Source organism: Pantherophis guttatus, chromosome 6, assembly GCF_059756535.1.
Source record: "Pantherophis guttatus breed Tessera chromosome 6, ASM5975653v1, whole genome shotgun sequence".
Taxonomy (NCBI): domain Eukaryota; kingdom Metazoa; phylum Chordata; class Lepidosauria; order Squamata; family Colubridae; genus Pantherophis; species Pantherophis guttatus.
Window position 1 is genome coordinate 1,130,392 of NC_142068.1, and position 69,956 is coordinate 1,200,347.

Consider the following 69,956-nt stretch of genomic DNA (forward strand, 5'->3'; position numbering starts at 1 on the left):
TGCAGGTGCTAAGTCGTTGCAACATCCTTGTTCAGCGAATCTGGTGCTTTCCCATTGACTATGCTGGTCAGAAGGTCGCAAAAGGGGGTCACATGACACACACACACCCCCAGGAATGGCAACTGTCATAAATATGAGTCAGTAGCCAAGCGTCTGGATTTTGATCACGTGACCCTGGGGATGCTGGAACAGTTGTAAGTGTGAATAACGGTCGTAAGTCACAATTTTCAACGCTGTCACTTTGAACGGATGGTCATAAGTCGAGGGCTACCTGTGTACATATTCTGCATGAATTCTTGTGCTTTTTTTGTTTTTTGCTTTGCTCTTTAAAATCTCTCCAATATTCCCCCACCTTAATCAACAGAGATTCTCAGTCTTTCATGGTTGTCCGAAAAGTGTTTTTCCAGGAGGCAACTGGACTTTCTTGTTTTTTCTTTGAAGACGTTTTGCTTCTCATCCAACAAGAAAGTCCAGTGGCCCCTTGGAGAAAAAAATGCACCTTTGGGACAACAATGACCTTGGATGACTAAGAATCTCTACAGACTTTTAGCTACGCAATTTGGGATGAAGCCCCTTTGAATGGGGTGGGAGTGGGAAGGGATTTGCAAAGGAAAAAAATTGCAGACCACAGGAACCATTTGCACCACTCAGGTGACCCTGAGGACACAGAGAAACCTCCAGGTGGACTCCATGGCCCTCTAAAAGGATGCAAGTGACCAGCTGTCTGCAAGGGCTATAAATCCTTCCATTCCCCACCATCCACTCAGAGATGAAGAAGCTTCTGGGATGAGAAGTTAAACGTCTTCAAAGAAAAACAGAAAATCCAGTTGCCTCCTGAAATGAGTGCCTTTGAGTCCCGTCCCCCCTTAGGTTTCTTTCGTATGAAAGTGAGAAAGAAGGAACTAATACACTGGACAAGGACACACTTACAAAACCACGCATACACCGAACTTGTGTGCCAGAGAAAACAAGTCAGCAAAACAGAAGTCAGCGTCTCGAGTGGATGCATAGAAGCCAGCCATCCGTCAGTCTCTGGGCAAAGGAGAGCTGTTCCTTTTCACTCTGGGAAATAAACTGCAGAATACAGAATAACAGAGTTGGAAGGGACCTTGGAGGTCATCTAGTCCAACCCCCCACCCAAGCAGGAGACCCCTACACCATTTCTGACCGGTGGCAGTCCAGTCTCTTCTTGAAAGCCTCCAGGGATGAGGGTCCCACAACTTCTGAAGGCAACTTCTGTTCCATGGGTTGATCGTTCTCACTGTCAGAAAATTCCTCCTTATTTCCAGGTTGAATCTCTCCTTGGCCAGGTTCCATCCATTATTCTTTGTTTGGCCTTCGGGTGCTTTGGAGAATAGCTTGACCCCCTTCCTCCTCTCTGTGACAGCCCCTCAAATATCAGAAGATGCTCTCATGTCTTCCCCAGTCCTTCTCCTCAATAGACTAGCCATGCCCAGTTCCTGCAACCGTTCATTGTCTGTTTTAGCCTCCAGTCCCCTCATCATCTTGGTTGCTCTTCTCTGCACTCTTTCTGGAGTCTCATCTTCCATCATCTCCCTTCCACTTCTCCAGGTAAGAGAGGACTTCTACCCTCCCCCAAGGCAAAATATGGAGTAGTTGGATCTGCAGGAGAATCAAAACTAAGGGAAATGTGGCTTTTCTGTCTTCCGGGGGGAGAGAGAGAGAGAGAGAGAAAGCATCAGAGACAGCTCCCTGGTGCCTTCCTTCTCAAGGATGGAATAACTTGTCTCTTGCAATAAATCTCAAAATGAAATGATGAATCACCAGGAATAAATCTGTGGTCCTAGCAGAGGTGCAGACAAGGCGCCTTTGAGTTACAGCCAGCCGAGGCCGTGTGCCTCGATGGCTTCAGAACACAACGCTGACTTCTCTGCAAGCTTTATTTCAGACACCTCATCATCCCATGGGAGAAGCCACGATCCTTGGCTGCGCATTGGTGGAGCTGGGATGGAGGAGGCTCTATCGCTCTCCCATCTTGGCCTGATGTGGCTTATACCTTCTCAAGGGGGAGGGGCTTGTGGTTTCTATTTCCATTTGCTATGTAGGTGTTGGAGCCTGTAGGTGTTAGAGAAAGTGGGACGTTGCTCTGATCGTTCCGAAGATCTCTTTCCCTGGGTTGTTAATAAAAAGACAGTGACTCACTGGCCGTCTCTGTCTGCTGATTCTAGTAGTTACAAGGAAAACCTCTTAAGCAGTAGGAACGGTTCCTCCATGGGACCGCTGACACAGAGACGGGGAGGCCCCCCCTTCCTTAGAGGGACTGCTGGCACAGCTGCTGAAGTCAGGCGGGAGAAACAGGAAGGCACCTGGAGTTCCTTCCGAGTAGTTTCTTCATTGCTATTTGCCTACAGACAGAATCTTGCCAGATTCAAGCAACTACCTGCATAACACGGAATGTACTCTGTGAACTGCTAGGGAGGAGCTGCCTTGACTCTCTTCTGGCCTACCAGCCATCCCATGCTCCACTGCCTCTTTGGCAAGCAACCCCTCCTTCCTAGGACTTCAGATTGCAGCTAGTCCTCGACTTACAACAGTTCATTTAGTGACTGTTCAAAGTTACAATGGCACTGGGAAAAGTTGACTTATGATGTGACCCGGATTGAATCCCTCTGTTAATGCTAACTTCTGAGGATCTTGATACTCTCCCTCTGTAGATGCAGCCTTGGCTCTTTTGGCAGCTGCAACCTGTTGCTGGATCTCCTTCTGTCTACCCACCAATTCCCATCCTAGCATTGAGAGCTCAGGTAAATAAGTTCACAACCTGTGACACCTTTCCAAGTATCCCCAACCTCTATGACCTCACACCAGCTTCATCAGTGGGGGTCTCAGTCCCCCTGGGAACAACCCAAGAGCAACAGCAAGAGCACTTAGCCTTCTATACCACTTCACCGTGCTTTCCATCCCTCTCTAAGCAGTTTACAGAGTCAGGCTATTTCCCCCAGCAATCTGGGTCCTCATTTTACCCATTTCGGAAGGATGGAAGATTGAGTCAACCCTGAGCCGGTCAGGATTGAACCCCTGACAGTTGGCAGAATTAGCCTGCAATACTGGGAATACGAAGGAAGGAAGGAAGGAAGGAAGGAAGGAAGGAAGGAAGGAAGGAAGGAAGGAAGGAAGGAAGGGGAAGGGCAATAGCACTTAGACTTATATACCACTTCACCGTGCTTTCCATCCCTCTCTAAGCAGTTTACAGAGTCAGGCTATTTCCCCCAGCAATCTGGGTCCTCATTTTACCCATTTCGGAAGGATGGAAGATTGAGTCAACCTTGAGCCGGTCAGGATTGAACCCCTGACAGTTGGCAGAATTAGCCTGCAATACTGGGAATACGAAGGAAGGAAGGAAGGAAGGAAGGAAGGAAGGAAGGAAGGAAGGAAGGAAGGAAGGAAGGAAGGAAGGAAGGGGAAGGGCAATAGCACTTAGACTTATATACCACTTCACCGTGCTTTCCATCCCTCTCTAAGCAGTTTACAGAGTCAGGCTATTTCCCCCAGCAATCTGGGTCCTCATTTTACCCATTTCGGAAGGATGGAAGATTGAGTCAACCCTGAGCCGGTCAGGATTGAACCCCTGACAGTTGGCAGAATTAGCCTGCAATACTGGGAATACGAAGGAAGGAAGGAAGGAAGGAAGGAAGGAAGGAAGGAAGGAAGGAAGGAAGGAAGGGAGGGGAAGGGCAATAGCACTTAGACTTATATACTGCTTCACCATGCTTTCCATCCCTCTCTAAGCGGTTTACAGAGTCAGCCTATTTCCCCCAGCAATCTGGGTCCTCATTTTACCCATTTCGGAAGGATGGAAGGCTGAGTCAACCTTGAGCCTGGTGAGATTCGAACTGCCAAATTGCAGGCAGCCAGCAGTCAACAAAGAAGTAGCCTGCAGTACTGCACTTTAACCACTGCGCCACCGCGGCTCAACCCAAACTCTCCCAACGGTTTTGTTTGTTACCCTTGGGACTTTGCCGCGATGAGATTGGGTAGGGTGGGGTAAGCTACCATGGCTTAGAAACCACACAGGGGCGATGCCAATTTGGCCATCCATGGCTTGCTCAGTAAGCAGCGGTTAAGGCATCCATGTCTTAGACTGATGTGTGAACCAGGTGGTCGGGGTAAGACCAGATGCGGAAATCTTAAATGTTGCGTTGGGTTTTTTTGCCCAATATTCCAGGAGAAGGAGGGTGCAAGGATGAGCAAGTGGGCTATTATGAGAAAGAGCTATTAAAGGAAGCAACAATTAAATCTCAGCATCCCCATGGAAACCATTAACGATCTAGGAGGTTCTCTTATCCGGGCTGGGCCTGCCGTGAATCCAACATCCAACAAAATGCAATTCAGGGGTTAGACAAGGAAGGCCCAGCACCTAGGCAGAAGAATCAGATGCACAGGTTATACCTGGATCAACTCCAGTAACTTCGAGAGGGACCTTGGAGTCCTAGTGGACAATCACTTGAATATGCAGCTGCCAAAAAATCCAATGCAATCCTAGGATGCATCAACAGAGGGATAGAATCAAGATCCCTCGAAGTGTTAATACCGCTTTACAAATATCTTGCTAAGGCCACACTTGGAATCCTGCATCCAGTTTTGGTTGCCATGATGTAAAAAAGATGTGGAGACTCTGGAAAGAGTGCAGAGAAGAGCAAGAAAGAGAGTCTGGAGGTTAAATCATGCGATGAATGATTAAAGGAAGTAGGTATGTCTTAGTCTCATAAGAGAAGGATTCAGGATGATGTGATAGCATCTTCCAATGCTTGAGGGGCCGTGATAGGGAAGAGAAGGTTAGCCTATTCTGCAAAGCAGCTGAGGAATTTCATGACCGTGAGAAAAATTAAGGCTGTGAATGCTCCAACACTGGAGGTTTTTAAGAAGACACTGGACAACCATTTGTCTGTAATGGTCTAGGGTCTCCTGGTTGAGCAGGGGGCTGGACTAGAAGACCTCCAAGGTCCCTTCCAGCCCTAGGATTCCATGAAGGGGCTGATTCTGCCAGACTCTCTGCTCATCCTTCAGTCTAGTCCTGCTGTTCTCGCCGGTTGCTTCCCTCATTGCAGGGATATCACCGGATTTGACTCCGAAACAGACCTTCAGTTTTATAGCACTGAGCCAGTCAGCAGAAACTGAGCAACCACAGCTGAATTTGAAGCAGAGAACAAGCGACTTTAGTGAGAGTAACTCTGAAACAATTTGTTGAAATGGATCTTGAAGCCAAGGTAGACGTCCTTATTTATTTCCCAGGCACTTGTGAAAATCTACAAACTTCCTCTTCCAATTTGTTAATAAAGAAATGGCCTGAGGCTCTGAAAGAGAGGAATGGCCTTGGACTGGGAGCAGAACAGAGAAATTATGACTCTTTAGGAGAGAATATTTGGAGCTTGGGGTTGAACTGTGGGGGTCCTTGGTGGTTTTCTTGCAAACATTTCATGACCCAAGTAGGGAACATCAGCAGTGCTAGAAGGGAGTGGGGTTTTCTCTCTGTTTGTATACAAGTGTTGCCCTGACTTGTATACAAAGGAGGACCTAGTGTAGGAGATGACCAGGCTGAGCCTGAGGGAGGGGTCAAATGCATCATCAGCCTTGAGTCCCTTCCTGCCCACAAGGGATCTAAGTCCAGCCTTCCTTGAATTCCATGGACTCTACTCTGCCGCCAATTTGCTTTGACCGTTAGTAGGTCAGATTCTTGTAGTGAGTGTTAGCATGCAATAACATTGTATTCATGTGAACTGCCTTGATTCCTGATTTCCTGAGCTTGACACCTAGATTGAGGGGACCCACACATCTCAAAGTTGCCAAGTTTGAAAAACGCTGCCTTAGAACAATCTGCATAAATTAGTTGTATAGATTTTTTTCTCATAATTGGTCACTCCAATCTAAACTGAAGGGAATGACAGAATATCAGTGTCAGAAGGGACCCTGGAGGCTTTCTAGCCCAACCCCCTGCTAAAACAGGAGACCCTATACCATTCCAGATAAGTGGCTGTCCAGTCTCTTCTTAAAAGTCTCCAGGGATGGAGAATCCACAACTTCTGAATGCAACTTCCATTCCACTGATTAATTGTTCTCACTGTCAGGAAATTTCTCCTTGGTTCCAGGTTGCTTCTCTCCTTGATTAGTTTCCACCCGTTGCTTCTTGTCCTGCCCTTCAGGTGCTTTGGAGAATAGCTTGACTGCCTCTTCTGTGGGGCAGCCCCTGAGATATTGGAACACAGTTATCCTGTCTCCCCTAATTCTTCTTTTTTTCTAAACTGGCCAAACCCAAATCCTGCAACCATTCGTCATATGGTTTAGCCTCTAGGCTTTTAATAATCTTACTTGCTCTTCTCTGCATTTTTTCCAAAACATCTTTTGTGTAATGTGGTGACCAAAATTGGATGCAGTATTCCAGGTGTCAGTTGAACAATTAACAGTTAGAACAATTAATAAGTGGAACAACTTAGGCCTGCAGAAGTTGTGAATGCTCCAACACTGGAAATTTTAAAGAAGAGGTTGGATAATCATTTGTCTGAAATGGTGTAGGGTTTCCTGCCCGGGCAAGAGGTTGGACTAGAGGACCTCAAAAGGTCCCTTCCAACTCTGTTATTCTATTCTATCCTATTCAATGAAAGGTGTGGCCTTACTAAGGCATTATAAAGTGGTAGTAACACTTCACATGAACTTGATTCTATGCCTCTGTTTATACAACCGTGGATTGTTGGCTCATGTTTAAAAGTGACTGTCCACTAGGACTCCAAGTTCCTTCTCCCAGGTCCTGTTTCTGAGCCAGGTTTCGCCTAATTCGTACTCATACCATATGGTTTTTCCTACCTAAGTGTAAAACTTTGCTTTTCTCCACATTCAATTTCGTGTAGTTGGATGGGGCCCATTGTTCAAGTCTGTCGAGATCTTTTTGGATCCTGAGCTTGTCTTCTGGGCTGTTGGCTGTTCCTGCCAGCTTAGAGTCATCTGCAAATTGGATGAGTTCCCCTTCTATCCTAAGATCTTGAAGAGTCCTGGGCCTAAGATGGAGCCTTGCGGTGCCCCACTGCTTACTTCTCTCCATGTGGATGTAATATAGTGGTGGGTTACTACCGATTCGCCCTGGGCGAACTGGTAGCGGCGGTGGCTGGAGGCTCCGCCCACCTGCTCGGATGCACGCGCATAAGTGTTGCACGCACACACCCACGAGCAAATCAGTAGCGACAGGTTTTGAAACCTGCCCCTGATGTAATACCATTAAGGACTGCTCGTTGAGTACGATTTGTCAGCCAGTTATGAATCCATCTGACAGTGACTCAAACTTTTTTCCATAATTGCTCTATGATCAGTTAAATTCTCTTCTCGAGCTTTTATTTCTTGAGTGATTCCGGAAAAACCTGCCCAAGTTGAACAGAATCCTTTGGTTTTTGAAGCTGAAACACCTCGGAGAATAAATTGGGCATGGAAACCTGGTGCCAGTCTGCCCCCTGCCTGCCATGCCAGGGAAATGCACCCTCCTATTATTTGGAATTGAAGCTGAGTTTCCTCTTCCGCCCTTGCTCTTAGGATGTTAAACTTGGCTAATGGATGGATGGAAAAAGTGGTGGAAATTTTGTTTATTCATTTATTTATATTTCATATTTCTTAGCTGTAAGTCTACCTCAGAGAGGGGCTCCTTAGAAATGGCAAAATTGGCAGTTTTAATCAGAGAAAAAAATAGGAATGGAATGGAATGGAATAAGCATAGCATAGCATGTTGGAAGGGACCTTGGAGGTCTTCTAGTCCAACCCCCTGCTTAGGCAGACGACCGTATACCATTTCAGATAAATGGTTGTCCAATCTCTTTTTAAAAAAAACCTCCAGTGTTGGAGCAGCCACAACTTCTGGTGGCAAGCTGTTCCACTGGTTAATTGTCCTCACTGTCAGGAAATTCCTGCTTAGTTCCAGGTTGCTTCTCTCCTTGATGAGTTTCCATCCTCCTATTCCATAGAAGGGAATCTTTGCAGTTCAGAATTAAACAGTGGGGCATTGTGCTTGGTGGTTTTCTTGCAAATATCTCTTGAACCAACTGGGTTACATCATCAATGCTAGAAGGGAAAGGGGTTGCAGAAAAGAGGAGGGGGGAATAAAGGTTGTTTTCCAGGCTAGTTCATGACCCAACTAGGTAACATCATCAGTTGGTAGAGAGGAGGAGGAAGACTCTGAGATCCCTGGTGCTCTCTACCTTACTTGTTTTGCAGAGTCACTAGCACTGATGATGTTCCCTAGTTGAGTCATGAAACGTCTGCAAGAAAACCACCAACTCAGACAGCACCAAGGACCCCACAGTCCTCTTCCTCCTCTTCCTCCTCCTCTCCACAAACCCCACTCCCTTCTAGCACTGATGATATTCCCTAGTTGGGTCATGAAATGTCTGCAAGAAAGCCACCAAGCCCAGAGACCAGCAAATACCTCACAGTTCAGCCCTTCTATTGATAATCAATATATTATGCCAGCCCACAGAAAGCATTAATGCAGCAACCAAATCAAAATGCATTGTGTGAGTGCGCCTGATGACTTGTGAAAAAAAATGGGTGCTATCACCAGGAGGGCCTTGCAATGAACACTTCAGCGGCTGTGAAATTTTCTTCACGGAGGGTTTTCTATTTTTAAAAATGACAAGTATTGAAGCCCCCCTGGAAAGGCCAAGAGAATTGAGGGACGATGAGTAAAACTCATGTAAGAGTTTTAGCTCTATTTACAAAAACACAATTAAGTAGGCCAGCGAAAAGCCTGGTGTGTGATTGACGCAACCTGCAAAGCTTTGTTAGGTGTAGCTTTTAGTGTGAATTTTTGTGCAGCTCAGCACACCGGGAAGCCATTCCGTAGCACGAGTTAGTTCAATGCACCAGGCAAACTCAGAACGTAGTGAGAGTCCATTCCGTACCCAGGTTAAGCCTGTTGTGTGAAGGCAATAAAACCTTGTCTATTTGCCCTAGTGGCTCTTCAGTTCGGTTGGAAGGAAAATCCAGGTCCAGTTTCAAGCCGGGAATAAAATGGAGGCTGATTGGAAAGAAAGAAATTAATTGATGAACAGAACAACAGTGGGTAGTTCTGGGACAGCTGTTAAAATGGAGTTGAGAGTGGGTGGGGTCTTCATACCTTCTCTAGCCTATATATTTGAGCTTCCTGTTCCTGTGCAAGAACATGTCCTTTAATATTCTAATGGCTGCTGTCAGATTCCTACAGGGACATGGTTGGCTTTAGAGGCAAAAGGAGAAATGCAAAATCCTAAGTGTTTGTCTGAGCTAATCTTGTCAGCCTTTGGCTTGCCTAATTATATCGCTTATCTGGAGTCTCTGTCTGACCCAGTCTTTCTGAATGGATTACCAGATCTGCATTTCTAAAAGCTGGCCTCCTCAGCTTCTGCTTGGAGGCAGGGAGACTGGGGCTAGTTCCTGCCCCCCTTAAGATTTCTTTTTCCATTTCTCCTTGAGTGAAAATATTCTATCCTGCCCTTTTTTTAATATCCCCCAAAATATTTCACTCTCTAGGACGGTGGGCGGGTCCTGACTTTCTACAGTTCATATGAGTACAAGATACAGCCTGTTGTTTTTGTTGGTTTTAACTTGCCTCATTGGCTTACCACCATTCATTTAATGACTGCTTCAAAGTTACAACTGATGGTTTGGCTGCTAAAACAAAGCAAGGTTGTGGCATATGCTTGAAATGAGATCAGGAAGCCACTGAAAAAAAGTGACTTATGACCGTTTTTCACACTTATGACTGCTGCAGCATCCCCGTGCGCATATGATCAAAATTCAGACCTTTGGCCACTGACTCATATTTATGACGGCTGCCATGTCCCAGGGTCACATGATCCCCTTTTGCAACCTTCCGACAAGCAACCTTAGCAGGGAAGCGACTTAACTGTGTTACTCATTTAACAACTGCTGTTATTCACTTAACAACGGTAGCAAGACAGGTCGTAGAAATGGAGTGAAACTCACTTAACTTTCTTGCTTAGCGGCGGAAATTTTGGATCGACTGGGGTCATAAGTGGAGGACAACCGCAGTTATTTATGAATTTGCCAAAGGCCCCTCCACCTGCCAGAAAACAGCTGGGTGCACCCTTGCTCCATTTTTATTTTGATGTTTTTAGAAAGCCGGGTTGATGGGTAAAAACCAGGACTTCTCCTCCTGCAGAGTCATGAATGGAGGGTAACTCACCTGGCCCTGAATGGACTCACAAGAAAGTGTATATCACACCTGAAGGCACCAGGCAAACCTAGGAAAAGGACGGACTCTTTTCAATAGCTTCATGACAAAAAGGCAATGAACCTAACATATATCTACTATCTAATGTAATGTTGATCCAGTTCTATAGAGGGATTAACAGAGTTGGAAGGGACCTTGTAGGTCATCTAGTCCAACCCCCCACCCAAGCGGGAGACCCTACACCATTTCTGACAGAGGGCAGTCCAGCCTCTTCTTGAAAGCCTCCAGAGATGAAGCTCCCACAACTTCTGGAGTTAAGCCATTCAACTGCTTAATTGCTGTCACTGTCAGGAAATTCCTCCTTATTTCTAGGTTGAATCTCTCCTTCCATCCATTATTCCTTCTCTGGCCTTCAGGTGCTTTGGAAAATAGCTTGACCCCCTTCCTCCTCTCTGGGGCAGCCCCTCAAATATTGGAAGATGCTCTCCTGTCTCCCCTGGTCCTTCTCTTCATTAGACCAGCCATGTCCAGGTCCTCCAACCGTTCATCGTATGTTTTAGCCTCCAGTCCCCTAAATCCTCTTTGCTGCTCTTCTCTGCACTCTTTCTAGAGTCTCAGCATCTTTTTTACAGTGTGGTGCAGTGGTGAAATCCGAACTGGTTTGCTACTGGTTCGCTAGCCACGCATGCACACTGCGCACCAAAAGGAGGCTTGAGAAAGTAAGTAGAAGCGAGGTGGGGGGGGGATCAGCTGTGGCGTGCGATTTAGCTTCGCTAGAAAGCAGGATTTCCTGCTTTCTAGCAAAGCTAAACCCCGCTGCACAGCTGATTGTCGGAAATAACCGGTTAGGAGGAACCAGTAGCTTTTTTTTTACTACCGGTTTGCCTCATTGGTATTATAATTATCATTGCTCTGTTGCTTTGCATGGAGACCGAGAGCTTCTGTGTTGGAGACAAATTTCTTGTGTGTCTAATCACACTTGGCCAAATAAATGTGTTTAATGCAGGACGTGGCATGGCTGCCAGCTGGGCTTCTCTTCCGATCCACGTGGCAGCAGCACCACTGAGTGGCCAAGCTTATCTTACACAACGCACCAGCTTTTCCCAACCAGAAAAGGGGACCACAACTCCCCTTGGCCTGCCTAAGACATAGACTCCTGGCGCTGGAAGGGACCTCAGAGATCTTCTAGTCCAACCCTCTGCTCTAAGGCAGGAGACCTAGCTGGGGACAATTGGAGCTGTAATCCAACAGGAATTCAGGCTGGGAAAAGGGTGTGCTACATACCCATCCTTCTTTACATCCTGTCTTCCTTTCTATATTTGCATTTGCTATATATTAAGTAAATAGTTACAGATGGTCCTTGACTTAGGACCACAATTGAGCCCAGAATTTCTGTTGCTAGGGGAGACAGATGTTTTGCCCTATTTTACGACACTTCTTACCACGGTTGTTAAGTGAATCGGTACAGCGGTTAAGTTAGCAACACGGTTGTTAAGTGAATCCGGCTTCTGCATTGACTTTGCTTGCCAGGAGGTCGCAAAAGGGGAATCACATGACACACACACACACACACACACACACACACACACACACACACACGGGATACTGCGACCGTCATAAAGACGAGTCAGTTGCCAGGCATTTGAGACTATGGGGATTCTGCATTGGTCATAAGTGTGAAAAATGGTTGTAAGTCACTTTTTTCAGTGCTGTTGAAACTTCGAACGGTCACTAAACGAATGGTTTACCATAAGGACGACCTTAGTTTATTGAGTGATTCATTTTACGACCATATCGAAAATATAGAACAAAAAAAGAAATACAGGATTTATGTCCAGGTTAAAATAGATGAAAGAAACAGTAACAAAATACCTTGGTGTTAAATACAAAAAAAAAAAAAAATCAACGTTCAGGTAGATCTATCCAGAGGGGGCTTCACATAATTTAACAACCAGTTTGCCTAGTGCAAAACTGAAAATGTGAGCTTGCACGCGGCTTCAAACACACAGTGATTTCCTGTGTGCGGCTTCCAGCACAGCTTCGGAGAGTAGAGCGGGCGAGGCGTGGAAATCAGCTGGGCTGTGTGGGCGGGGCAAGCGAGCCAGAGAGTGAGAGATATATAGGACCAGATAGCTGGTGGTTGGAACTACCGGTTTCCCCAAACCGGCAGCAGCCCACCTCTGGATATATCGCCTTTACAGGGTTACCCTACCTGTTGGATAGAAGGGGTCTTTTAGTCCAGGGGTCTCCAACCGTGGCAACTTTTAAGACTTGTGGACTTCAACTCCCAGAATTCCTGGGTGAGGAATTCTGGGAGTTGAAGTCCACAAGTCTTAAGGTTGCCAAGGTTGGAGACCCCTGATTTAGTCAACGGCCTTAGCTATAAATTTAGCAGTTCTGCCCTTCTTAAGAATGGCATCAGACCAGGGGTGAAATGCTCCTGGTTCGGACCGGATCGCCCAATCCAGTAGCGATGGCGGCGGGTGGTTCGGAGAACCGGTAGCAAAAATCCCTGCCCCCCCCCATGCCCAGCTGAGCCGGGTGATCATCAGAGGCATTTTTTTTTTTACTCTTAAAAGCATTTTTTCTACAACCTCTTCAGCCGAAAAAATGCTTTTAAAAGTTAAAAAAAAAAATGCCTCTGATGATCGCCCAGCTCAGCTGGGATCGTCAGAGGCTTCTAAAGGCATTTTTTTTCTGCAACCTCTTTGGCTGAAGAGGTTGTAGAAAAAATGCTTTTAAAAGTAAAAAAAAAAAAGTTGGCCACGCCCACCCAGTCACATTAACACCCCACCACCACCACCACCAAGCCACGTCCACAGAAACGGTAGTAACAAACTTTAGATTTCACCCCTGCATCAGACTCATTTGAGACATATTTTTTTCAGTTTTGCCCTTAGCCGACCCATTGAAAGATCCACATTTTGCTGCGTCAGTGTGGCTACTGATATTTAGTTCTCTTGTTTTATATTTTTTGATATGGTCATAATTTATTTATTTATTTATTTTAATATTTCTGATAGGGTCATAAAATGAATCAATTCCTTGCCTGGGAAGCTGTTGAGAGTAAAACAGATAGTCCCGGACTTACACTTCATTTAGTGACCGTTTGGAGCTACAATGGCACTGAAAAAAGTGACTTATGCCCATTTTTTCACCCATAGGTCCCCACTGTCACGTGATAAGAATTCAGAGGCTTGGCAACTGGCATGTACTTATGACAGTTGCAGAGTTCCGGGGTTACCTGATCCACTTTTGCAAACGTCTGACAAGTCAATGAGGAAGCCTGATTCACTTTACGACCATGTTACTGACCTAACTGGAGGGATTCATTTAACAACTCTAAAAGAAAGGCCATAAAATGGGACAAAACTCCCGTAACAAATGTCTCAATTAGCAACATAAGTTTTGGGCTCAATGGTGGCCATAAGTCAAGGACTACCTGTATGTGAAAACTTTAAATATGAATTGGCTAAATATGGAATAGGGACCCGTTTCTCTACTTATCCATTCCCAGGACGCTTCTCAAAAGCACATCTGGACTTGTTCAAGTGAGGTGGCTCTTCTAAGACTCTCTAATTCCACCCTGTCCATCAGTATTGGGACCGTTATGGAATCCTAGGGCAGGAAGGGACCTTTGAGGTCTTCTAGTCCAACCCCTGTTCAAAGCAGGACTCCTTATACTAGTGTTTCTCAACCTTGGAAGCCTGAAGATGGGTGGACTTCTCAAGGTTGAGAAACACTGCCTTATACCATCCCAGACAAATGTTGTCCAATCTTTTCTTGAAAACCTCCAATGTTGGAGCTCCCACAACATTGGAATCAAACTATCAAACCTGATAGTTACCTGTTACCCGATGGCCTTGCCAAGATCCCCCGGGCTTTGAGAGACAGACTCACAGAGGACCATTGTGTGCTCCTACCCAAACACAAACACACACTCTCTCTTTCGATCAATCCAGCCATCCAGGTGGGTTCGAAGCCATTGCCAGGTTTCAGCAGGAAGTGCCTTCTGCTAAAAACTCCTTTTTCGGTCAAAGGGCCTGTTGAAAATGTCCATGGAGCTTCTCCATCATCCAGGTCACGGCTGTCCCAGAGGTGCTTTTTTGAGGGGCAACTGGACTTTTTCTTTGAAGACGTTTCCCTTCTCATCCAAGAAGCTTCTTCAGCTCTGACTGGATGGTGGAAGGATTTATGTTCCTTGCAGACAGCTGGTCATTTGCATCCTTTTAGAGAATCGTTGAGGCCACTTGGGAGGGTCACCTGAGTGGTGCAAATGGACATGGAACATTCTTGGAACTGCTGAAAGGACCACGTGGTAGACAGGAGATGGCTAGTGTGGTATCCCTCCCCCTCTGATGAGAAGGGGCTGTTTAATTTGAACATAGATGGCCTCTCTGACCATCTCTTTCAAGCCAGAGGTCCTCCCTCTGCAAAGCCCACAGTTTGGACAGACTCATCCAGTCAGAGCTGAAGAAGCTTCTTGGATGAGAAGCAAAATGTCTTCAAAGAAAAACAAGAAAGTCCAGTTGCCTGCTGAAAAGAAAAGCATTTCTGCTCCCTGGTTGCATTTTGAATTCTAGAGGTGATTAAAAAAAAAACCTGACAGCCCCAGGAGGCCCAGCCAACAGAGTCAAGAGGTTTTTAGGCCGAATGAAAATCTCTAGCTGGCATGACCTGAAAACCCAGCTTGGACCTGGCCCAAAAATGCTTTTTACAGTCCCTGGAAAGCAGAAATATCCGAGTGTGTTTCTGGCCAGTATTTTTGGCTTCTCCAAAATGAATCTGTGTCACTTCCCCACTTCTGTTCTCTGTGCATTTCTCCTCCCCCTCTTTTCTTCCTCTTTGTCCCCCTTCTTCTTCTTCCTCCTCCTCCCCCTCCTCCCTGCAACCCCCTTCCTTCTAGCACTGATGATGTTCCCTAGTTGGGTCATGAAACATCTGCAAGAAAACCACCAAGCTCAGAGAGCACCAAGGAGCCCCCCTGTGCATCCCCGAGCTACAAATACTCTCTTCTCTAGGGGTTACATTTAAAATCCCGACTGCTACCTACGGCCCACTTCCCAGCCCACCAGGACCCATTTAAAAGTTCCGCTTCCTCTCTAATTCCTGAGCTGTGTCTCCACTGTGTAGGGAAGCTTTCAACGCATAAACCCCCCTCACCTCTGAACGTTGATAAATACTTCCGATGGAATAAAGGAGCACCGAAGAAGGGCAGATGGTGAAAAGATTGAACCTGGCCACCGGAAAGAATACATAAAACACCATTGGAGGGTTGATAGAGATCGTATCGAAATAAAACTATATACAAAAAGGAAACCAGTGGATATGACAAGAAACATCAAACCGAACCAAAATTAGGGAATACATTGGACGTCTTCAGCATGGCATCGTCACAAGACAAGACTTCAAAATGAATATGGGAAAAAAAATATCACAACATAATATTTCAAGAGCGAAATCTAGGCGAGGCAGGGAGGGAGGGGCTCTTACAGACAAATTTGTCCTGGAGATTTTAATTAATTTTTTTTTCTCCAGCAGCAAAAAGAAGAGTGGCAATAAACGCACCAGTTACATTGAAAGCCATCGTCCTCGCCTGGCTAGCCCCCCCCCACTCCCCGCAACAACACAAAACAACACAACGTTGTGTGGGTCACACAGTCCAACAGAGCTGGTGGGCTCCCCGAGGGAGAAAAAAGGGTTGAAGGCACTTTCAGTCTGCATGTGATATTCTGGTAGGGTTCATACTTTCCAAAAACAGCTTCCACGCTTCATTTTTTTCCCCAGCCCCCCTTACAAATGCATTTCAAATTATGAAAATTCCAATAATTATGGATGCTCTCCTTACTGGTTCCAAAGTATACTTTAAAAAAAAAGCTTCATTTTGCTGTAATATTTCAAAAATACTGGAATTTGATGTCCACTCTGTAAGATTTATTAAGATTTATTCTAAATCTATTCAGGCCAGTTTATCTCAATTTGAACAACTTCATCTTCAAGTTGTTCAAACTGAGATACGCTGATGTGCTAATACTCATCCACATGGCTTACATTCACACATCACTTTTAACCAGGTCAGTAAAAAAAAAAAACCCACAGCTGCATTGACCCCCCATTTCCTAAACTGGATTATTTTAAATCTTGCTTCCCTTCTTCCCTTGTGGCTTAAATGAGCTGTGTGAATCCAGCACTTTTGGTCAGTTCACGACACCCCTGTACTTTGCAAGACCCGTAAAAGGTTATTAAAACTGAACAACAAAAAATGCAGGAACCGGATGAAGCATCTTGTTGAGGGCCCTCAAGGCCTCATTTGCAGCATCTTAAGGACGGGGTCTAAATTCTGTGCTCAAAACTAAGCTTAAAAAATTAAAATAAAACAGACCTGAGTCATCATTATTTATCCCAAATGATGTTTCTGATGAATGTATCTGTGAGTCGATGGAAATTAAAATTAAAAAAGAAAACAAGCTAATCTCATGTTGGTTCCTGTCCTTCAGGAAATGTTTGGAAAACAAGAAAGGGCTAAGCTAAAAATGTACAAAACTGTTGGGCCCATCCTAAAATGACCCAGTGTTTCCTGGGGGGGGGGGAGTGGGGGAAATCCCATTTTTCTTTCCCAGAAAAGGACATGGACATGTCTCTCTTTCATTTTTGGAAGTCTTCTTCTCAAGAAATAGTGCTCAGAATTCCAGGCAAAAGGACATGCGCTTGGGGAAACATCTCCAGAAGTTTGAGGTTGGTCCATAACCCAGTCTGACCACAGAACCCTCCTCTGGCCTGATCCCAGCCACCTGGACATCTCATGACAATAAGACTACCACCTTCCTGGCTGACTGATTCCATCCTTCCCTGGCCTTCCTCTGCTGTCCATCTGGCCACATCCTACTCTTGTGCTCGGCCAATGGAAAACTATGGACAACAAAGCCAGGTCTTGGAAGCTCGAAAGAGATTCTTGGGGTGCAGGTGGGGTGAGAATGCCCCAAAGGCTGGACTTAACTGGCCAGCCTGGCACAGAGGCAAGGAGAACATCGCCCTACAACAGGCTGAAGGAGGAGGAGGAGGAGGAGGAGGAGGAGGAGGAGGCACCGTTTGTGGACATTCTCCTGCTGGAAAGGATGGTCTCCTTGGAGAACGAAAGGACGTCGGGATATCTCTTGGAAGAAATGCAATAAAGCCTGCTACATGGAAAGTCAGTATCTATAGGGGGAAAAAAGGGACTAGGGAGGTTTCCTCCTACTGCTTATAGGGGTGACCTGCAAGGAAAGAAAACAGAAAAGAAATATCAAATCAGCGAAGGCATATTTTAGAATTTAGAATCAGAATAGAGCTGGAAGGGACCTTGGAGGTCTTCTAGTCCAGCCTCCTGCTCAAGCAGGAGAACCTATACCATTTTAGATAAGTGACTGTCCAGCCTCTTCTTAAAATCCTCCCACAACTTCTGGAGGCAACTTCTGTTCCACTGGTTAATTGTCCTCACTGTCAGGAAGTTTCTTCTTAATCCCAGGTTGCTTTTCTCCTTGATGAGTTTCCATCTATCTAAAAGATTAAATCATGGCAACTGGACCAAAGTTTTATTAAATTTTTGATGATTGAACCTTCATTTACACGTTGCTTTTTCATTTTGGGGAGAAATCCCCTTGCAGTCTACATGGCAACAATTGCTTCTTTCCAGTGACTCTGATTCTCAGCCTAAGTATTTTCATTTGGACTGAAGGAGGTTCCTTGGATGACTCACGAAAGGTTTTAATAAACTTTGCTCCAGTTCTCATGATTTAACCTTTTAGATCACTTTGTTGGTTTAGATCTGATGATCTGTGATTGTATCTGACGATTTATCACTCGGTTGCTTGTATGTACACTGAGAGCTTCCACGCCGGAGACAAATTCCTTGTGTGCCAATTCACCCTTGGCCAATAAAGAACATTCTATTTTATGCTATATTCTATTCTGTGTGGTGCGGTGGCCTCCAGGTGGAGCTCTCGCCTCACAATCAGGAGGCTGTGAGTTCGATCCTAGGTAGAGGCAGATGTTTCTTTCTCTGGGAACGTTGAGAATATATCTGTTGAATATAACTCCGCACTGGTGACAGGAAGGGCATCCGGCCATTAAAACACTCTGCTAGCTCCATTCAGCTGCCCAGAACTCCACCCCACAAGGGATGATGGGGTCGTTAAAAGACGATGATGATTCTATATTCTATTCTATAAAACAAGAGGCCACATCTCACCTTTATGAGCTGACTCCGATTTGGATATCTGATGTGCCACGTTATGCTGATTCGTAAGGCCAGGCGGATGGTCCAGCTCCTTGGTCAAGGGGGGAGCAGCTCTGGCGGAGAGAAGGCAGAACAGGTCAGCATCACAATTGTTGGCAGCAAGTTGTTGTTTTTGGGAAATGGAGCCTGGAGAGGTAGTCCTCGATTTACAACGCTTCATTTACTGCCCGTTCGACGTTACACTGGCTCTGAAAAAAAGCGACTTATGACCTTTTCCCACACGTACGACCGCTGCAGCACCCCCAGGGTCACGTGATCAAAATTCAGCCACTTGGCAACTGACTCGTATTTATGACAGTTGCAGTGTCCTGGGATCATGTGATCCCCTTCTGTGATGTTCTGACAAGTGGCGTCAATGGGGAAGGGAGATTCATTTAACGACCATCTTACTGACTTAAGAACAGCAGTGATTCACTTATCCACTGTGTTGAGAAAGGTTGTAAAATCGGGCAGAACTTACTTAACAATTGTCTCATTTAGCAACGGAAATTTTGGGCTCAATTGGAGTCATAATTTGAGGACTACCTGTATTTCCAGAAGGACATGCTACTGACATGGAAATAGGACCCGCCACCAAGCAGCAAAATGCACAATTTCCTCCTAAGTCTTCTTCCTCCTGCTCCTTCTCCCTTGCAAACCTCCTTCTAGCACTGATGATGTTCCCTAGTTGGGTCATGAAACGTCTGTAAGAAAAGTTCAGAGAGCATCATTTACCGTGTGGGCTTCTCGCTCCTGCCTCGGTGGGGGTCATATCCTTCCCTTGACCGTCCGCACGCCGACTCAGGAGGCTCCTGCTGGACGTAGACAAAAAAACTAAGCTAGGATCAACCTTCAGGTTTCACGTCCGTGAAGATACAACCGGAGTGCAAGACAAGGAACGTAGCACATAATTTAAGGCCAGGAGGATTTCAGAGCAAAGGGGTGGACGCAGGTGGAACTGGGCTTTGATGGGAGGCAGTGGGAGGTCGACTGGAAGAAAAATAAACCTATTCTTGCTTTATAGCTGTGACTGGAAGTGAAGAAGGTGAGATCTTAGGAAGCCCAGGAGGAAATCTCCTTGCAAACTTTCAATAAACCTGAATCAGAGATGGAAATTTTCTCTTTCGGCTTTCTCAGTCTCTATTCCCTGACATCAGTTATAGAAAAAAACTCCACCATATATTTAAGAATTGAGAGTCGTGTGACTGCAAGATGGGAGTGGGGAGGAATATATAAATTTAATAAATAAAATTGCCCAAGGCCAATCTTAATTTGGGATAAGAGATGGGATGCGGTTGGGGTGATTAACCTCCTGAATGAATATTTGGGGCCTTCCAACTGTTCTCTGTCATGAGGAATAAGAACCTAAGCTACTGATTTGAATCGTCACTTGTCAAAGGATTATCAAAGAAATACCCAGATATAACAAGAGAAATTCTCAGCCTTCCTCAACCTGCCCCCACCCCAAATAAGCTGAAATCTCGGCTTGCTCTCCAAACATGATGGGGAACAGAGATGGTCTATGAAAGCATAATTCATAAAGAGAGCAAATCCCATTCCTTTCTAGCACTGATAAACTCCAGTCCTTCTCTTTGTCCTCCTTCTCCACCACCAGCCCACTCCCTTCAGTACTGATGATGTTACCTAGTTGGGTCATGAAACGTTTGCAAGGAAACCACCAAGCTCAGAGAGCACCAAGGATCTCATAGTCTTCCTTTTCCTCTTCCTCCTCCTTTCCCCCTCTCCCCTGCAAACCCTCCCCCCCCTTCTAGCACTGATGCCCTTACCTAGTTAGGTCATGAAACGTCTGCCAAAAAACCCACCAAACTCAGAGAGCATCAAGGACCCCACAGTCCTCCTCTTCCTCACAAACCCATTCCCATCTAACACTGATGTATGCTGTTATCTAGTTAGGTCATGAAACGTCTGCAAAAAAACCCCCAAGTTCAGAGAACAGCAAAGCCCCCAAAGTTCAAAGCTAAAGATTTTCTTCTATTAAAAAACATAATTCTTGTACAGGGGATAAGTACGTCCTCCCTCCCCTCCCCCGTTTTTCCTTTCCAGCAGAAGCTGAAACCTCTTCCCAAACTGAATCATTTCTCACCTTCCAGTCTTGATCCGGCCTCTTCTTCTCCCGTTCCTTGGCCTTTTTGTAAGCTTTCTTCTCCTCTGCCATCAGAAGGCGAGCTATTTCCTGCGGGAAACAGTTTAAACAAATTATCCTTTTTTTCCTTCTTTTTTTTGGCTCACCTCTCTGATTCTCAGTTTCTGAACTACAGAGAATAACAGAGTTGGAGAATAGAATAGAATAGAATAGAATAGAATAGAATAGAATAGAATAGAATAGAATAGAATAGAATAGAATCTGGAAGGGACCATTGAGGTCTTCTAGCCCAACCCCGTTCTCAAGCAGGAAATCCTATATCATTTCAGACAAATGGCAGCCCAGTCTCTTCTTAAAAGCCTCCAGTGATGGAGCTCCCACAACTTCTGGTGGCAAGCAGTTCCACTGGTTAATCGTTCTCACGATCAGGAAATTCCTCCTTAGCTCTAAGTTGCTTCTCTCCTTGATGAGTTTCCATCCATTTTTTTCTTCTCCTGCCTTCTGGTTCTTTGGAGAATAGGTGGACCCCTTTTGTCTTTGTAGGAGCCCCTCAAATATTGGAAGACTGCTCTCATGCTACCCCTAGTCTTCCTTTTTGGTCCCTGTGCCATAATTTTTTTTAACAGAATAATAAAACTCAGAAAGGTCTTTGGAGGTCCAAAGACTACAGAGAATAACAGAGTTGGAGAATAGAATAGAATAGAATAGAATAGAATAGAATAGAATAGAATAGAATAGAATAGAATAGAATAGAATAGAATAGAATAGAATAGAATAGAATCTGGAAGGGACCATTGAGGTCTTCTAGTCCAACCCCCTGCTCAAGCAGGAGAGACCTGTACCATTTCAGATAAATAGCTGTCCAATCCCTTCTTAAAAACCTCCAGGGACAGACCATCCTTCTGGTGGCAAGTTGTTCCACCGATTAACTTTTCTCTCTTGCAGGATATTTCTATGTGGGGTTTCTCCTTGATTAGTTTCCCTCCGTTGTGGGACTTACTTAGCAATTGTGGCAAGAAAAGATTCCAGATTCCACCAGAATGGAGAATGTTTACCCCCACCTGCCTTGCTTTCATGCTTAAGCCGAATCTCACGGGCCTTTTGACTGACACATTTATTCTCCCATCTGGAGTAATTCACCAGCATTTTTGGTTTTCCTTCCCTAAATGGTTGGGTGTCGTCCACCAAGACCACAGCTGAGAAACCACATCTGCCTTGCGGCCAAGAAAAGTGAGTCACCAGGATACCGTGGCAGACATGAGCTCTACGGAAGAGTTCAGCCTTTTTAAGATTTTCCAACTTCGTCAACTTTTTAAGATGTGTGGACTCCAACTCCCAGAATCCCCTATAGCAGTGTTTCTCAACCTTGGAAGCTTGAAGATGGGTGGACTCCAACTCCCAGAATCCCCTATAGCAGTGTTTCTCAACCTTGGAAGCTTGAAGATGGGTGGACTCCAACTCCCAGAATCCCCTATAGCAGTGTTTCTCAACCTTGGAAGCTTGAAGATGGGTGGACTCCAACTCCCAGAATCCCCTATAGCAGTGTTTCTCAACCTTGGTAGCTTGAAGATGGGTGGACTCCAACTCCCAGAATCCCCCAGCCAGCGCTGCTGGCTGGGGGATTCTGGGAGTTGAAGTCCACCCATCTTCAAGCTACCAAGGTTGAGAAACACTGCCCTATAGCCACCACAATCTCTCCCACAGTTGCTACCGTTGAGCCAGGCGCAATCTATTCTGCACCTGGCTTTTCCTGCCTAAGTACAAATAGCCCTCGACTTACAACCGTTCATTTAGTGACCGCTCAAAGTTACGACGACACTGGGAAAAAATGACTTACAGCCGTTTTTCAACCTTGTGACCTTTGTAGCATCCCCATGATCATATGATCAAAATTCAGATGTTTGGCAACTGACTCATATTTATGACGGTCGCAGTGTCTCGGGGTCAAGTCGATTCCCTCTTTTGCGACCTTCTGACAAGCAAAGTCCATGGGGAAGCCAGATTCCCTTCACAACCGGATTACTAACTTATCAACAGTGGTGATTCACTTAACAGTGGTGGCAAGAAAGGTCGTAAAATGGGGCAAAACTCACAAATGTCTCACTTAAGAACAGAAATGTTGGGCTCGACTGTGGTCATAAGTTGAGGACTACCTGTAAAGGGCTTTCTGTTTCTCATCATTGAACTACACCTTGTTGGGACCTCAACTCCCAGAATTCTTATTTGTGGCCATGCAGGCAAGTGGAATTCTGGGAGTTGAAGTCCACATACCCAGAAATGACCAAGAAATGATACAATACTGCATTAAGGGGAACAATGTGTCTCTGAAGACCCAGGGGCCCCTGGAAAATAGCCAGCAAGTCCAGACCAAGATCCCCCTCCTCTTTCCTGGCAGGAATAGCCAACACCCCAGAAGATAAAGGCTCAAGATGCAGAAGGATCTTGACAGAGTTGAGGCCCTAGCTAACAAAATGAAATTCAGTGGTGAGAAAAGTAAGGCTTTCTTTATACTTAGGCAAGGAAAAAAAATCCAAATGGCAGGTCCAGATAAGGTGAAACCTGGCTCAACAGCAGTAACTGTGAGGGATCTTGGAGTCCTAGTGGACAATCACTTAAATCTGAGCCAGCCGTGTGCAGCAGCTGCCAAAAAAGCCAACACAGTCCTGGGCTGCATCAACAGAGGGAGAGAATCAAGATCATGTGAAGTGTTAATACCACTTTATAAGGCCTTGGTGAGGCCACACTTGGAATCCTTCATCCAGTTTTGGTCGCCACGATGTAAAAAAGATGCGGAGACTCTAGAAAGAGTGCAGAGAAGAGCCACAAAGAGGATTAGGGGCCTGGAGGCTAAAACATATGAAGAACGGTTGCAGGAACTGGGTATGTCTAGTTTAATGAAAAGAAGGACTACGGGAGACATGATAGCAGTGTTCCAATATCTCAGGGGCTGCCCCAAAGAAGAGGGGGGTCAAGCTATTCTCCAAAGCACCTGAAGGCAGGAGAAGAAGCAACGGGTGGAAACTAATCAAGGAGAGAAGCAACCTGGAATTAAGGAGAAATTTCCCGACAGTGAGAACAAATAATCAGTGGAACTACTTGCCTCCAGAAGTTGTGAATGCTCCAACACTGGAATTTTAAAGAAGAGACAACCATTTGTCTGGGATGGTAAAGAGTCTCCTCCTTGAGCAGGGGGTCGGACGAGAAGACCTCCAAGGTCCCTTCCAACACTGGTATTCTGTTATTCCCTTCAATGTAGACGCTAACCCTTATGTTACTACGATGGGGGATTGGACTAGATGACCTCCAAGGTCCCTTCCAACTCTATTCTGTATTAAGGTATTTCCCAGTTCTCTTCCAACTCTGTGATTCTGTTGTTTACCTACCTCGTCTTGAGCAACTTGTGCGGCCCTCCTGTCCACCTGGCTGGCCTAAACAGCAAAGAAAAAAAGGGAAACTTTAAAAACAGAAGATTGGGAAACTGTTTCCTGCAGACCTCCAAGGTTCCCCCCCCCTCTTCACCCATGCTTTCAACTCTTTCTCCCCACCTCCCCTCCTCTGCTTCTGGCTCCCTCCAACCCACTGTGGCTCCACTTGGAAATTCTCTCTTGGCCTCTTAACCTCCGAAAAATTCTACCCTTTCCCAGCCCTTCCGATCAACGTACTGGGGTTTCGGCTCTACCCTTGATTGAGGATAGATAAGAAGCCATCATAAATTTTCTATGAGTTGTACACAGTAAAGTTAGCAGACGGTTTTGAAACTTTATTCTTGTTTTTCTGAGTTTTATTCCTTCTGATGCTTTACCTGTTAAGTATTTTGTCATCTATATAGTAGATAGGTGACAGGTTAATAATTTGCATGTCGAATTAGAAGTTCGAAAACTTGCTTTGGGCCCATTTCGCAAGGAGGGTGAAACTAATATTCTTGTAATATATTCATCGATATTCAACTATTTTGGGAGGGGGAAGGAAAAATTTGTTTATGTGTTTGTGTTTTTTAACGCACTTTTTTGTGTAATGTATTGTCTGCTTTATTTTTTCTCTCTTTGCTTATCTTTTATGCATCTATTTTTTTTGAAGTTCTGTAGTTCTATTTCTTCTTGAATAAAATAAAATTAGATACCCCCCTCCAACAAAAAAGGAAATCTCCCCTTGTTCTCCAATATCTGGAAAATTAGGTTTGGGGCCACACAGCTCCTTTCCCATTTTCTCTTTCAATCGCTGCATCGCTCACCCCCTTCAACTCCCAGAGAAGACCCCTACCCACCCACCCATGCCTGGGATGCTATTCTCTTTTCTGCCATGAACCGTGGAGAAAATCAAAGAAGGGCACCAAAGCAGCTGAAAATGGGAAAATTGAAGGGGGGGGGCGTCGTCTCAGGATTCCCCCCTGTAATGGCAGAGTTTGGCCCTGCTCACCAGCAGTTCCTCTTCCTGTAACTTCCAGGCAATCTCGGCATCGTAGGCTTCGGGGTCTCGGGAAGCCCCTACTCGCGGTCTGGCGTAGACGTCTTCCTTTGACCCCCGGGGTTTTGTCCCTGCAAAACAGGTTGCTACATGGGATGATTGCTAAGAGAGTTTGGCCCCATGTTACGACCTTTCTCGGCACGGTTGTTAAGTGAATCGCTGCAGCTTACACCATCATTAAGTGAACCTGGCTCCCCCTCCCCCCAGTTGACTCTGCTTGTCAAAAGGTCGCAAAGGGGGATCACATCACCCTGGGACATTGTGACGGTCGTAAATGTGAGACAGTTGCCAACGGTCTGAATTTTGATCACATAACCACGAGGATGTTTCAACGGTCGTAAGTGTGAAAAACCTTCTGCCCTTCTCCTGTGCACCACCTCTTGTCAGGCCTGGAAGCCATCTTTTGCCTTGGGCCTTCAGGCTTGCCACATTTAGTGCGGTGGGAAACTGGGAGGGGGGATTGTATGGAGCCAGGGTGATATGTAGTCATAATAACATTCCTTTCTCAGAGAGTCAAGGCCATCTTGCCCTGCACCTGGAGGGCTGGAACTGGGAGGCATCTCCAGTTGGGACGCTGCTTGGATTGGGCCATGTGATGGACAGGTGGGTAGAGGGGAAGGGACCTGGACTTTCTTTTAGGTGGGGAAAACCTGGAAGCTTTCAGATTCGGGTTTTCCCAGATGTGCCAATATGACCTCTCTAATAAAATGGAACTTTGAGGAACTTCAAGCCTTGGAGTTTTCTTTCGTTGGGGGTCTTACTTGGAACCCTGACACCTCTTTCCTGACCAGCTAGCAGCACGGAGAAGACCCCTGGACAGACCTTTCAGAGGGAAAGCAGGCCATCCCCCCAAAAAAACCTCCGGTCTACAGCAACGGAGCCCTCAGCAGCATCTGCTGAACAGAAGGCGTGAACAGCCCAGCTGCCTCCACTTAGCAGCGTCTCTGAGGAAGAACTCCGAGACTACAGAGAGCGAGACAACTTTCCCAGGACACCCCCATCCCTTGGCGTGGGCCCAGGGAGAAGCCAGGCCTACAGGAAGAGGTGGGGGGTGGGAGGGTCTATTTATAGGCCTACGGGGGCCACTGCAAAGCCGACAGCCATTGCAAAACGTCACCGAATTGGAAGGAGAACTGAAGCTGGGGATTTGCATGAATGGGCCAGATGCAACCAGGTTCCATCCAAAAAGATTTTGCTGGGAACAAAGAGGGAAGGGGATTTGCCCCGTCTGGGACCCATTTGCAGCAAGAGTCTGGCGTCTCTTTCCCAGCTTTGGAAAGGAGAAAGTCTCCCTGCTTTTTCCCACCCAAGCAGGGGACCAGCCGCCATCCCCTTGCTGAGCTCGGGACAGGAAGGGGGCCATCTGCTGGCTTCTCTCTTCTTCCTTGGATAAATCCCCCAAATTGTCATTATTATGGTTCATTAAACCATCAGATCATTAAACTGTGGCGCTCGGGCAGATGACGGGATGGTGGCCATCCATGCTGGTGTCCGGCTTGGGTGATCCCGGACATTGGCCCTTTCCTTAGCAGCTAAATTTCCTGACAGGGAGAAGAATTAATCCGTGGGATGACTTGTCCCCAAGAGGTTGTGGGGGTTGGACTAGAAGACCTCCAAGGTCCCCTCCAACTCTGCTATTCTGTGAAACACACAGGAATTGTCACAACCACAAGAAAGCATTTTATGGTTAATGACTCTAATCGTCCTCTCTTTTCCTTCTCCTCTGCTCCTCCTCCTTTCTAACACTGATGTTATACTCTAGCTGGGTAATGAAACATCTCTTAAGAAAACCACCCAGTTCAGAGAGCACCAAGGGCCTTACAGTCTTCTTCCTCCTCCTCCTTCTCCTCATCTTCCTCCTCTCCCTCCCTTCCATCACTGACGATGTTCCCTAGTTGGGTCATGAAACGTCTGCAAGAAAACCACTCAGCTCAGAGAGCCCCAAGGACCCCACAATGCACTAGGGACTGTACCAGAGCCTGCTTATGGGGCTGAAGGACCTGCTTTGGCTTCCAGGCTGAGACTCATCCCCATTTCAGTTCAGAAGAAGGGAGGGAGACAGACTTCAAGCTCCCTAACAGGGAACATCCATCACACCTGTAACAGAAGCCCTGGTGTTGCTAGAGCAAACTTAGGGACAGGGAAGAAAAACTCTACCCAACCTTCTTCCTGACTGGCAATTTTAGTGGAATCCTCCCTTCTTGGGAGGGTTTAGGATTCCTCGACTGGCAGCTGGCACCCTTTTGGCCCAAGGGGGAAAGGCGGAAGACAGAAGGCCCAGCCTCGAGCACAAAGACCCCTTTGGCCGTGGCCCCATTACCTGGATTCCGGGGGCGCCTGCCTTCCCCGTCCCTGCCCTCCCTGCGGTGGGAGGTGGGGGAGGCCCGTGCCCCCCTGGGCTCCCTTTCTCCAGCCTCCTTCCTGGGCCGGTGCCGGTGGGCAGCGTCCGAGTCGTAGTGCCGGGCGTGATGGGCGGGGGTCCTTGGGGAACCACGATCCTCCTGAGGTGGCAGCCCACCACGGTCCGGATTGGGAGAAGGGCTTTGGCCGTACCGTCTTTCCGCTTGCCTCTCTCTCCCGTTGGGGGTCGGCCCCCGTTCCCCCTGCCCTCGGGGCCCACGGCTGCCATGCCTACTTCTCCATTCCTCTTCTTGGCCCACAAGAGGAGGGGGCGTCCTTTGGGGTCTCTCGTGGCTCCGAGGCCTGGTCCCTCGACTGGCCCGGGATGGCTCTGCATCCAAGACCAGCAGATGTGGCCCCCGAGATTTGTCCTGGCCCCGGTTGGGGCGACTGCAGGCCCTGTCGGGGGCTTCATCTTCCTCTTCCTCCTCCACCTCTGGAGGACCCCTGTGATGGGGAGGCCTCTCATGTCCGTCTTTCTTCCTCTCCCGTCGCTTCTCCCGGTCCTTCTTCCGGCCATCCTTGCTCTTCTTCACTTCCTCGCCACTCTCCCAAGTCTCCAGGTCAAGACCCTCTGGAACCAGTGGGGGCCCCCTCCAAGGCTCCCTCGTTTGGGGGGGCTGCCCCTCAGCGCTCCCGGGCCGAGGGTCTTTGGGCCCCGGTTCCCAGGGAGTCCCGGACAAGCGGTCTGGGCAACAATGAAGCGGCAAGACAGACAAGGGAGGTGAGTTAGTGACCTGGGTTAATGGCAGGTACCTATCAGGCTACACAGCGAAGGGGGGAGGGGGAGCCAAGGGGAGAAAGCTTGGAGGGGCAGGGAAGGCATGCAGATGAGCAGCAAATTTCCTGCAGGGCCCCCGGCCCCTCCCCTCCCCAAGAGCAAAATCTCCGTCTCTTCACCACAATCCTAAACGTTGAACCCAGGACTCTCTCCGTCTCCAGTAGAGGGGGTCCCTTCCTTGCCCAGACAGGACAATGCAATTCAATTATCACCACGTCCAAGGACAGAAATCCAAGGCTGTTTGCTGCTCACTTTCTAATGGCCCCACGCGTGAGATTCCCAGGGGGATTGCTGGGGGGAGCCAACGCAGGCCAAAAGATTTGCTTTCTTGCTCAAGAGGTCAAAAGTCACTTCAGTCCCCCCCCCACTCACGGCTGTCCCAAAGGCGGTTTCTTTTTCCCCCCCAAAGGCAACTGGACTTTCTTGGGTTTTTTCCTTTGAAAACCTTTTTGCTTCAACTGAAGAAGCTTCTTGAATGAGAAGAGAAACATTTTCAGAGAGAAAAAAAAAACACCAAGAAAGTCTAGTTGCATTTTGGAAAAAAAGCACTTTGGGGATGGAGAATCTCCATTGACAAGCTGCATTGTTGTGTATGGACTGAGAGGTTTGGGTCCCCCCACGGCCCCCAATCTGTGTGTGCGCATGCAGGAAGGGAAATTTGGCACCACATGTTAGGTTTGTAGATACCACCTTGGCAAGATCGCCCAGAAGCAGCAAAAGAAGCCGGAAGAGTAAAGGAGAATATTTGTAGCTCAGGATGGAGGTGAGGGGCCCTGGGGACACTCTTGAGCCTGGAGGTTTTCCTGCAGACATTTCATGACCCTAAGTAGGGGACATCATCAGGACTAGAAGGGAGGGGGGTTTGCAGAGAGAGGAGGAGGAAGAGGGGAACTGTGGGGTTCTTGGGGTTCTTGGAGTCTGATGGTTTTCTTGCAGACATTTCATTGCCAAACTAGGTAATATCTTCAGTGCTAGAAGGGAGTGCGGTTTGTGGAGTGGAGAAAAAGGAAGGAGAGGAGAAAAGGAGGAGGAGGAGGAGGAGAAAGAGGAGCAGAAGAGAAGGAGGAAGAAGAGGGAAGAGGGAAGAGGGAAGAGGAGGAGGAAGAGGAGGAGGAGGAGAGGGAGGAGAAGCAGAAGAGGAGGAGGGGAGGACTGTGGGAGTCCTTCGGGCTATCCGAGCTGTTTCCTTGCAGATGTTTCATGATCCAATGCACATTTTTGAGAGAAATGTAGGAAGAATAATAGCTTAACAGTTGATGTCAGCTTTGTAAATAAAAAAAGAACTCCAAAGCTATGACACCATTATTCATCCATTATCACTTCCCAATGTATTTATTTATTTGAAGAGGGTAGAAGTTATTTTCTGGGAAGCACTTCGTATGTGGCGAGCCATTTTCCTACAAATCTACCATGTGTTTCATGAATCCCACCCCCCACCCCATGTTTAGCACTGATGACGTTACTTAGCTGGGTCATGAAACGTCTGCAAGAAAACCGCCAAGCTCAGAGAGCACCAAGCACCCCAATTTTCAACCCAGAACTACAAATATTCTCCTTTATTGGTGGGGGTACATAATCCTACGCTCGGGGCAGAGTCCAAGCGAAGGAAGGACGAGCAAGGATGGGAAAGACGCCACAACTGCAAAGCAGGCAGACGGCCACAAGCCCAGCGGAAAAGGCAGGAGGAGTCAGGAAAGGGCTGGATTGCCACACCAGCCAGGTGAATGCTGGGATGGACTCTGCTACCTGCGCAGGCGGCCAAGGAGAGCCCGGCAGCAGGTGAGCTCTGGCCATTAGCACCGAAGCGATCCAGCTCTTGAGGAAAAGGTGCATCCTCCATTTGGGTTTGAAGGCTACTAGCCATGATCTGCCTTTTTCCCCGACACACCCAAGACGAAGAAAAGCAGAATCTGTTGCACAGATGCACAATTAAAGAGGCCGGCCGGAGAAACCACACCAAGCGAATTTCCCACCAAGTTCATTAAATCCCAGCTGTGGAAGTCCCTTCGATCACGTGAGCCCTTCCAGGAGGAGGAGGAGGAGGAGGAGGAAGAGAGCCAGCGCGTAAATCACAATCCGAGAGGCGATTTCCATCCTGCAGCAGCGATGTTGATCAAACCGAGAGTGGCTTTCGGGGGGAGATCGGAAGGAAGCACAGAAAAACCTCGCCCCTCCCAGGGTCTGTCCAGTTGGCTCTGGTGGAGTTCATTCACGCCAAGCAGAGTCCGGCGTCCCTCTCGGTCCCCAGGGAGGTCTAAGGCAGGGGTCTCCAACCTGGGCCAGTTTGAAGCCTCGTGGACTTCAACTCCCAGAATTCTCCAGCCAGCAGTTGCTTACACTCCAAGGTCCCTCCCAGCCACATGTTTTTATGATCTTGGGCAGAGGGGTGGACTAGAAGACCTCTAAAATCCCTTCCAACTCTGCTATTCTGCAATTCTGAGCCCTCTTTGGGCTCCTGGGCTACAGCTGGGCACTTGGCAAGATCTGAGGGGGGTGGGGGTGCCTGTGTGTGTTGATTTCTTTGAGAAGCCTGGGCCCCTGGGCATCCAGACGGAGAAGCCCCTTCCCTTGACCCATGGCCTTCGTCCTAGGCTTGAGGGAGACACCCCGTCTTAACTGCCACACCCAAAAGGCTCCCCTTGCAGAGGTCAAAGGGCAAAAGGCAACCGAGGGGGGAGACGGGGGAGCAGCCCCTCCGCTCACCTCTGTTCTCCGGGCAGGGGGCTTCTTCAGAGGCGGCCAGGCGCAAGGGATCCGGGGGCAGCTTCTTCCTCCTTTTCTCCTCCTGAAGCTCCTTCTGCTGCAGAATCCGCGCGATGTCCTGGAACGAAGCACAAGTGAAGGGATCCTCTACCCTCTACGGTTTCCCTGGAAATCCGGTTGGGTCTCCGTCTTTTTCTTCCTGGGGGTTTCCTGCACAAGCAGGAGGGGGGGGGGTTGGACTAGTAGACCTCTAAGGGCCCTTCTGACTCTGTTGTCCTGTTCTGTTGACACGACGCCAAGAGGACCCTACCAACCCCCCCCCCCAGGTCTTCCTGAGGACCCCCACCCCCACCTGGAGATCTTCTCTCTACAGGTAGTCCTCGACTTACGACCTCAATGGAGCCCAAAATGTATGTGGGCAAGTGAAACATTCGTTAAGTGAGTTTGGTCCCACTTTACGACCTTTCTTGCCAGACTTGTTGAACTGAATCACTGCAGTTGTTAAGTGAGTCACATGGTTGTTAAGTGAATCCGGCTTCCCGGTTGACTTTGCTCATCAGGAGGTCACAAAAGGGGATCATGTGACCCAGGGACACCGCAACCGTCATAAGAACATGCCAGTTGCCATGCCTCTGAATTTTGATCATGTGACGCTGGGGAGGCTGTGACAGTTGTTAAGTGTGAAAAATGGTCATAAGTCACTTTTTCCAGCGCTGTTGCGACTTTGGTCACTAAATGAACGGTTGCAAGTCGAGGACTAGCTGTGTGCCTCCACAGGCAAATCTACTCTTCAAAGCTTGTGGGGCAACAGTGGGAGGACCTGCTGGCTTCCTCCAGGACTGGGGCCTCCAACCTTGGCCACTTGGGAATTCTGAGATTTGAAGCCCACCAGGCTTAAAGTTGCCAAGGTTGGAGACCCCCTGCTCCAGGAGATGGGTCTCCACGCCCGGGTGAAGCTTACCTCATCATCCTCTTCCTGGCGTCGTTGCTCTTCGGCTTCGATCACCAGTTTGACTTGGATTTCCTGGGCGATCTCGCAGTCTTGCTGTTCTCTGAAAATTGGACCAGAGGGTCTTTGTGAGTGGGTGGGTGGGTGGGTGACAGACAGGGAGCACCAAGCGGGGGACGGAAGACGAGGGCAATGGGAGGTTTATGCCTCGGCTCAGAAGAACCTCCACCAAGGCCTTCGAGATGAGAGAGGCTGTTCGGGAGACAGGGCTGCCCCACCCTTGCCACTTTTAAGATTTGTGGACTTCAACTCCCAGAATTCCCCAGCCAGCCATGGAGGAGGAAGAGGAGAAGGAGAAATAGGGGAGGAGAAGAGAGAGAAAGGGGTGAGGAAGAGGAGAAGAAAGGGGTGGAAAAGGAGGAGAAAGAAATGGTGACAGTGGTGGGAGGAAGAGGAGGAGGAGGAGGAGAAGGAACGGGAGGAAGACTGTGGGGTCCTTGGTGCTCTCTGAGCTTGGTGGTTTTCCTGCAGACGTTTCATGACCCAACTAGGGAACATCATCAGGGCTAGAAGGGAGAAGGAGATGGAGATGGAGGAGGGAGGACTGTGAGGTCCTTGGTGGTCTCAGGGGTTGGTGGTTTTCTTGCAGACATTTCATGACCCAACTAGAGGACATCATCAGGGCTGGAAGGAAGGAAGGAAGGAAGGAAGGAAGGGAGGGAGGGAGGAAGGAAGGAAGGAAGGAAGGAAGGAAGGAAGGAAGGAAGGAAGGAAGGAAGGAAGAGAAAGAGATGGAGAAGAAACCCCCCCCCCACCCCTCCTTTCTCTCTAAAGACCCCGAAGTGCCCACCCACCATCTGCTCAGCCTACGTTAGGAGGAGCAAAAGCTTCGGAAGTCAAGTCTTTCTCCCTTCAGACCGACTAAGAGCCATGTCAACGGTTCTTATGAAATATGAGCTTCTCTGATCTCCCCCCACCCCTTTTTTTCATGTCCTGCAGCTATGAAGCTGGGATGCACCTCCAAGACTGACGCAAACCTCTGCGCCTTCAACCTGGCCTGTTCGGGAGCAGCAAGCAAGCAGCTTTTCTGATCTAGGCCAGATGCTCACCCAGGCCCCGCTTGCATTTGCATTGGGTGGGTGGGTGGGTGGGGGGTTACATGACCTCTTTGGCTCTGGATGAAAACACTGCTCATCTTGAAGTCCGACGGCTGAGATCATGAGCCGAAATCTCCTCCCAGGCCAAGCCACGTCTCCATCCGCCAGCCAAACCCCCAGCCCGGCCTTTTACCATTGCTTGCGTGTCTTTTCTGCACTTCTTCCCAGTTCTTCCTTACATCCTTTTCCAAATGCAACACTCACAACTGCACCCTGATATTTATTTATTTCCCTCCCCCCCCCCAAAAAAAGGCATTATGACATTTCCAAAACACGGAATTTGCCCCCTTTTTTAACGGCTGCCGGATACGGCGTTGATCATTTCATGCCACAATATGACTTCATTATATTTATTTTACTGTTCAATTTACATCCCGTCTTAAACTCTGTGTAACTCTTGCATGACATGAATGATATTCGCAATTACAGCAGACCCACCCACCTCTTTTTCCAGTCCCACGCACAGAATTAAAAGACGAGGGGCTCCAGGGTTGCAAGGCCTTGTGTTTACTTACGCCACGGTGCAGGGGTGAAATGCTCCCGGTTCGGACCGGATCGCCCGATCCGGTAGCGGTGGAGGCAGGTGGTTCGGAGAACCGGTAGCAAAAATCCCTGAACGCCCCCCCCCCCCCAGGCCCAGCTGAGCCACACAATCATCAGAGGCTTTTTTTTTAGTTTTTAAAAGCATTTTTTCTACAACCTCTTTGGCTGAAAAAATGCTTTTAAAAGTAAAAAAAAAAGCCTCTGATGATTGCGCGGCTCAGCTGGGATCATCAAAGGCTTTTAAAAGCATCTGACGATCCAAGCTGAGTTGCCTGATGGCAGAGGCTTTTAAAAGAAAAAAAAGCCTCTGTCAATCAGGCAACTCAGCTGGGATCGTCAGAGCCTTTTGAAAGCATTTTTTTACAACCTCTTCGCAGAAAAGTAAAAAAAATAAAAAATGGCCACGCCCACCGTCACATTACCCCTCTCCCACAAAGCCACGCCCACAGAACCGGTAGTAACAAATTTTACATTTCACCACTGCCACGGTGCCATTTTAATAAGACGGACCCCTTTCAATCTGGTGTCGTGGGGAGTGTGCGGATTGCCACTCCCAAGTGTGCTGAGCATTTCAGAGTGGTTGCAAAACCTTTTATGGGGGAGCAGAGAGGAGAGAGGCTGATTTGAGGGGCCCTTGGTGCTCTCTGAACTGAGTTGTTTCTTTGCAAACGTTTCATGACCCAACTAGATATCATCATCAGTACTAGTCCTAGTCCCACTCACTAACATTGATGATGTTCCCTAGCTGGGTCACGAAACATCTGCAAGGAAACAACCCAGCTCAGAGAGCACCAAGGACCCCACAGTTGTTCTCCTCCTCCTCCTCCTCCTCCTCCCCCCCCACAAGCCCCTCTCCCTTCTAGCACTGATGATGTTCCCTAGTTGGGTCATGAAACATCTGCAAGAAAACCACCAAAGCTCAGAGAGCACCCGGGACCCCCCCCCAGTCCTCCTCCTCCTCCTCCTCCTCCTCCTTTCGAAAAACTTTCAAAAAGTTGGTCGAAAACAGCCTCTTCACAGAATGCTGTAATTTGAGTTTTGTGAGTTTCCCAACTCAGACAGGAGACTGACTGCCCTGCCCCATTTCTGGCCAAAATCTGAAGAGCGTGGCTGGAGGGGATTTTTCACATCACAAGAAAAGGGGGTCACATCCAGCCCCCCTCCCATGGCTCAGTGCAGAGAGTGAGTCCTCTGGGATCTTCCGTGGCCCCTCCCCAAAAAAGCCCCCCATTGCAGCCCCCCCCGCCCCACTCACAAGTTCTTGTGCTGCTCCTGCAGGCGGGCCCTGGCCTTCCGGTCTTCCTCCTCCTGCAGCTGTTTGGCCATTTGTAAGTCATGTTTGACCAGGCGGTTACGCTGGATGTTGGTGGCCAAGTGGTGCTCGACTGGAAAGAGGCACAAAGCAGGCAATTAAATCCTAAAGGACAGCACTCATCATGCCGTCCATCCTCCTCCCCCTCCCCTCCCTTCTAGCCCTGATGATGTTCTCTAGCTGGGTCGTGAAACGTCTGGAAGAAAAACACCAAACGTCAACTTGCAAATTATAGCCAAATTTCATGCAGAAAATCCAAACAAGCTTGGTGGGGGGGGTTCCACATCCCTAAACTCTGCATCTGTACTCAAATTGTTTTGCTTTGTGCAGGTCGCCCTCGGGAAGTGAGGGGAGCCGAATGTCAACTTGCAAAGCTTTCAAGTTGCCATGAGCAGGAGGGAGGGAGAACTGAAGTGAATTCCATACATTCTTCCTGACCGCAATCAGAAGGAGGGTGTTAGATTTCACAGCCAGCCAAAGTGGTTAATTGGAGAATGTGATTTATGACATGGCCAGGGAGGAGGGGAGAGACAGGATCATAGGGGAATGTAAATCTACGTGGGATTAGTCCTAACTGCATCCGAGTATTGCCGGAATGTTGCTCCTAATAAATGACTGTATTTCTTTTGAAGTTTGGCTCATGGCTCATGAATTAATTAGGGCATCTTTCGGAAACTTGACACCAAGCTCAGAGGGCACCAAGGACCTCACAGTCCTCCTCTCCCTCTCTGCAAACCCCCCCTTCCTTCTAGCACTGATGATGTTCCCTCTTTAGTCATGAAACGTCTGCCAAAAAACCAACAAGCTCAGAGAGCAACTAGGACCCCACAGTCCTTCCTCCTCCTCCTCCTTCTCCTCCCCCTCTCCCTGCTCCTCAAAACTGAAACTAAATTCCAGATTTTTGGCAAAAAAAATATATATCACAAAATGTGATCACATGACCATGGGATACTGCAAACAGCCATAAAAATGTGCCATTTGCCAAGGGCCCCAAAATGCAGTCATGTGACCACGCCGGGAGATGTGTGTGTGTGTGTGTGTGTGTGTGTGTGGCCCTTGGAACTCAAGAACTCGGTTGGAAGTATCTCTGGGGAGGTCGGTCGTAACTTTAAACAATTGCTAAGTGACCAGTCGTAAAATTGAGCCCTTCCTGTACCTTATTTTTTCTTACATGGCATCCATCCTCTTTAAAGAATTTGCAATTTAAAAAAAAAATCTTTTTATCGATGGTTCTAATTAATTTTGTGAGCTGCTTCAGATGAACTGATAAACAAACTGGGTACATACCGTACATCTCAATAAAGAGACAGAAATGCCAACCGGATTAAAAATTCGATTAAAATCCAGCCGAGCAGAAGCGGAAGCAAGAGAAGAAAAGTGCAAAATACACCATGTGTGAAGTAAGAGAGTAACAAGCAAGTTTTCTTAGGTGTCACTTACTTTCCTGTTCCTGCAGGCTGTGGGCCAACGTGTGATCCTCCCGCACAGCGAAATCTCGACACACTAGGGAGAAAAAGCAGAAAAAAAGACATTTGGTTCCTCCAGGAAGGATGTGCAAAATCCGTCAGCAAACTTTTTGCAAGATAACCAGGCGCCTAAAACCTCCAAAACAAATTCTCTCTCCAGATGCATCTCAAGGCTTCTTCACAAACACAACCCAGAGGCCAAAAGATACAACAGACACAACCGGTGGGTGTATAGAGCTCTGTGTGTGTGTGTGTGTGTGCCAGGGACAGTGGGAGTGGGAGTGTGCAAATCTTGCACCAAAGGCCCCGCTGAGGAGATAGTGAAACAGGCAACATCTGCAGGAAAAGTCAACGGGGCAGCCAAGAATCCCTTCAGTTCAGAGAGAAGTTATAAAAATAAAAGCCAAACTTTTATCCTGGATTTGCTACTACAGAGTTCCTCAACCGATGAGAAGGGGAGGAAAGAGGTGGGGGGAACGCCCCCACTGCCAGCAAGATGGACTCCCAAGACCAGACAAGAAACAACGGATGGATGGAAACTAATCGAGGAGAGAAGCAACCTGGAATTGAGGACAATTAACTAGTGGAACAGCTTGCCACCAGATTTTGTGGGTGCTTCATCACTGGAGGCTTTTAAGAAGAGGTTGGACAGCCACTTGTCCAGAATCGTATAGGTCTCCTGCTGGAGCAGGGGGTTGGACTAGAAGACCTCCAAGGTCCCTTCCACCTTCTGTTCTGATTAAGGTCTTGGTCTGATGAAGCTGTTCTTGGTCAGCTGCAGGAACGTGTGAAGGAGTAGAGACTCTCTCTTAGAAGAGGACAAGTTGCAGCTGACCCTGTATAGCATCCGTCCTTGAACCTTCTCCCTTTCTCCTGCTCTCCAGATCCCCAGAAATCCCAAATTGCTTTGGTTTCTCAGCTGTTTGGGGGGGGAGGCAGCCAAGCAAGGAAAGGAGCCTGCCAGCTGGGCCTCTTCCCCCCCCACCCCCACTTTAGAAGACGCCTCCACCCAAGTTCCTGAAGTTTGAGCCAAAACTACCGCAGCCAGCCCAAAGTCAGCCAAGAATGAATCAAACAGCTGCGACCCCATTACAAATAGCTTAATTGACCTTTCTCCAGAAGTGGGGGTGGGAGGGAAGGGGGGGCTTTGCTCTGAAAGATCAGCGTGGATTGGCTGGAGCTGGTTGTCCTGGAGATGGGCTCCCTCCCAGTCCGCCCTCTTTGGCTGGTGGGGGGGGGGTCTTTGTTTGATAACAGATGCAGCTTCTCTTTCTTCAGAAAGCCACAGGCGGTGGGGAGGGGGATAAGGGGAGGGGGGGTCCCTCCAGCGCCTGGCCTCAACGCAGCAACTAAATCAGGAAAACCTCTCTGCAAATTCCTCCCCAGGAGGAGAAGAGAGCAGCCCAACTCCACCAGGGCGTCCCACGTATCCAAAGGCAAACCTGGTTAAATCTTAGGCTGAATTCCACCTCCAACCCCCCCCCCATTTAGGGATCCCTAAAAGCAACCCAGGGAATGCAAGAGAGTTTTGAAAAGGAACCCCAAAAATCTACAGGTGGGCCCCGACTTATAACCATTTGTTTAGTGACCATACAAAGTCAAAATGGCACTGAAAAAAGTGACTTAGGACGGTTTTTCACACTTATGACGGTTGCAGCATCCCCAGGGCCCCATGATCGAAATTCAGAGGCTTGGCAACTGGCATGGACTTATGACGGGTTGCAGCCTCCCTTGGTCACACGATCCCCTTTTGCGACCGTCTGACAAGCAAAAGTCAACAGGCCAGATTCACTTAACAACCATGCTACTGATTTAACAACTGCAGTGATTCACTTAACAACGGGGGCAAGAAAGGTTGTGAAATGGGGTGTGATTCACTTAACAACAGAAATTCTGGGCTCAGTTGTGGTCAATCAATATGAACTCAGTTGCCGAGTGTCTGAACACGTGGCCAGAGGGAAGCTGCAACCACAGTTGAAGAGTAAGTCACTTCTTTCAGTGCCTTATAGGGCAGTGACCAAACTTCAAACAGTCAGTAAAGGGTCGTAAGTCGAGGAGTACCTGGAACAGGGTAGAACCGTTGCATTCCCGCCGTTGCCAGTCCCCGGAAGCAGGAGGCGGGCAGGGCAGGTGAGCTGGTGACCTTTGGCTGGGCGTGGCACCTCTGGGCTGGCCCAGAGGAAACCAAGGAGATGAAGGGAAGGAAGGGAGGAAGGGAGGAGGAGAGGAGGGAGGAGGAGGAGGAGGAGGAGGAGGAAAAAGAAGAATTTGGAGAAGGGGGACACGGGTGGGAGGGGTGAAGATCAAGCAGGATGCAGGCATATGCATAACAGAATAACAGAGTTGGAAGGGGCCTTGGAGGTCTTCTAGTCCAACCCCCTGCCCAGGCAGGAGATCTTATACCATTTCAGACAAGGGGCTGTCCAGTCTCTTCTTAAAAACCTCCAGTGATGGAGCTCCCACAACTTCTTGGTGGCAAGTTGTTCCACTGGTTAATTGTTCTCTCTCAGGAAGTTTCTTCTTAATTCCAGGTTGATTCTGTCCTTGGTTACTATTTCCATCCCTTGCTTTTTGTCCTGCCTTCAGGTGCTTTGACCCCCTCTTCTCTGGGGCAGCCCCTCAAATATTGGAAGATGCTATCATGTCTCCGCTGGTCCTTTTCTCTAGACTGGCCAAACCCAAATCCTGCAACCGTTCTTCATATGTTTTAGCCTCCAATCCCCTCATCATCTTCCTTGCTCTTCTCTGCACTCTTTCTAGCGTCTCCACCTCTTTTTAATATTCCAAGTATGGTTTACCAAGGCATTATAAAGTAGTACTGAACCAAGCTCACTTTACCAACTCCGTTTGTTCAAGCAGAGTGAACTTGTGGCAATCACTAACTATTGATTTCGCTTTTTCGTCTGCAGGGCAAATTATTGCTCATATCAGAATAACAGAGCTGGAAGGGAGCTTGGAGGTCTTCTACTCCAACCCCTTGTCTTACTCAGGCAAGAGATCCTACCCCATTCCGGACAAATGGCTGTCCAGTCTTTTCTTAAAAGCCTCCAGTGATGGAGCCTTCACAAGTTCTGGTGGCAAGCTGTTCCACCGGTTAATTGTTCTCACTGTTGGGAAATTTTCTCCTTAGTTCTAGCTTGATGAATTTCCATCCATTGTTTCTACTGCGGAGAAAGTATTTCTGTAGGTCAAGATTTGAAGAACTGAGAATCGCCATGGGGCTTCCCCACAGCAGCTGCTTCCCCCTGGCTTTCCCTCTTCCTCTAAATGGGGATGATGGCACCAAGCAACCTTCTGTCCTGCAACCCGGGGGGAAGGGGGGAAGAGCTCTCCCAAGAGCCCCTCTGCTTCCATCATCCCCTCCCAGCGTCCTTGGGAGTTCCTGCACCCATCTCTTCCAGCTCCACCTGCCAATCAATCCTCACCCATTGCCTCTTTCCCACACCGGCTGCACCCCAGAGCTACAGTGGGGGTCTCACCCCAGATCCAAAGCCCCAGCAGCCCCCTTTGGTGTTTAGGGGGTGCTACATATGGGTCAAAGGTAAAAACTACCCAGAGCAGGTTCCCTCTTTAAAAAATGGATCACTGCCTTGAGACAAAGAGACTCTTGTTCGTCCGTGCAAAAGTGGTTTGCAGGGCCCCACTTGAGAGGACAGCGAGGGAGGGGAGATCAAAGGTGAAGCCCCCAACTGAAGGGCAGGGGCTGCTTCAGACCAGATTCCCAGGCCCCTTCGGGGGAAGGAAAATGCTTTTTAACCAACAACTCTGTTCATCTAATCTAAAAGCTAAAGAGATGCAGCTCGCTGCTCATTCAGGGAGACCCACCAGCTCTGCCCTAAAAATCAGGAAAAGGCTCCCCCCCCTCCCCGCCCCCTTGGAAAGGACCTCCGATTTGGGTCAGGTCTTCTCCAAATCAAAGCAGGCCCTTCAGGGTTTCGTTTTGAGCAGGTCTATCAGAATATAAAATGCAGAAATGTGAAGAGAAATGAGAATAATGGGAATTTAGGGGAGGAGAAAAAGGGAAGGATAAAAGGGAAAAGACAAAGGGAAGCATTGATGTCCGATTCTTTTTAATAAAATAGCGGAATAACGTACAGCCGCAACTTTTGTTGTCATGAAACATCTGCAAGAAAACAACTGTCCTCAGGGACCATGAAGAACCCTACAGTTTTCCTCTCCGCAAGACCTTCTCCCTTCTAGCAACTGATGTTGTTACCTAGTTGGGTCATGAAACGCCTGCAAGAAAACCACTCAGCTCAGAGAGCACCCAGGACCCCCCAGTCCTCCTCCTCCTCTCTGCAAACCGCACTCCCTTCAGTCACTGATGATGTTCCCTAGTTGGGTCATGAGACGTCTGCAAGAAATCAACCCAGCTCAGGGAGCCCCCAGGAGCCCCCCAGTTCAGCCCTGAGCTACAGAGATTCTCTTTCTAAGGAGCTTCATTTGCGCTCTTAATTACTATTATTACGTGGTGCTTTTTTGAGGCTTGCAATTTCCCTGGGAATAAGCTTCATCAGCAGAGCCGAGTTTCGAAAGTCGCCTTCGTGGAGCCGCGTGGTGTGAAATTTGCATTCATTTTAAAAATAAAAGTCCAGGGGTTTCCTGGAGGGCAGCTCTGCCCTCAAACTTTGCATTTGTGCTTCTGCTGCAAACGTTCACAGGCTACTTCACAAGTTCTTATTTCACACCACAACAGCCCACGGGCTCTAGATCGAATCCGGTGTCTGGGATTGTGCATCCAGGCAGAGGGTCAAGTCAAATACAGGCAGCCCTGGACTTACGACCACAATGGAGCCTGAAATCTCTGTTGCTAAGTGAGACATTGCTTAAGTGAATTTTTCCCCATTTTACGACCTTTCTTGGCACAGTTGTTACGTGAATCACCACAGTTGCCGAGTTAGTAAGACGGTCGCCGTTAAGTGAATCTGGCTTCCCCGCTGACGTTGCTTGTCAGAAGGTCGCAAAAGGGGATCACGTGACCCCCGGATGCAGCGACCGTTATAAATACAGGTAGTCCTCAATTTACGACCACAAGTGAGCCCAAAATTTATGTTGCTAAGTGAGGAATTTGTTAAGTAAATTTTGCCCCGTTTTACAACTTTCTTTGACGCATTTGTTCAGTGATTCCCTGCAGTTCTTGAATTAGTAACCCGGTCGTTAAGTGAATCTGGCTTCCCCATTGACTTTGTTTGTCAGAAGGTCGCAAAACGGGATCACGTGACTCTGGGACGCTGAAACCGTCGTATATGTGAGTCACCTGTCAAGTGTCCAGATGTAAATCATGTGACTACCGTATACGGATGTTGCAACGGTCGTAAGTGTGAAAAATGGTCATAGGTTACTTTTTTCACTGCCATTATAACTTTGAGCGGTCACTAAACGAACTGTTGTAAGTCAAGGACTACCTGTATGTCTGAATTTTGATCATGTGACCGTGGGATGCCGCAAGGGTCATAAGTGTGAAACACGGTCATAAGTCACTTTTTCCAGTGCCGTTGTAACTTCAAACGGTCACTAAATGAATGATTGTAAGTCAAGGACTGCCTGTAGCCGTTTCCCATAGACTCAGAGTGTCTTTCCTTCCCTTTCAGTGACACATAACTTAAACAAACCAATTAGGAAAAACTTTTATCCGCTCAGCGTAAGAAAAATGATTCTAAGTTTTAGCTTGTAGAGTTTTCAAAATGTTTCTCTTGGAACACAGTTCGCATAACATATTTTGGTAAAATGGGTTAAAAATTTTGGTAAAGATCCAGCCAGCGGCTTGTGTACACAACATAAAAACTTTACGAAATGTTTACTTTGGCTTTTTCCTGGGTTTTTTTTCCTAAAAAATACTGTTATTAAAACTTTTTAAAAGGAAGATAAAAACAAATATAAACTAATAAAAAGCAAGGCTGGAAAAAGAAAAAGAAAGCTAAAAGAAAGGAAAAAAGAAAAACAGAAAATAGGATGTAAATAAATGGTTTCCGATCTTCTTTACAGCAGTTATAAATATCATTAGAAATTTACCTCTTCCTGTAAAGTTACAACAGAACTCTCTGCTTCCTGAAATCTGTGTCTGAGCTCCAAAACCATAAATCACAAATTTGTTTTTCTTCTGTTCTACACGAAAAATCTATAAGCGATTTACAGCCAGCAATAAACACAGATATTGTCTTTTCCCCTCATCCAATAAGTCAGTTTAGCCACCATCATCTTCACCAAACCTTCCTCCATTATAGGGATTGCCAAACGCTCCCATCTTTGACCATATAGTAAATCTCCCTGCCGTTTTCATCTACAGATACAAAGTTCCACATCTCTTTTCCAACTCTTTATCCATCAGTCCCCAAAAGACCTCTGCTCTCAACTATATATTGGCCTTTTAAAAAATCCTCTGAATCGCTGTATTTGTATCCAAAATTCTCTAGCTTTTTTTTTTTTTTTTTACATGTCCATCCAGCACAATAAAACTTCCATTCTCCTTGCTCGTGTTCCCAGCATAAATTTGAAGCCGCCTCGTTTTGGGCTTCTCCGTGATCTACAACATTGTGCAAATTCAATTTGCAACTCAAAAGCGTTTTTTAATTTTTGCAAATCCAGAACAAGCAACCAGGCAAAAGGTGATACGCAAACAGAGCCGTGTGTGTAAATATAAAGCAAACAATGAGCATTATTTTAGTAACCACCCTGGATGTAGGCCATAACCCACATTTTACAAGGCACGGATTCTACTTCTGCAATCAGCTTAACCCATCTACACACATCAGAGGGAGCTGTGGCACACAAAAACTTACACCGCCTTTTAATAAAAGTTGTGAGTCAGAAAAGTTGCTCCCAACCTTCGCCTGGTTTGGTTCGGGTTTTTTTGACACCCGAGGCTAACACAATTCGCTTTCTTGGTAGTGTATCTTGGGAGAAGTCTCTTTGTAAGGCAGGTGTGCAGGGATTCAGGGGTCTGTGTGTGTGTGTCTGTGTGTGTGTGTGTGTGTGTTTGATGCCTCCTGCCCGGAGGGAGGATTAAAACTACACCAGGATCAAGAGCTTTACTCTCAAGGCCAAAGGAGGTCAGGGAGACAAGAATGGATCCCGCTCTCCAGACCAGATGTCTCCCACCTTGACAACTTTAAGCAAAGCTGGCTGGGGAAATCTGGGAGTTGAAGTCCGCCAGGCTTAAAGTTGCCAAGGTTGGAGACCCCCTTCCCAGATCTTCTTCTCCAACGGACACAAAGAAGAGGAAGATCTTTCCCGAAACATCAAGGGAAGGGCTCCTCTCAAAAACAAAGCCTCCAGCAGATTTTGCAAAGCCATTTACTTCCCTTACTAGAAAGCAATTCTGCAAGTACACCAAGTCCTTGACTTACGACCACAACCGAGCCCCAAATTTTCGCCGCTAAACCGGTACGGTTATTCATGGATTTATTTTAGAGGATTTATACGGCCGGCCGCAGTGACCCTGGCTTGCTTACAAGCAATGAAGTGGCTCCTAAAGTGAGTTCCCCCCCCTTTAATGACTTTTCTCACCAGGGTTCTTAATCGAATCACTGCAGTTGTTAAGTTAGCAACACAGTCATTAAGCGAATCTGGCTTCCCCACTGATTTTGCTTGTCAGAAGGTTGCAAAAGGGGATTGTGTGGGATGCTGCAGTTCATTTAGTGACCATTCAAACTTAAAACGGCACTGAAAGAAGTGACTTATGGCTGTTTTTCATACTTATGCCCGTTGCAGCATCCCTGTGGTCAGGGGCTCAACATTCAGAGGCTTGGCGGCTGACTCGTGTTTGTGACGGCTGCAGTGTCCCAAAGTCACATGATCCCACTTCTGATGAGCAAAGTCGACGGGGAAGCCAGATTCATTGAACAAGCAGGTTACTAACTTAACACCTGCAGTGATTCACTTAACAACAGTGGCAAGAAAGGTCATAAAATGGTGCAAAACTCCCTTAACAACTGCCTAGCCCGGCAATGGAAGTTTTGGGCTCAATTGTGGTCAAGGACCAGCTGTGCTGAGGAGGAGGCTTCGCACCTGGGAGAGAGAGAGGAAGGAGTCTGCCACAGCAAGCCGATGCATTTGTGTGTGAGAGAGAGAGAGAGAGAGAAAGGAGGAAAGAGTGAAATAGACAAAGAGAGAGAGAGAAAAAGAGAGAGGGAAAGAAAGAAAGAAAAAGAGGTGGAAAGAGAGAGAGAGAGAAAGAAAGAGAAAGAGGTGGAAAGAGAGAGAGAGAAAGGAGGAAAGAGTGAAATAGACAAAGAGAGAGATGGAAAAAGAGAGAGGGAGAGAAAGAAAGAAAGAAAGAGAAAGAGGTGGAAAGAGAGAGAGGAGGGAAAGGGAGAGAGAGAGAAAGAGAGACGAGGAAAGAGTGAAATAGACAAAGAGAGAGAGGGAAAAAGAAAGAAAGAGAGGGGAAGAGAGAGAGAGAGAAAGAGAAGGAAAGAGAAAGAGGTGGAAAGAAAGAGAGAGAGAGAGAAAGAAAGAGAAAGGTGGAAAGAGAGAGAGAGAGAGAGAGAGAGAGGGAAAAAGAGAGAGAAAGAAAGAGAAAGGTGGAAAGAGAGAGAGAGAGAGAGAGAGAGAGGGAAAAAGAGAGAGAGAGAGAGAGGGAGAGAGAGAAAGAAAGAAAGAAAGAAAGAAAGAAAGAAAGAAAGAAAGAAAGAAAGAAAGAAAGAAAGAAAGAAAGAAAGAAAGAAAGAAAGAAAGAGACTCTTCCGGGGCTGCCAGGGCCTCCCCCCCCCACGCCGGTCCCTTCCCTCCCGGAGCCGCCTTCCTTTCCCTCTTGCCGGCCGCTACAAAGTAACGAGCGCAGGAAGCGCCGCTCCGCGCGGGGAAGCCCAGGCCGGCCCCCCCAGCCCCTCCGAGCCCCTCCGCTCCCCGCGACAGGTGGCGCCGGCCCTTCCCGGCTTCTTCGGCTTGAGCGGCGGCCCCTGGGCGCGGCCGGGGCCGGAGGGGCGGCAGGTGGGGGGGGGGGCTTCGTGGCTGGGGCCCTCGGGCCAGGCCTCCCCCCGCCCGCCGCCCGCCTCACCTTCCTTGACGCCCGGCAGCTTGGAGCGGTCGATGCCCACTTCGGCCATGTTGCGGGCGGGGCGGGAGCGCGCGTGCCCGGACAGCCCCCCACCCGCCGCCGCCGCCGCCGCCGCGGGGACGCGCCTCGCCTCGCGCTCAGCCGCTCCGGCCAGTCCCGCCGCCGCCTCCTCCTCCCTCTTCTCCAGCGGACGGAGGGGCGGGGCGGGGGGCGGGGCGGGACCCTGCCCTGACTCCGCCCCCTCCAGGTAAAGCGGGAACGCCCCGTTCTCTCCCCCCCCGAGCCCCGCCCCCGCCCCTTCCCCTGCGCATGCCGGGAAGTGTAGTTTGATTCCCCCACTTCTCCCCCCCCCTCCAGTGAGGTTCCTTCTCCACCGCCTCCTCCTCCCCTTTGTTTTGGCCTCCCCTTCCCCGCTGGCCCGGCTGGCTGCGGATGATGGGAGTGGTGGAGAGGGAGGACCGGCCGAGCCAGGCAGGGCGGGGAAGGCCGGCTGCCTACGGGGGAATCCCGAAAGGAGCCGGAGGAATGCGCTGGGGAGGGGGGCTCTGCCGGAGGGACCCCCTCTAGCAGGACGGTGGAGGAGGAGCTCATCTAAAGGGGGCTTTCCGGAGCAGCCCGGCTCAAGAAGATCTGGGTTCGGATTCGGCCAAACTGGTTTCTCTTCCCCCCCCCCATTGCATTCCACTGCTGAGCCCCACTTGGGCTGACATCAGTCGACGGAGGAACTGGTGGGCTACAGCCCAGCCTCGAACTTGGGGAGCACCTGAAGCTCCCCTTCAGCTGGCTGGCTGGGGTTGCACCCCTCCAATCCAGCCCCCCCCCTCATGCAGAGTGCAGGGGAGGGATCCCCTTGAGTGCCATTCTGGGGACTGCCGGAGCCCCACCCTGCCCTCTTCTGAGATTTAAAGGCCTTACCTTCTCATTCCAGCCCAGGGATTTCCTGGTGGCCTCCCATCCTAGAACAAACCAGCCCACCACGCCTGGCTTGGATTTTTCAAGATCAACCGAGGTTGAGTAGCTGCTGCAGCTCCTGGAGACCCCACCTGGTTGCCCCATGGCACCCTGGGAGAATCAAGGCAGGTAGTCTTTGACTTATAACCCCAACTGAGCCCAAAATTTATTTTGCTAAGCGAGACGCTTGTTAAGTGAGTTTTCCTCCATGTTACGACCTTTCTCAACACCGTCGTTAACTGAATCCGACTCCCCCCTTGACTTCGCTTGTTAGAAGGTCACAAAAGGGGATCTCAGGACACTGCAACCATCATAAATACGAGTCAGTTGCCAAATGTCTGAATTTTGATCATGTGACCCTGGGGACGCTGCAACGGTCGTAAGTCTGAAAAACGGTTTCAGTGCAGTTGTAACTTTGAACGGTCACTAAATGAACTGTTATAAGTTAAGGACTCCCTGTATTGCTAAATTGGAAGGGACCCCCAGTGGTCATCTAGCAAACCCCATGAGGTCATCCTGAGAGGGATGCATCCCCTTAAAAACCTTCAGCAATGGAAACCCACCACCTCCAGAGACAGACAGATGTTTCCACTATGGGGCAGATTTGATTGTGAGGCTGTTGGGGGCCTTTGAAGTCAAGATCAATCAATCAATCAATCAGAATAGAGCTGCGAGAGACCTTGGAGATCTTCTAGTCCAACCCCCTGCTCAAGCAGGAGACCCTATACAATGTCAGACCAGTGACTGTCCAGTCTGTTCTTAAAAACCTCCAGTGTTGAAGCACCCACAACTTCTGGTGGCAAGCTGTTCCACTGGTTAATTGTTCTCATGGTCAGGAAGTTTCTCCTTAGTTCTAGGTTGCTTCTCTCCGTGATTAGTTTCCATCCGTTGCTTCTTGTCCTGCCTTCTGGTGCTTTGGAGAATAGCTTGACCCCCTCCTCTTTGGGGCAGCCCCTCAGAATAAAATAATAGCCAAATAACAGACTTGGAAGGGACCCTGGAGGTCTTCTAGTCCAGCCCTCCCTGCTCCAGCAGGAGAACCTATACTATTCCAGACAAATGGTTGTCCAGTCTGTTCTTAAAAACCTCCAGTGTTGAAGCACCCACAACTTCTGGTGGCCAGCTGTTCCACTGGTTAATTGTTCTCATGGTCAGGGAATTTCTCCTTAGTTCCAGGTTGCTTCTCTCCTTTCCTAGTTGCTTCTCGTCCTGCCTTCGGGGGCTTTGGAGAATAGGCTCCCTCTTCTTTGGGGCAGCCCCTCAAATACTGGAAGGCTTGCTGTCCTGTCCCCCATGGGAGCCCAGCCCCAAGAAGAGCAGGAAGAGAAAAACGGGGGTCTCCCTTCGGAGGGTTGCTCCTTCTTCAGCCCAGACAGGAGCCACCTCTAAGAGCTGCACATACCCACAAGCGCACACACAACACCCCCAAAGGGCCAGAGAATCACACACCCATCTGCCCCCCTGCAGGGGGAGGCTCCATCGGAAGCCGAGCTATCTTTGCAAACCCATAATAACCCAGGGAAAGGGGGTAATTACGGGCTTTGCGAATTGACACAGACGGCTATTTTGCGGTGCCAGGGCTGTTCTTAGCGAAGTGCCAGCCGCCCGAGCTTCTGCCCACAGCTGCTTTTCTTTTCCAGCCAGAACAGAAACTCGAACCCGGCACTCTCCCACACTTGACACCTTCCCGTGAGGGGAGGGGGAACCTCATCCCACAGTCAACCACGGCAGGTGAAAGAAGAAGCTGGGAGGGGGTGTCTACCCCCCCCACACACAAACAACTGCCCTCCTTAAACTAGAACCCGCCTCAACTTCCTCATCTGCCTTGCAGTTTTGCAACTTTGTCTTTCTCCTGAATAATAGAAGAACAGAGTTGGAGGGACCTTGGAGGTCATCTAGTCCAACCCCCTGCTCAAGGCAGGAGACCTTTTACCATCCCACTCAAATGGTTGTGTAGTCTAGTTTTGAAAACTAGACTACACAACTTCTGGAGGCAACTTCCCTTCCACTGATGAATTGTCCTTATTGTCAGGAAGTTTCTCCTGAATTCCAGGTTGCTTCTCTCCTTGATTACTTTCCACCCATTGCTTCTTGTCCTGCCTTCAGGGGCTTTGGAGAACAGGTTGACTCCCTCTTCTTTGGGGCAGCCCCTCAAATACTGGAATATTGCTATCATGCCCCCCCCGTCCTTCTTTTCTCTAGGCTGGGCATATACAATTCCTGCAGCTGTTCTTCCTATGTTTGACCCTCCAGTCCCCTAATCCTCTTTCTTGCTCTTCTCTGCAGTCTCTCCAGAGACTGGAGGGGAGAGATGCCCAAGCCCACCTGGCTTTCAGACCACCCATGTCCCTGTCTGAGCTGCTGGACGTGCTCATTGGGTGGTCTTGAGTCACCCAGTTTGTCAAGGACAGCTCTGCTTTCTGGATCGATCTCTCCTTCTCAATGGGCTTGCTCTTCCCTAGACAGAAGGGGTGCACCACCTTGGGGGGGTCTCCAGGCTTGGAGCTGGGGGCTTAGGAGGGATTTTCTGTCTGTCCTGCAGGGATGACCAACTCCCTTTTATGTTATCTGGTTTGTTCCATTCCTTTGCTTTTTATTTCCTGTGCTGTCCAGATGTTGTGATGTTGGGTGGCCTTAGCTATGAGGAGCATAAATAAACACATGTAGTATCCTGCGATCCCTAGGAAATATTTCCTGGGCCTGCCTAAGTAAGTACAATTAAGTTAAAGAAAGTGAGATTTTTAGCCTTAAAAACTTACATTTGGAGGATTACAGCATAGCTTTAAGGCACTGGGAGCAGAGAGTGTTCATTCAGAGCATAATTCTATGTTTCAAGTTCAAAATTCAAACTGGCTCCCTTTGCCAGTTTTCAGGGAAAGGAGAAATGGAAAATACTTTTTTCCTTGTTTTTATAAATGTGTTTTTGTATGTATTTATGTGTGAGAGAGAAAGAGGGGCGGGGAAAGATATTGAGACTTTAGAAAGAGTGCAGAGAAGAGCAACAAAGAGGATTAGGGGACTGGAGGCTAAAACATGTGAAGAACGGTTGCAGGAACTGGGCATGGCTAGTCTAATGAAAAAAAGGACTAGGGGGACATGATAGCATCTTCCAATATTTGAGGGGCTGCCCCAAAGAAGAGGGAGTCAAACTATTCTCCAAAACACCTGAAGGCAGGACAAGAAGCAACGGGTGGAAACTAATCAAGGAGAGAAGCAACCTGGAACTAAGGAGAAATTTCCTGACAGTGAGGACAATTAACCAGTGGAACTGTGGAGCCCTTTTCAAGGGCTCACCATACCTGGGGGGGGGGGGAAGTGACATGGCAAAAACGGCAATGGCTGGAGTGGCAGGAATGGCGGCAGCCGGAGTGGAGTTGGAGGCAGCGCCTCTGCAACAACAGGCACACCTCTGACATGTGTCATCCGTGACGACCGGCTTCTCCTGCATTGCCCAGTTGATGCCCTACGGCCACCAGGCCTCTACACCCCAGCCGATGCCCTGCAGCCGCCAAGACATCGACATTCTGCTGGCCGGCTCTATGCAGACGGAGCGGCTCAGAAGGCAACGACCAGATTGCCGCCATGAGGGATTCTATGAGGGCCGGACCAGCCGGATGCTGGCTACTGGGGGGGAGGGGGGCATGGCAGCCAGATAATTGGGGAGTGGGGCCACATGCTCAAAAGCAGTGCTGGAAGGTGGACACTCCCAGCGCTGACTTTCTCTCAGCCTGGCAGGAATGAACTGAGCTGAACACAAATGCGTCCAATGCCCTGCTGGCTCAGGTGGGTAGTGCGATCCCTGGTGATGGCCTCACAAAGGAACTGCAAGCAGCATCGTTAAACGACCTGTGGCTCTTGGAGACCCAAGCACTGCGCACTCATCAAGACCCACCATACCTGGGGGGGAAGTGGCGCGGCGAGAATGGTGGTGGCTGGAGCGGAGTTGGAGGCAGCGCCACGGCAACAACGGGCGCGCCTCTGACGTGTGTGGCCTATGACTCCCGGCTTCTCCTGCATTGCCCAGCTGATGCCCTGCGGCTGCTGAGACATCAATGATCTACTGGCCAGCTCTACGCAGACGGAGCGGCTCAGAAGGCAACGGCGGTATTGCCATCATGAGGGATTCTATGAGGGCCGGATCAGTGGTGAAATTCAATTTTTTTTAGTACCGGTTCTGTGGGCGTGGCTTGGTGGGTGTGGCTTGGTGGGCGTGGCAGCAGAAGGATAATGCAAAATCCCCATTCCCTCCCCACTCCTGGGGCCAGCCAGAGGTGGTATTTGCCGGTTCTCCGAACTACTCAAAATTTCCGCTACCAGTTCTCCAGAACCTGTCAGAACCTGCTGGATTTCACCCCTGGGCAGGAGTGGCCAGATGCTGGCTACTGGGGGGCGTGGCAGCCGGACAATTGGGGGGTGGGGCCACAGGCTCAAAAGCAGCGCTGGAAGGCGGATGCTCCCAACACTGACTTTACATGGACTTGGATTTAACCATCTCTCCGCGTTCTGAAGCCATGGTCTGTTTATGGGAAGCAAAACCCGAGTTTTGACGCATTTGTGTTTGACTCAGTTCATTCCTGCCAGGCTGAGAGGAACAGCTCGTCACAAGACGTTGTGGGTGATCCAACACTGGAGGTTTTTAAGAAGAGACTAGGTGGTCACTTATCTGAAATAGTATATGGTAGGCCTGGTGCACGCACATTTGCGAACCGGTAGGGAAGGTAAGTGAATTTCACCCCTGATTGATGTATTTAACTATTACAGGTAAAGACCAATCAGGTAAATACTGTCCACATGTTAAACCTAGTTAGCATTAATCCTGGTTAATCTTTGGTGGCTTTGTTTTCTTCTGCAAATCCAGCCTGTTTGATATTGTATGTGCCTAGAAAAAAGGTTACTTTGGTTTAAGCACATTGGACGGATGCGGTTTATTTATTTATCAAATTTCTATACCGCCCTACTCCCGGAGGACTCAGGGCGGTGAACAGCCAAGATAAAATACAGATAACACAAACATTAAAAGTCCCTTAAAATTATTAAATATTTTGGCCGAAAACACAGATTAAAACACCCAATTTATAAAACAAATCAAATGATTTAAAAATTTAAAAGGGAGAGTTAGGCCAGGCCAGGTTAACACTTGTATTTAGCTAGCTCCCTTTATGAACCTAATTTCATTCAGTTAACCCGGTTTAACTAAGCTGGCTTCACACAACGCCCAACAATGAAATGTGGCTGGATGGCCATTCATGGCAGGGAGATGAGGCAATCCTTCACTCTTCCTTTGCAGGAAAGATGGGTGTGTGCACAGCCAAGGCAAGCCGTAATTTTCCAGCGGAGATTGAAAGCAGACGTCCTAAGAAGAATCCCTACTGTGAGTGGGAAGCCAAAAAAATGAGCCATATTTTTTGCCAATATATGTTCTATATATTCTGTGTTCTATGTTTGCCGGTAGACTGGGCACCTCGTCCTCTGTACTGGGTTTGGCTGACTCGTAAATTCTAGGGCTGGAAGGGACTGTGGAGGTCTTCTAGTCCAACCTCTTGTCTTTATACTAACCCAGTTGGCCAAAATTTTCTTGAAGATGCCTACGGAGCACTGACGGCTCTGGGAAGAAAGCTGTTCCAAAGATGAATTGTTCAGACGGTCAGGAAATTCCTCCTTTTTTCCAGGTTAAATCTTCCTCTAATGAGCTTTCATCCATTGGTCTCCTCCCTCTTTCTTTCCTTCCTGCCCTCCCTCCCTCTCTCCTCCCTCTCTCCTCCCTCCCTCCCTCCTGCCCTCTCTCTTCCCTTCCTCCCTCCCTCCCTCCCTTTTGAATCTCTCTTTGTAGCTCTGCAGGGACCTCGGAGGTCTTCTAGTCCACCCCCCTGCTCGGCCCTAGGCCATTACAGACAAATGGTTCTTAAAAGCGCCCACGACTTCCGGAGGGAAGCTGACTGATTGTGCTCCCTGCCAGGAAATTCCTCCTCCGTTCCAGACTGGGTCTCTCGTGAAGGCGCTTCCACCCACTGCAACGGCTGCTCCCTGCCAGCGGAGTTGGCAGCCAGCAGGCAAACAGGAAGGGCAATATATTCTTAGCCCGGGCGCAGGACTTCCGAAGCTCCCCAGAGGAGAATCTTGAAGTTATGCGTTGTTAACAAACAAAAAAAACCCTCTTCCTGTCACTCCTCAAAGCCTCCCTTTTCTGTGTGTCTGTGTGCATAAAGGGCCTGCTCAGCTTTGTCTCCCCTTAAAGGCATTGCCCACCCACCCCACTTCGGCTGATTTTTCCATCTGTTTCAGAGGCTGCCGCAATTTCTTTTTTCTCCCTGTGGCTCCAAGCGGAGTTTCTGCAGTCCAGACTAGGAAAATGGGAATTGAGAAAGCGCCTCGGAAGGAGGATTGATGGAGGAGGCAGGATGAAACGGACTCATTAAAGTCAATTGCAGAAAACACAGCTCATCGGCCAGCTAGGACGGGTCGCGTTTTTTTCCCCCCGGTGGTGGCTCCTGTGTGATTGACTGCAGGTGTTTGGATTGGAGAAATGCATGGCAAGGTTCCTTCTCTTCGGGGAGGGGAGGGACGCGGGATTATTCAACATTTTCCTGAATGGACAATGGGATGGAGAAGCTGTTAATTGGAGAAGGACAGAGAATTGGGAGGTCTGGCTCAATGCCCAGGATAAGGGAATAAAATTGAAATTTAATTTGGATGCTTTTGAAGGATGCGGCTGAGAAGAACACAATGCCCTTCAACCAGGAGAAATCACGTGTGTGTGTCTGTATGTGTGTGAATGTAGGGCAGACATAAAAGATGGGTAATGTAGGGTTTGATAATGCAACATCTGTCTTGGACACTGGCAACCGGCTGAACATCAGCCAGCAGCCTGAGACTCCTTCCAAAAGGGCCAATCCGATTTAGGGATGAAATAGCAGAAGTGTCAACCCATCAAAGACAAGTCAAAATCCTCATTTTTCTCTCTCTTCTTCTCCCACTGCTGAGGCCAAACCTGGAGACTTGAATACAGGTAGTCCTTGCTTAACGACCAGTTATGATGCAATGTGGCTGCTCGGGAAATGGTGGCGGCTTCCAGATCATGCCATGTGGCCCAAGAACAGGGTGGCCTGTCTTTCCTTCCCTACCCAACTCTGCTGGGTGACTTTGGGCCAGGAGACGGTGAGTTCTAGTCCCACCTTAGGCATGAAAGACAGTTGGGTGACTTTGGGCCAATCGCCAGGAGCCTGTGAATTCTAGTCCCGCCTTTGGCACAAAAGCTGTCTGGGTGACTGGGCCAATGACCAGGAGACGGTGAGTTCTAGTCCCGCCTTAGGCATGAAGGACAGCTGGGTGACTTTGAGCAATTCTCTCTCTCTTTCAGCCCACCTCACAGGGTGGTTGTTGGGAAAAGTGAAAGAGGAAGGAGGCCACATCTTGAGCTCTTTATAAAAATAATGAAGGTGGGATATAAACCAATCAATCCCATCCCTTCAAGAGAAAGGAAAGAGAGCCTTTGGCTATAAGATTTGGGGAAAGCATTTTCAGAACCAGGGTGGATTGGAAGCAGAGCGAAAAAGATTTGTGCATCACAGAAGGGGGAGAGACAATATGTTGCGAATCTGCCCTTCTTCAAATAACAGAGTTGGAAGGGATCTTGGAAGTCATCTAGACCCTGCTCGAGCAGGAGAGTCTAAACCACTTCAAACAAATGGCTGCTCACTCTCTTCTTAAAAACCTCCAGTTTTGGAGCAGCCAGTGGCAAGCTGTTCCACTGGTTAATTGTGGGAGCTCCAGCACTGGAGGTTTTAAAAAAGAGACTGGACAATCAGTTGTCTGAAATGGTATAGGTTCTCCTGCTTGAGCAGGGGGCTAGACTAGAAGACCTTCAAGATCCCTTCCAACTCTATTCTATTCTAATTGTTCTGTCAGGAAATGTCTCATTAACTCCAGGTTGCTTCTCTCCTTGATTACTTTCCATCCGTTGCTTCTTGTCCTGCCTTCTTTGGTGCTTTGGAGCATAGCTTGACTCCCTCTTCTGTGGGGCAACCCCTCAAATATTAAAACACTGCTATCGTGTCACCCCTGGTCCTTTTTCTCATTCAACTAGACACGCCCAGTTCCTGCAATTGTTCTTCCTATGTTTTAGCCTCCAGCCCCCTCATCCTCCTGGTTGCTCTTCTCTGCACCCTTTCTAGAGTCTCAACTTCTTTTTTATAGTGTGGTGACCAAAACCGGATGAAATATTGAGTTGCAATATTCAGGGGAAAAAAAGATGTTGAGATGTTGTTTTGCCTTCTGGTGCTTTGGAGAATAGTTTGACCCCTTTGCCTTTGGGGCAGCCCTTTGTGTCTAGGGGAAATTGAGCTCCATTCTTTCCCTGGTATTTCATCCCCCATCCCTAGAAGTGACCGGAAATGCCAAAGGAATTGGGAATTGTTGGGGAAACTCAGGAAGTCAGCCGTGAGAGAAAACCCAGCGGGCTCTTTCCAAGGTCCCAGCTGAGCTGCAACTGAAATTCTGCTGTGTCCCCAAAACCTCTTAGTTAATCCTGATCATATCATTTCCAACCAGTAGTTAAATAGCCGTAATCCAGGATATCTATATATAGTCTCGATGGGAGACAGAGAGAGAGAGAGAGAGAGAGGGAGGGAGAGAGAGAGAGAGAGAGAGAGAGAGAGAGAGAGAATAAAAGTTTCTCAGCTGGGATTGGGATCAAATTGGCTTCTTGGGTGAGAAGAACGGATTTGCTGGAGAAGTTCAGCCTCTCGTGGGGCAGCCTGGGCTGTTTCCTCCCTGGTGCTCTTTCAGTTGGTGGTTTTCCGGCAGACGTTTCATTACCAAACTAGGTAACCTGATCAGGGCTAGAAGGGAAGGGGGTTTGGTGGTATCTTAATAAGGCTGAAAGAATAATTCGGAAAATATTGGATGGTGCAGAGATGGATAGACCGACATGGAAAATAAAAGATAAAGGAGATACAGAGAAGTCCTCAACGTGGGATCGGTTTTATCAATGATTAGAGAGAAGAGGTTGAGGTTAGATGAAGGTGGACATTGTTTATGACTATAAGTATGCTAGTATAATGAATGTGATTATAAATAAGCTAATATAGCTATTAATATTGCTATGATTACTATGTATATATTTTTTATTATTATTATTATTATTATTATTATTATTATTATTATTATTATTATTATTTTATCTGTTGGTTTTTTGATAAAATGTATAACCTCACTCCCTACTAGCATTGATGATGCTTCCTAGTTGGGCAGTGAAACATCTGCAAGAAAACAACCAAGCTCAAAAACCACCAAGGACCCCACAGACCTCCTCCTCCTCCTCACAAACCCCCCTCCCTTCCAGCCCTGAAGATGTTCCCTAGTTGGGTCATGAAACGTCTGCAAGAAAAAACCCCAGTTCAGAGGGCATCCAGGACCCCTCAGTTCACCTTTGAGCAGCGGTGGGTTTCAAAATCTTTTACTACCGGTTCTGTGGGTGTGGCTTACTAGGCGTGGCATGGCTTGGTAGGCATGGCAGGGGAAGGATACTGTAAAATCTCCATTCCCACCCCACTCCAGGGGAAGGATACTGCAAAATCTCCATTTCCTCCCAATCAGCTGGGACTCGGGAGGCAGGGAATAGATGGGGACGGGGCCAGTCAGAATTTTTACTACTGGTTCTTCGAACTACTCAAAATTTCCGCTACCGGTTCTCCAGAACTGGTCAGAACCTGCTGAAACCCACCTCTGCCTCTGAGCCACAAATATTCCCTTCTATGGCAAACAAATGGTTTCCCAACAGCTCAGTTCTACTCCCTGGGGGCTCAGGGAATATTACTTTCAGGGAAGGACCAAATGATGTAAGAGCCTGATTATTTTCAATGAAGTCTTGCTTCAACCTTGTGGAATCAGGCAAGTGTGCTTGTGTGTGCCCTAACGTGCAAATGTTGTTTGTGTGGTCCTATGTGTGTGTGGGGGGGGGGGAGAGAGAGGGAGGGAGGGAGGGAGAAGAGCCAAAGTCTGCCATTCTGTGCCATAAGCATCACATTGAAAAGTGTCCCATGGATGCCACCCAAGCTGTGGTGGAAATCTCCATCTTCCAGGTTGTCTTTTTGACAATTGTGGCGGTTGGAGAATGCAACTTCCTTTTCTATAGATTTTGACCAGCCTCAGAGACCTTCTAGAAGTTGGATCATAGCTCTTCTTCATCTGGGGAACCGGAGGCTTCGAATACTCGGTCCTGAATCTGGGAGCAGATCTCAACAAAAGTGGGGGACCATCCATGGCCCTTATCTTCATACAGCTTGTTCCACCATCTGCTGAGCTCATACTCTACTACATCATTGGTTCTCAGCCTATGATCCTGGGGTGGGGGCTGTGTTATTTATTTATTTATTTGTCATATTTCTATGCTGCCCACTCTCTGAGAACTCTGGGCGGCTTACACCAAAGACAGTATACTAAATAGCATATTGCCCCCCAACAATCTGGGTCCTCATTTTACCCACCTCGGAAGGATGGAAGGCTGAGTCAACCTTGAGCTGGTGAGATTTGATCCGCTGATCTGCTGAACTAGCAGTCAGCTGAAGGAGCTGCAGTACTGCACTCTAACCACTGCGCCACCTCCTGTGTTGTCGTTCCAGGGGGTCTGCGAAGTCTTGGAGGAGGAGGAGGACTGTGGGGTCCTTGGTGCTCTCTGAGTTTGCTTGTTTTCTCACAGACGTTTCATGGCCCAGCTAGGTAACATCATCAGTGCTAGTAAGGAATGCTGTTTGCTGTTAACACCATACCGACAATCTAGTAAACAATTCCCCAATCAGGAAACTGCCAAAGAGGCATCAGTAAACAGCCGAACCAAAGAATCTTTATGACCGCCCCCACCAACACAGACAACCAAGCCACCAGAATATAAGCTAACAGCAAACAGCCACTCCTCAGTAGTACTGATTATGTTCCCTAGTTGGGTCATGAAACGTCTGCAAGAAAACAAGCAAGCTAAGAGAGCATCAAGGACCCCTCTTTATGATTTAAATCTCGAGTTAAGTCTTGGGGGTCCGTGGCCACAAAAGGTATTTAAAGGGGTTCCATGGTGAAGAAGAGGTTGCAAACCACTGCTCTACATTGACTCTTGAGCTCACCCCACATGCTGGGCTCAGACATCCCACTAAACCACAAACAGAGATAAACCCTAAACCAGCTTAACATTTTGTGCAAGTCCGGTGATGGCGGCCTTCAGATGCGTCTGCTTGCAAGCGTGAGTGGGTCTCCTTCACTTTTCTTGACTGTCTTTGCACCATTGCTTTTGTTATTTTCACGTCTTCCATTTTATGCATTTTAATAGAGTCCTCAACCTGTTTGATCCATTTTGCATTTCTGTTGTGCTTCTTGTTGTTTTCCCACAAATTCTTCCAGAATTTCAGAGCTTTCTCTTTATCAGGCTTTTCATTTGTTGTTACTCCATTTCCATTTTCTAAATTCTTATAAAACTGGTGCTGATTTGCTCTGAACTGTGAGTTTTCCTTGAACTGAGTTACTTGGTTTTCATACCTTTTAATCTTTTCAGCAATGGCAACAACCCTCTGCTTCAGCTCTTCAATTACTACTGCAATCTCCTTATTCCTTAGATCGTATCTTGCTTCCAGGCTGCTTTTGACCTGCTTGTTCTTTAGCTGACCTTGCCTTAGGTTCTTCAAGTTGCTCAAATCTCCACGTACTTTTTTGATCTTCAATTCTAACCGAATTTTCCACTTAGGCTTCCCCTTCTTGCCTCTTTGGTTCTTTTGTATTTTCAACCCCAGTTCTTTGGTGGTTATGACAGCTGCTGCATACATCAGTTGGTTAGTTTCGGCTAATGTAGTGGTTCGAATAGTTTGCACAGCCTCATTGACCTTTTTTAGTACATTTCTCAATTCTTTCCGGTTCACTTGGTTCAGCTTTGGCAAACGTGTTCTTTCATCATCTTCCATTTGGTGCTTTATTTTTCCAGCTAATTGAGCACTATCTGTTGGTGTTTGTTCTTTAGTGCTTCCTTGTTCTTTATCTTCATCCATTTCAGTATCCTCTTCTTCCCTTTCTTCCTCAATTTGCTTTTGAGTCTGGAAATCATTCTTGATGTTACTCTTCTTTGTTGTTGTACTCAGACCATTAATTGCTTTCTCTTCTATTGCTATTAATTCTTCTGTAGTGAAAAATTTGTGGTTTAGGATTACACGTCGTTGGTCCATTAACCTTTGTTCACTGGTGTCACAGTCCGTATGGTTCATCTTCCAAATCTGATACATTCTTTTTTGAAATCCATGTTTTGCTGGTTCAGACTGATAGTAAGCTTTCATAATAGAGGTGTTTTCTTCCCTGGTCCAGATTTTTCGCTTTTTGGGTTTTTCTTCCAGTAGCTTGTCAGCTCCATGCCCTGGTTGCCTAGCAGAGGGAGTTGAGCCCTGTAACTCATTTTGCGTAGAATGCCCAGGAGCCATAGCATCCAACGGAACCCTTGTTAATCCGGGCGATGGTTCATTTTTTCTGTATTCACCATATTTGAATGGGTTGTTGTTGTTGTTGTTGTTGTTGTTGTTGTTGTTGTTATTATTATTATTATTATTATTATTATTACTTTATCTGTTGGTTTTTTGATAAAATGTATAACCTCACTCCCTACTAGCATTGATGATGCTTCCTAGTTGGGCAGTGAAACATCTGCAAGAAAACAACCAAGCTCAAAAACCACCAAGGACCCCACAGTCCTCCTCCTCCTCCTCCTCACAAACCCCCCTCCCTTCCAGCCCCTGAAGATGTTCCCTAGTTGGGTCATGAAACGTCTGCAAGAAAAACCCCCAGTTCAGAGGGCACCCAGGACCCTCAGTTCACCTTTGAGCAGTGGTTGGTTTCAAAATCTTTTACTACCGGTTCTGTGGGTGTGGCTTACTAGGCGTGGCATGGCTTGGTAGGCATGGCAGGGGAAGGATACTGTAAAATCTCCATTCCCACCCCACTCCAGGGGAAGGATACTGCAAAATCTCCATTTCCTCCCGATCAGCTGGGACTTGGGAGGCAGAGAATAGATGGTGGAGGGGCCAGTCAGAATTTTTACTACTGGTTCTCCAAACTACTCAAAATTTCCACTATTGGTTCTCCAGAACTGGTCAGAACCTGCTGCAACCCACCTCTGCCTCTCAGCCACAAATATTCCCTTCTATGGCAAACAAATGGTTTCCCAACAGCTCAGTTATTTCTTTCCAGGTATCCATAGATTTGGTTTGCAGTGATACCAGTAAGAAGCTTGTATGTTGTTGGCAAGCAGGTGATTGGTCTCCTTAGCTCCTGCTTCTGGTGCAACTGGGTTGTGTGTAGCTGTTCTGGAAATACACCACACCCAATGGACGTGCAACAGCTGGACTCCAGATGTTCTAGCTTCTGTTTCTGGTTATGAGCTGACACGTGTAAAAATACAAGGCCACTAAACAAAAACAGATGCAACTTGGAAGAACACAGAATGTTGTCAGAGTTGGAAGGGGCCTTGGAGGTCTTCTAGTCCAACCCTCTGCTCAAGCAGGAGACCCTATGCCAAGAGCTGTGATGGTGCAGTGGTCAGAGTGCAGTACTGCAGGCTACTTCTGCTGACTGCCGGCTGCCTGCAATTTGGCAGTTCGATCCTGACCAGCTCAAGGTTGACTCAGCCTTCCGTCCTTCCGAGGTCGGTAAAATGAGGACCCAAATTGTTGGGGGGCAAGAGGCTGACTCTGTAAACCGCTTAGAGAGGGCTGTAAAAGCACTATGAAGCAGTATATAAGTCTAAGTGCTCTTATCATTGCTATTTCAGACAAGTGACTGTCCAGTCTCTTCTTAAAAACCTTCAGTGATGAAGCTCCCACAACTGCTGAAGGGAAGCCCTTCCACTGGTTAATTGTTCTCACTGTCAGGAAACTTTTCCTTAGTTCCAGGTTGAATCATAGAATGCTAGGACTGAAAGGGACTTTGGAGGTCTTCTAGTCCAACCCCCTACTCGAGCAGAAAAGCCTCTACCATTCCAGAAAATTTGGTTGTCCAATCTCTTCTTAAAAGCCTCCAGCGATAGAGCACCCACAATGTCTGGAGGCAACTTCTGTTCCACTGGTTAATTGTTCTCACTGTTAGGAAGTTTCTCCTTAATTCCAGGTTGCTTCTCTCCTTGATGAGTTTCCACCCGTGGCTTCTCCTCCTGCCCTCTGGTGCTTTGGAGAATAAGTTGACCCCTTTTCTTTGTGGCAGCCCCTCAAATACTGGAAGACTGCTATCATGTCCCCCCCAGTCCTTCTTTTCTCTAGACTGGCCAATTCCTGCAACTGTTCTGTGTATGTTTTGGTCTCTTATATTAAGCCTTTAATCATCTTAGTTGCTCTTCTTTGCACTTTTTCCAAAGTCTCAACCTCTTTTTTTGTAGTGTGGTGGCCAGAGAACCGTCCTGGTGGAGTTTTATACAATATTCAGACCACGGGAAATACTCAAGGCTGCATTTCATACAGGGGCAAAAGCAGGACAAGATGAAAGATACAGGTAATTCTTGATTTACAACCAGAATTGACCGTAGAATTTCCCTTCTTAAGTGAGACAGATGTTAAGTGCATTAATCACTGCAGTTGTTATGTTAGTGACATGGTTGTTACTTGATTAATGACCACTCCTCACACTTACGACCATCACAGCGTCGCCATGGTTACATGATCAAAATGTAGCTGCTTCCCAGCCAGCATCCCAGGGTGCAGTGACAGCCAGTTGTGACTTTCCCAGCCAGCAAAGTCAATGGGGGAAGCCGGTTTCACTTAAGGACTGCCTAATTAACAGCTGCAGCAATTCACTTAACAACTGTGGCAAGAAATGTCATAAAGCGAGACAAAATTCACTTAACATATGTCTTGCTTAGCAACAAAAATCCAAAAATCATAGTCCCAATTGTGGTCGTAAGTCCAGACGAATGCTCCAACACTGGAAGTTTTTAAGAAGAGATTGGACAACCATTTGTCTGACATGATATAGGGTTCCCTGCCTAAGCAGGGGGTTGGACTAGAAGACCTCTAAGGTCCCTTCCAACTCTGTTATTCTATTCTATTCTATTCTATTCTATTCTATTCTATTCTATTCTATTCTATTCTATTCTATTCTATTCTATTCCATTCCATTCCATTCCATTCCATTCCATTCTACTGTACTCTACTCTACTCTACTCAGGACTACCTGTAGTGAGATCATAGCTCCCTGATCCCAATTTTGGCCATTTCCAGATGCCTGGACTTCAAATCCCAGATTCCAGACCCAGCTTGGTTATTGATGAGAATTCTGGGAGTTGAAGTCCACAGGCCTGGAAACTGCCAACATTGGGAATGTCTGATTCTCTCACCAAAGGGCGCTCTGCCCTCTAGTGGCCGGAAAAGGAATTCCTCTTGAATTTTTTTTTTTTAATACAATTTTTATTGATTTTTTTTTACACAAATAAAATATAATAACAATTCTGTTTAACATCGGATTCGCAGTGTTTGTACATATATACATGAATAAGTGTCTGGTGTCATTTGTACTATACATTTCTAATTGATTTCTGCACCTTTTATTTCTTCCTTAATTCTATCATCTATCCATTTGTACCATCTTCCCCACACAGTATCATAGTCAGAATTTTCATCGTCATTTATCTCGTGAGTTAATTTACTTACCTCTGCACACTCTAATATTTTGTTAATTATAAAGTCATCTGGTGGTAGATCTTTCTTTTTCCAGTATTGAGCGTATGCTAGTCTGGCAGCTGTAGTTATATGTATTAGGAGGTGGACCTTTTCCTTTCTGTACCTTTTCTTTACCATTCCCAGGAGAAATATTTCTGGATTCAGATCAATGTCTTCTTTAAGTATGTCTTTCACCCATCTCCAAATTTTACACCAGTACTTTTTTGCTTCGGGGCATGTCCACCATGTATGAAAGAAGGTGCCATGACCATGGCCACATTTCCAACAATTTGGCTGCGCATTGGGGAACATCTTTGCTAGTCTTGCAGGTGCCAAATGCCACCTATGAAGCATTTTGTAGTGATTTTCCTTATATGTGGCTGCTCTAGTTAATTTATAATTTTTATTCCAGGCTTCTTCCCATTCATTAAAGTTCAAACTGTGTCCAATATTTTTCTCCCATGCTCTCAATTGATTTCTAATTGTATCCTCGTCTCTGTCTTCCTCTAATAAATAGTTATACAGCTTGGCCAATGCTTTTTTCCCTGGTCCCATCAAAATTTTGTCTAATCCCTTATATCTTAATTCTAGGCCATACTCTTCTTTATCTTTCTGGTATCTTGATTTTATTTGCAGATAAGTCCACCAATCTAAGATTATACCTTGATCTCTCAGGGCTTCATTTGATTTAATATTTCCCCCTCCATCGACAATATCTTTGTATCTGCACAATTTCTCCATTCCCCACCTGTTGGGGTAAATCATTGCCTCTGGGAATTCTTCTTGAATTTTTATCCTTTCCATTCTAGAGCAGAGTATCCATAATCAGATTGGTCAGGATGAGAACAGAGGATTTAGGAGAAGATATTCTAGAATGGAGTAGAAATGAGAAAGAACCTGGTAGCCCCTTTTCCTCCCTAGCACATTTTATTCTAGGAAGCTGAAGGGCGTGTCCAATGGGGTTGGCAGGCACTGGGCAAGCTAAACGTAATTTTCAAGAACAACTTTCCCCCTTTGCCTATAGAGGGAAGATTTCGATCCGTGTATTCTACCTGCTCTAACATACGGTGGCAAAACATGGACACTAATCTCACAATTGATACAAAAATCCAGGAGCCTGGATAGCTCAGCAGACTAATGGATTGTAATTTAACTCCAGCTGTCTGCAATTAAGTTTGAATCTCCCCAGGCTCAAGGTTGACTCAGCCTTCCATCCTTTCTAAGGTAGGTAAATTGAGGACCCAGTTTGTGGGGGCAATAAGCTGACTTTGTATAAAATATACAAAAGTATGAAGGCTATTGCTTAGCGCACTATAAGCCGCCCTGAGTCTCCGGAGAAGGGCGGCATATAAATCAAATAAAAAAAAAAAAAGCTACAAGTGGCACAAAGAAAGATAGTCGCTCGGCATCCCAGGAGAAGATAGAAATCCCCATGCGTGGATCAGAGAACAAACACAAGCACACGATCCCATCAGAAGAGTCAAAAGAATTGCAATGGAAATGGCACTGATCACGTAGCAAGGGGAACTGGTGGCAGGTGGACCAAGGCAGTCACAGACAACGGATCCCACTTGATCAAAAGAGACCTACAACAAGATGGAGTGATGACATCAGCAAGTACTGCGGGTCCAATTGGCAAAAGGAAGCTCAGGACCGTCTGCGTTGGAAACGGGCGGAAGAGGCCTTCGTCCTGCAGGGGATAGAGTAGGCCATGGCTACAATGAGGAATGATGCAGGTGACATTTTATTCTTTGATGAACTGTAGCTCATTCCACCAGATAACGTGGAGTGACCGGGGAGTCTTTATTTATTTATTTATTACTTATTAATTCAATTTGTATGCCGCCCCTCTCCGAAGACTTTCTCAAGGGAAAAAACAGGATCTGTGTAGTTGAGGGTCAAACTGTGGGGCCCTTGGTGTTCTCTGAGGTAGGTGATTTTCTTACACGCATTTCATGACCCTACTAAGTAACATCATCAGTGTTAGAAGGGGAATGGGGTTCGTGGAGAGGAGGAGGAAGAAGAGGAGGAGGAGGAGGAGGAGGAAGATGACTGTGGGGTCCTTGGTGCTCTCTGCGCTCGGTTTGTTTTCTTGCAGACATTTCATGACCCAACTGGGTTATATCATCAGTGCTAGAAGGGAAGGGAATGGGGTTTGTGGAGAAGAGGAAGGAGGATTGTGGGGCCCTTGGTGGTCTCTGAGATTGATGGCTTTCTTGCAGATGTTTCATTACCAAACTCAGTAACATCATCTTCTCTATCAACTGATGATGGTCCCTAGTTGGGTCATGAAACGTCTGCAAGAAAACCATCAAGCTCAGAGAGCACCAAGGGCCCCACAGTGTTTCTCAACCTTGGCAGCTGAAAACTGGGTGACTCCCAGAATCCCCCCCCCAACCTGCAAAGAGTTGGGAAAGAGCTTCAGTTGTAGCCCTCCACAACTGTGCTCACAACTTTTGTGAATCGGTCCGGGAAGAAGGACATCAACACAACCGCCCAGGAACCTTACAAATGCCTAAAGTCATCCTTTTATTTTATTGTCAATGGCATGCAATGCAATTCTTATATAGTACATGTACACACACACACACACACACACACACACAAAGAGCCTTTCTGTGCCTGTTTATCAGGAGGACAGAGCGTCAGTGAACAGAACGAAATTAGCCAGAAATACTGGGCAAAGAACTACAGAGGAAGCAGCTTAACAAAAGGTTCCCTTAATTGCAACGTCTTTGGGAAGAAATGGGTTGGGGGGAGCAGAGCGGTTCTTTCTCCAGGCCTGGGGGGACCTTCCAGGAGGCGGGAATCTGTAGGAAAGGAAGGGAAACTGAATCAGAAGGAGCTTTCCAGCTTCTACCCTGGAAGACAAATTTCGTAGCAGACCAGGTGGGTAGGTGGGTATTTGGGAGGAGGGGGCTGCATCTGGCCATGGAGGGGGTTCGACAAGCCAAGTGGGTGGGAATAAAGAGTTTTATGGAGGCTTGTTTTAATAGAAACACAAATTGCGATTAAACCAATGAATTAAAAGCGGTTATATATTCCAGATGCATTTAATTCTTTCCCTCTTTTGACCCACGAGAAAAGCACAATGGAAGGAATTTTTCCCAGCCCGTCTGCAGATGGAAGGAATCGAATCCGAGGCTTTCGGTTTGCAAGATTGGCGAGGAATCCTCCGGTTTGAATCTCCCAGATGGAGCAGCACCCAGACGGCACCTGATGTTGGCTAATATCCTTAACCAGGTTAAACCGAGTTACGCAATCAGGGCTGTGTTAGCCATGGCATGCAAATCTGGGTTAATGTTTAAGAGAGCCAATTTGGTCTACTGGTTATGGCACTAAGCTAGAAATCAGGAAACTCTGAGTTCGAGTCCTGCCTTAGGCATGAAAGCTTTGGAGCCAATCACCAGGTGAGTTCTAGTCCCGCCTTAGGCACGAAAGCCGCCTGGGTGACTTTGGGCCAATCACCAGGAGACGATGAGTTCTTGTCCCGCCTTAGTCATGAAAGACAGCTGGGTAGCTTTTGCGCCAGTCTCTCAGCCTAATCCACCTCACAAGATTGTTGTTGTGGGGAAAATAGGAGGAAGAAATATTAGTATGTTTGCCACCTTGAGTTATTTGCAAAAATAATAAAGGTGGGATACAAATTAAAATAGAAATAAATAATAAAATAAAGTAATAAATGAAATAAAATAAAATAAAATAAAATAAAGAAGTGAAGTGAAATGAAGTAAAATAAAGTAAATAAAGTAAAATCGTAATGTAAAATAAAATAAAATAGTATAATAATAATAATAAATAACAACATAAATAATAATAAGTAAAGTAAAGTAAACTTCCATTTAGCCCAGGGTGCCAATTCAGTTTTTTGGGTCCCTTGAAAACTCGACCCACGTAGCCCCCAGATTCCTCCCAGTTGCAGTTCCCCCCAAGAGGCTTTTAAAACCCTGGAGGTGGCCCTAGAATAGGGAGAAGGTCGAGACCTCCATGAGGAGCCTCCAAGAGCTTCCCACCAATGGAAGACGGAGGAGGAAAACGGGAACGTAATTCTTCATCTGGGTCCGTCCCTGCCCCCCTCTGCCCCCCTCCCCAGCCCCTGGCAAGAGACTGTGGGGAGGGGGCGGCGCCTGGCACACGCTTACATGGGCTTTGGGTGGGAATCTTGGTCTTACCTGCTTCTCCTAAGCTCTGGAGCTGCTCAGGCGATTCACGCCGATCCGGTCCAGAGGAAGTCCAAACCGCTTCTTTGGCAGCGGCACAACTTTCCTGCAAGAAAGACAGGAGTCAAGGAGGAGGAGTCCGGGGGCTTCTTCCAGGCCTGGCGGGTAGAGTAGACCCCACCGTCCCCAGGGCCTTCCTGCCGACTCATGGAAGAGAATGTGGGCTGTGGAGTCCTTGGTGCTCTCTGAGCTTGGAGGTTTTCTTGCAGGCATTTCATGACCCAACTAGGGAACACCATCAGCTAGAAGGGAGGGGGGTTTGTGGGAGGAGGAAGAGGAGGAGAAAGACTGGGGGGTCCTTGGTGCTCTCTGAGCTGGGTTGATTTCTTGCAGATGTTTCATGACCCAACTAGGGAACAGCATCACTGTTAGAAGGGAGAGAGGTATGTAGATGGGGGGAGGGGGAGGAGGAGGACTGTGGGGTCCTTAGTGCTCTCTGAACATGATTATTTACTTGCAGATATCTCATGACCCAACTACGGAACATCATTGGGAATTTTAATTGTCTCGGGCGAAATTATTTAATTTGGTTTTAATTATAGTTTTTTAACTTTTGTATTTATATGTTTTATTCTGTGCCTGTTCACCGCCTTGAGTCCTTTGGGAGTAGGGCGGTATACAGATCTAATCAATGAAATGAAATGAAATTAGGAGTAGAATTAATTTCTCCATCAGCAAACCCCTCTGCCCTTCTAGCACTGATGATGTTACCTAGTTGGGTCATGAAATGCATGCAAGAAAACAACCCAGCTCAGAGACCACCAAGGGCTCTACACAGTCGTCCTCTTCCTCCCCCTCCCCCTCCTCCTCCTCCTCCCTCCCCCCAGTCTTGGGTACAAAAGCACTCCTATTTTCATATCCCCACCCAACACACCTCTAAGGTCAGCAGAATCCTTCCCTCACAGCACCCATCCATCCATCCCTCCATCGATGCCTTCAACAAACAGAGGAACATCATCCACTGTATTTCGATTCTCGCTTCCGCCCTGAACCCTCTTTAAGGAATTTCATTTATTCTCCAATGTTTCATTTCCATCAGGCATCGCTTTTAACGTCTTCGGGAATCGACCTTCGGCTCCAGCTTTGCACGAAACGCTCCATCATCCAGCTCCATTTTTTTCTTTTTTCTTTTTGTGCTGTCCCCCTCCTTTTTTTTCTTTTCTGTTTGCAAAACGTCCGCGAACAAAACCACCTTTCCGAAATTCATTTATTTCTCAGAAAGCTGCTAAAGAGCAAAGCTTGCAGCTCGGCATAATGATTCATCACCCTTCCCAGGTTCGTTCATTTTTTAGCATCCTTTCAGAATTTTGCAATCCCCTTTCCCAAATAAAAGCACCCGTTTTCATTTCCACATTCATTCTGGCCCCCCGTCTCTCTGAAGCGCACAACAATCCCCACATTCTTCCGATTGTGGGGCGCAGCTGCAGCCTTCGCAGGCACCCTAGGCTGACTGCACATCCACTTTGTCACTGAGGCGTTTTTGATTTTCTTCACAGCTCTTTTTCCACTCGGGCCATTTGTTTCCCTAGCCACACCAAGAATACCATTTTTCCAGCATTTTGAAAACCATTTGCGGTCCTCATTTTTCCCCTCCTGTGACACAGGCATTTATATAACCTTTCCTCAAATTGCACTCTTTGGCGTTTCTCAATTTGCTTTCATGCTGACGCCTTAAAAAAAGTCATTCTTGCAGGTCCTCCGTTCAGTTGGCTCCCAAATAGAATTCCGAATAACAGAAAGACAGAGCAGGAAGGGACCTTGGAGGTCTTCTAGTCCAGCCCCTACTGAGATTGTCGATCAGAAAGGTCGGCAGTTCGAATCCCTGGTACAGGTCTCCTGCGTGAGCAAGGGGTTGGACTAGATGACCTCCAAGGTCCCTTCCTGCTCTATTACAAATGGCTGTCCAATCTCTTCTTAAAAACCTCCAGTGATGGAGCTCCCACAATTTCTGGTGGCAAGCAGTTCCACTGGTTAATTGTTCTCATCGTCAGGAAATTTCTCCTCAATTCCAGGTTGCTTCTCTCCATGATTAGTTTCCATCTGTTGCTTCTTGTCCTGCTTTCTGGTGCTTTGGAGAATAGATGGACCCCCTCCTCTTTGGGGCAGCCCCTCAGAATAACAGAATAGCGGAATAACAGAGTTGGAAGGCACCCTGGAGGTCTTCTAGTCCAACCCTCTGCTCAGACAGGAGACCCTACATCATTCTGGACAAATAGCTGTCCAACCTCTTCTTAAAAACCTCCAGTGATGGAGAACCCACAACTTCTTGTGGCAAGCTGTTCCACTGATTAGTTGTCCTCACTGTTAGGAAGTTTCTCCTTAATTTCAGGTTGCTTCTTTCCCGGGTGAGTTTCCATCCAGTTCATTCCACACCTGTCACATCTAGTTGGGACTTGAACGGAAACCACCATAAATACAGATAGTCCTTACAGTCACAATTGTAAATTTCTGTTGCTAAGCAAGACTGTTGTTACATGACTTTTGCCCTGTTTTACAACCTTTCTTGTCAAAGTTGTTAAGTGAATCACTCTAGTTGTTAAGTGAGTAACCCGGGTGTTAAGAGAACCTAACTTCCTCATTGGCTTTGCTTGCCAAAAGATCGCAAAAGGGAATCACGTGATCCCAAGACACTGCATCCGTCGTAAATATGAACCAGTCGCCAAGCCTCTGAATTTTGATCACATGACCATGGGGAGGCCATGGGGAGCATGTGGTCGTAACTGTGAACAACGGTCCATAAGTCACTTTTTTCAAAGTGCTGTTGGAACTTTGAACTGTTGTAACTCAAGGAGATGCGTACGTGAAGCTGCAAAGCAGGATCTTAACCCCATGGATGTTCTTGGGTGGTCTTGGGTAGTCTTCCAACCAATTCCACCAACTCAATTTCCCTAGCAGTAACCACCTCAAACCAGACAGGTCACAAGAATGAGCCTAGAACTAAGGAGAAATTTTCTGACAAATGAGGACAATCAACCAGTGGAACAGAAGATGCCTCCAGAAGTTGTGGGAGCTCCATCACTGGAGGTTTCTAAGAAGAGATTGGATTAAAATGGTGTAGGGTCTCCTACTTGAGCAGAGGGTTGGACTAGAACAGGGGTCTCCAACCTTGGCAACTTTAAGACCTGTGGACTTCAGCTCCCAGAATTCCTCAGCCAGCTTTGCTGGCTGAGGAATTTTGGGAGTTGAAGCCCACAGGTCTTAAAGTTGCCAAGGTTGGAGACCCCTGGACTAGAAGATCTCCAGGGTCCCTTCCAGCTCCATTCTGATTGAAAGAAAGCAATATCAGGAAACTGCATCTCCCTTACTTTGATCCCGTGATGCAGGAGAATTCATCGGAGAAAGCAGTTGTGTTGGGAAGAGTGAGCGGTCAAAGGAAACCAGGCCTCCAAAGAACAAGGGTGGCTGGAGACCATCAATTCTGACCCCAGCCAGAGCCCTGAACAACTCAAAGAAGCAGAGCAAGACTGGAAGAGGTGGAGAGACCACCTGGCCCAGAGGATGACCAAGAATCGGACACGACTGAATGGAGAACATCGTCATCAATCACCTCAAGAGCAGCAAGTATGAAGAAGGAGGAGGAGAAGGAGGAGTCACCCACCTCTGCTTGGTCTTCAGGCCCTTTGAAAGCCTGTCGAGGGGTGAACCAAATCCAGTGAAGCTTCTCTTCTTCTTGGTCTCAAAGACGTCGTTCTCCAAGGACACCAGTTCGTTCAGGAATAACATTTTGGCCACCAGGTCAGTCGTGGACTTCTCTTCCCTGGAAGGAGGAAGCCGTCCTGGGCCAGGGCCGAGCGCGGGGTCAAGGGGCTGCTGTGACA

General features: G+C 47.6%; 3 protein-coding genes across 5 annotated transcripts in view; all 3 read right to left on the bottom strand.

Moving 5' to 3' along the window:
• Nucleotides 1-15,435: 15,435 nt before the first annotated feature.
• Nucleotides 15,436-45,521, bottom strand: CCDC50 (coiled-coil domain containing 50). 3 transcript variants are annotated; one of them, XM_034424546.3, is made up of 11 exons: nucleotides 45,300-45,521; nucleotides 36,276-36,338; nucleotides 34,779-34,908; nucleotides 31,836-31,926; nucleotides 30,875-30,992; nucleotides 24,943-25,061; nucleotides 23,910-23,954; nucleotides 20,527-20,616; nucleotides 19,158-19,237; nucleotides 18,396-18,496; nucleotides 15,436-17,421 (listed from the first exon to the last, which is right to left on the bottom strand). In XM_034424546.3, exons 1-11 carry the CDS (start codon nucleotides 45,346-45,348, stop codon nucleotides 17,402-17,404), a joined length of 906 nt encoding a protein of 301 aa, XP_034280437.2. In that variant the 5' UTR covers nucleotides 45,349-45,521; the 3' UTR covers nucleotides 15,436-17,401. The 3 variants fall into 3 exon arrangements, with proteins under 3 accessions (XP_034280437.2, XP_087728114.1, XP_087728115.1); XM_087871988.1 differs by having other exon boundaries at nucleotides 19,158-19,234; nucleotides 45,300-45,499; XM_087871989.1 differs by having other exon boundaries at nucleotides 15,436-17,365; nucleotides 45,300-45,486.
• On the bottom strand, nucleotides 25,068-30,035 carry LOC148112976 (uncharacterized). Its single transcript, XM_087872880.1, has 2 exons — nucleotides 29,754-30,035; nucleotides 25,068-28,154 (listed from the first exon to the last, which is right to left on the bottom strand). Exons 1-2 carry the CDS (start codon nucleotides 30,033-30,035, stop codon nucleotides 27,144-27,146), a joined length of 1,293 nt encoding a protein of 430 aa, XP_087729006.1. The 3' UTR covers nucleotides 25,068-27,143.
• An 18,913-nt stretch (nucleotides 45,522-64,434) lies between the features above and the next one.
• The window catches only part of OSTN (osteocrin), a 19,469-nt gene continuing 13,947 nt past the window's right edge, over nucleotides 64,435-69,956 (bottom strand). The window contains exons 3-5 of the mRNA XM_034424544.2: nucleotides 69,737-69,948; nucleotides 66,091-66,184; nucleotides 64,435-64,728 (exon numbers count right to left, since the gene is read on the bottom strand). Of these exons, the coding sequence (XP_034280435.1) occupies nucleotides 66,100-66,184; nucleotides 69,737-69,948 (297 nt within the window). The 3' untranslated portion in view covers nucleotides 64,435-64,728; nucleotides 66,091-66,099. The remainder of the gene's footprint in view (nucleotides 64,729-66,090; nucleotides 66,185-69,736; nucleotides 69,949-69,956) is intronic.

What these genes read in the sequence shown, in the direction of transcription:
- LOC148112976 (XM_087872880.1), bottom strand. Translation starts at nt 30,035, where the DNA reads ATGGCTAGTAGCCTTCAAACCCAAATGGAGGATGCACCTTTTCCTCAA. An exon ending in GCTTGGACTCTGCCCCGAGC is followed by an intron (nt 28,155 to 29,753) that starts GTAGGATTATGT and finishes TTCGCTGTGTAG; the next exon opens with CCTGATAGGTACCTGCCATT.
- CCDC50 (XM_087871989.1), bottom strand. Translation starts at nt 45,348, where the DNA reads ATGGCCGAAGTGGGCATCGACCGCTCCAAGCTGCCGGGCGTCAAGGAA. An exon ending in CCCCTGCCCGGAGAACAGAG is followed by an intron (nt 25,062 to 30,874) that starts GTGAGCGGAGGG and finishes CCTGTTTTGCAG; the next exon opens with GGACAAAACCCCGGGGGTCA. An exon ending in TACAGGAAGAGGAACTGCTG is followed by an intron (nt 23,955 to 24,942) that starts GTGAGCAGGGCC and finishes TTTGCTGTTTAG; the next exon opens with GCCAGCCAGGTGGACAGGAG.